At 48.4% G+C, this 71,722-nt stretch overlaps 1 protein-coding gene across 1 annotated transcript; it reads right to left on the minus strand.

The window, feature by feature from the left end:
• Nucleotides 1-1,090: 1,090 nt before the first annotated feature.
• Nucleotides 1,091-50,348, minus strand: FA2H (fatty acid 2-hydroxylase). Its single transcript, XM_024556077.4, has 7 exons — nt 50,000-50,348; nt 24,755-24,847; nt 14,524-14,666; nt 13,865-13,971; nt 5,387-5,559; nt 3,703-3,955; nt 1,091-2,542 (listed from the first exon to the last, which is right to left on the minus strand). Exons 1-7 carry the CDS (start codon nt 50,267-50,269, stop codon nt 2,463-2,465), a joined length of 1,119 nt encoding a protein of 372 aa, XP_024411845.3. The 5' UTR covers nt 50,270-50,348; the 3' UTR covers nt 1,091-2,462.
• Nucleotides 50,349-71,722: the final 21,374 nt, after the last annotated feature.

Here is a 71,722-nt window from a genome sequence, read left to right on the forward strand (position 1 = left end):
TCAGTGTGTACTGAGCAAATCCTTTTCCTAACAGGTTGGCTTAGTTTTGTGAGGGTTTTTTCCTACTATCCATCCCCCACTCACACTCCCTGCAAATTTTATTGACAAACTCACTTAGATTTTGTCATTACTTACTGGTTCTTTTTCAATCTTTTTAAATAAATATTTTTCAATTAATTTTTTGCTGAAACTCACTCAACTTAGACTTTTCTCTGGGGGACTTGTATATTTACAACTTGTCAATTTCTTCCTTTGCTCCCCCTTGGGTGTGATGCTCCATGGTCAAATTTCCAGTACCATCTAGGAAATGGGGGTTGTGACTTGTGACAGATTCCAGGCACTTGAGGGATGGGTGGCTCAGGCAGGTGGCACTTATCTTCAGGCTGGGAGCTGCAGGGATAGAGCCACCACAGGCTGCCCGAGCAGGGAGAGGCAGCAAGGGCCGGAGTGCCCTCCATGTGGCCAGAACCTCGCCAACATTAGTTCACATCCACTTCAGCTTCTGCGTCTGCCTCTGCATATGCTTCCGCTTCCACTTTTGCTTCTGCATCCTTGGGTAGGGAAACCCAGAGTCCACCTCTGCCGGGCCTGCTGAACTATGCTCTGCGTTGCAAACTTGGATCTATATTCTGACAGATTCCTCAGGTGGTTCAGTTATAGTAACTGTGAAGACATCCTGAGAAACTGTTTCACGGAGACCGAGCTGGCCTGATGTTCTAGTTCCCGTGATGGGCACTCGTTGCTAGAGTCTTCCTCCTTTGTTTTAGGAAAGCCAACTGGAATCTCAGTTGGGATATGATAAAATCCAGAGGACACATCTCCCCAGTGATGTGCCAAGACGGTTGATGGGAGCAAAGCCCCCCATAGTCCCCACACCCCCACCCCATGTGCAGGCAATAAGGGGAAATGCTGTCCGCAGAGAATTTTAAAACAGTAATAAAACCAAGCCGGAAAATAGGAGTTGGTCGGCTTTTTGTTATCACCATGCTCCAGCAAGTCTCTACAACCTGGTCAGGGGTAAACTCCTCCCTGCCGGCCGGACCGTCCCCACCCCCCACCCTTCATGATGAAGTCTGTGCCTCAACATCAATAAGCTGGAACGAATCTTTGTTGGTTTCCTTTAAAATGTTTTTATTTTTCAAAATATACAATTTATTTACACCTTTATTTCACAACTGCAGTTTGTATATTTATTCCAAAATCTTTAAATAACTCCACAGTAAACAGTACAAATCACAGGATCGGTCAACTGCTTCTCTTTAGCCTTTATGTTCGAGTTTGTTTTTTGTAAAGTTTCAAGTAGTAACGGTTTGTGGGTCAGAAGGGAACAGAAATGGGACAAAGGTTTACATAAGCTCAGCACACAGGATTAGAAAGGGCAATCTGAGCAGCTACTGGAACGTCTATATGGTTTATAAATAAGCCCCTCCTACAGCAGTGAGGGTTTTGGTTATGGGGAAGAAGGGGCTGGAACCTCATCTGCTGGAGGGAAGGTAGGGAAGCAAATGGGGAGGGAGATAAGGCACCAAATAAAGGCTCCTTCTTGGCCTAAAGAGGCACTGGCTGGAAGGGTCCTGAGTGAGGGGGGCAGGGGCCCACCTGTGCCAGGAGGAGGTCAAGAATGGCTGGAAATGGGGTTGGGCTCCCACCCACAGAGAGGCCTCTTTGGCCTCCCTGGAAAAAAGCTTTGTGACCTTGGAGGCAGGGGAGAGATGGCTAGAGCAGCTGGTGGTTCCTAAAGAAAGGGGCTTGGGCTCCCGCCAGCCTCGAGGCCAAGGCCAGCTGGCCTCGCCCATCTGCACAGGCAGGTAAGGGCCAGGAGCAGCTTCAGCCGGAGGCATCTGGTGGTGCAGCCAGAACTTGTGACTGGCAGTGGACAAAGGCACTGCCCTGGGGTCTGGGGCGGCCTGTGGGAGGCATCATGCTCTCTCTTCTGGGGAGAGCCCTTCATCCACCTCAGTGTTCTCCACTCGCCAGGAGAAAGCCAAGCCATCAAACCGCCCCCAGGAAGGGAAGGTGCAGAAGACCAGGGCCGAGGCCCTGCAGACCCCATTCTTTGCTGTGGGGGGTGGCTCCCAGGGGGTGACACAGGTGGCTCACAGGCCTGTCAGGAAGTCACAGGGGTCCGTTTCCTTCATTCCCCTTGGGGCTGATCACGTTGGCGGGGTCCTAAAGCAGTCCAGCAGGCTAAGACTCTGGGCAGAGATGGTACCGGAGAGGCTGGGATGCTGCAGTTGAGAGCTGGTCCCTGAGGGCTGTTTGGTCACCAAGTGGACGTGACCGTCCTGTGGTGGGTCAGGAAGGCAGTCTCAGGGTCATTCTCAGTCTTCAGGGCCTCCCCAGCACCCTTCACCAAGCCCCAGAGCTGGACAAAGCCCATCCTGCCTGGCCAAGCAAACCTCCTTGGCAGGGTCTGGATAGGGGCAGGGGTGGGGCAGGGGCCACCGTGTGGCTGGGAGTTGTCACTGCCTCTTCGGGTGGGGTTCTTCCGGCATAAGGGTGTGGAAAAAGTAATCCCAGAATTTAGTGCTGATGCCAAATCCTAGAGAGGGAGATGAACAGGGAGAAGGTGAGGTAGGGTCCAAGGAAAGGGATAAATCTGCTGGGAAAGGGAGCCAGTCTGTCCGTGCTGGCCTTCCCGACTCTCAGGGCCGTCCTGGCAGAGGTCAACAGCAGGGCGCCTGTGTTTCTGGTCTCCCAGGGAGGCCACTGGAATAAACCCGCATTCTTTATCTGTTCTGACTTCCTAGGAGGGCCTGGCCTCTGCCTGCCTCTTCCTCCTCCTCTTTGAAGATCCAAGTTCATTTCTTATTCGAGGCTTTGCACCTGTTGCTCCTGAGCTGCTCTTTCCCCAGACGTAGGGTGCTGACTTCTCTTAGATGCACGACATCTCTGCAGTGGCATCTTCCTGGGCCACTTTATCTACTGCTCTGCCTTCCAACATGACAGCCCCTAGCCACATGACCAGTAAGCACGGGAAACCTGGCTAAGGACTAAATTTCTAATCTCATTTAATTTTAATTAACTTAAAATTCAATTAAAAAACTGAATTCAATTACTGGAAACCTTTTCAGCACATTCAGAAAATGTGAATCTACTTTTTTTTTTACTGTAAATTTTATAAACTCTAAATACAGATTAAATATTTTCAATGAAAATTTAGTACCTGAATGAAAATGTGCTGTAATTGCAAAATACACTGGACACGGAAGATTTAATATATGAAAAAGAATGTAAAATTTCTCATTAACAATATTTTATATAGATTATATATTGAAATGATAATATTTTGGTTATAGATGGCTTACTAAAATACACTGTTAAAAGGATTAATTTCACCCATTTATTTTTACTGGCTAGCGTGGCCACTCAGAAATTTAAAAATCACATCTGTGACTTGCATATTTTATTAGAGAGGGCTGGACCCCTCCCCTGCTTTACATGGTTCCTCTAACGTCATCTTGCTTTATTTCCTTGGTGACACTTACTTCCTGGAGTGATCTTTTACTATTGACTGAATTCCTTGTTTGTCTCTGCACAGCCCCCACGACCGAGAGCAGGATGGCAGCCCCCCGCCTGCCTTCTGTCTGTGCGTCCCCGGCACCCAGAACGGTGCCTGGCCCTTGGTGGGGGCTTCGTGGGGGCTGCCGAATAAACAAATGACCAAACGAGCGAGTCTGGGAGGTGCTGGCCGATCCTTACCTAACTTCTGATGTGCAAAGTGGTGCTTGACGTGGTGGGCCTTCATGCTGTACAGGTAGGAGCCCTTGTGCGGCGAGCCGAAGTGCAAGTAGTAATGGGTCATGTCGTAGAGGATGTAGCCCAGAAGGCCCCCGGCAAACACAGTGCCCCCCACCGCCTCGGGCAGGAGGAGCTGTAAGACTGTGTAGATCAAGGCAATCACCAGAGAAGCTGGCGCAGGGGGGAAGACCAGGCGGGACTGGTCGAAGGGTGCCTGTGGATGGAGACGTGCAGGTGTCAGAGCGCAGCTGGGGGCCGCCCACAGTCACAGGGGAGACACCCCTCAGAGGACAGGGCAGAGCAGCCCAGTCATCCCAGGGAGGGGGCAGCAACTTGTCCTGGGCAGCCGTGGCCCCTTCAGTGGCTTTGGGGAGGGCGGGCCACCATGCCTGAAAGCCCTAGAGACAATGTCCCATTCCCAATCTCCCAGCCAGGATGGGACCCAGAACACAGTGCGGGAACACAGGGTGGGTGTGACGAGGGGCAGGAGGTTCATGGTTTAGCGTCCTGCTTTATGCTCAAGGGGCCGCTTTGGCTGTGGAATTTATAAGATGCTGAGGAGGAGCCCCAACTCCAATTGCCAGGCGGGGCCCTGAGACCAGGGCCTGACTGTCTGGGAGGGCGACACGCGGGCAAACTGAGGCGAATGGCGACTCACGCGGTGGGGAGATGCTGGGAGTGTTCATGGACTTTCTCCCCACCCCCTGCCCTAACAGGGGCCCTTCTTAGCTCCAAGGGCGTGTTATCACATTAAATAACAAGAGAAATAGGCCTTAAGCTCTGGAGCTTTGAAAGCCAAAGGCCTGGCATGGAGGTCAGTGAGAATATTCACTGCTTAGTGAGTATTCTGAGAATACAGACCCCTCTCTGGGCTGGAAGAAAAGAGAGTAAGCGGCAATAGTCCTACAGTGACGCTCTGAGAGGCCTCTCACCCTTGCACCAGGAGCAGCAGGACCTGTGGCGTGCTGGAGAGCCAGGCTCGGGAGGGAGCACGGGAGGGGTGCCCGGGACAGCTGAGAACAGCGTGGTGTAGGGACAGTGGGATGCAGCCTCCTCTGGGCAGACCTGGCTTCCAGTCCCTGCCATGAGGACCATGGTATGGCCCTCGAAGAGCCCCAGGGTGGTGGGTGGTTGAGAGGACAGGCTCTGGAACCCACAGAGTGGGACACAAGATCCTGGCTGTCACAGGTGTGACCTGGGGTGTGTTCCTTAGTTTCTTAACTCCCCCAAGCCTCGGTTTGCTGCTCTGAGAGTGGGAAGAACTGCAGCACCACCTTCAGCCGACAGCTCCACAAGGGCAGTGACCTTGGACTCTTTTGGTCAACGGTGTCTAGAACCGTGCCTGGCATGGAGCGAGTACTCAGTGAGCACTTGCTGAATGAATGAATGAGCAGGCTGCTCTGAGGGTTACAGTTAAAGGCAGCACATGAAAAGTGCCCGAGGGTGCCCGGTGTTGGTAGTTTAGGCATACAGACACACACGCCCCTCTGTCCACACCAGGTCCAGACGAGGGCCCAGCCCTTCCTCTGAGCAGCAGCACATGCCCTGACTTCCTCTCGTGCCCAGCAGGGCCCACGGAAGGACTGGCAGCTCCTGTGAGGTGGTTGGCGACGCAAGACCCCGGGAGGAAGCCCACCCCGCTCACCTTGTGGTGCTGGCCATGCAAGATGAAGTGCAGTGTGATGAGGTAATAGCTGTTGCCGGGGGGCTTCATGTGGAACAGGAAGCGGTGGAGGAGGTACTCCAGCAGACTCCAGAGCAACATCCCCAGCACGAAGAGGCCCGGGAAGGTGGACTTAGGCATGGCTACTGAGTACTCTGCAGGGTGAGGAGAGAGGCCAGGTCAGGGCGGATGGCCCCAGCAGGTGACAAGGCCTGGTGGCTCCAGACGTCCCATCTCACCACCCCATCCCCTTGGGATCTGCTTGCCCTCTATCCAGCAGCTAAAGGGCCGGGCCACACTGCTGGGGCTCTTGGGTCAAAATGGGAAGGAGGCTGTGAGGATTTTTGCTGGGCTTGGAGGGGTCATCTCAGGGAAGAGTGGGGCCACTGGCCAGAGATCTGAGCTCTTCCTCGTGGGAATGAAGAGCAGCTGTGCCCGGTGCTGCACCTTTGCCTAGTGCTATGGTCTGAATGTTTTCCTTCAAAATTCCTATGTTGAAAGCTAACCCCCACAGTGATGGTATTAAGAGGCGGGGCCTTCAGGAGGTGATTAGCTCGCGAGGGTGGAGCCCTCATGAACAGGATCAGTGCCCTTATAATAAAGGAGGGCCCCTGGAGCTCCCTTCTGCTTTCGTACATTTGAGGACACAAGAAGTCTGTGACCTGGAAGAGGAGCCTCACCTGACCAGGCTGGTACCCCAATCGGAACTTCCAGCTTCTAGAATTAAAAGTCTGCTGTTTATAAGTCACCCAGTCCATGATATTTCCCTAAGGCAGTCCAAATGGCCAAGACACCTGAGAAGGGTGGCCTTGCCTCCCCGGCATGGGGGATCAGGAGGGACTATCCCAACCAAGCCGGAGGAGCTGGGCAGTCATTGATGAACAATGTTAACAACCACGGCTGGAGAGCAGGGCGGGCAGGAAAACACATGTGGAGAAATCTCAGTGGGCAAGACTTGAAATCACAGCATAGGAGGAAGATTAGAAAAAAACTGAAGATGATCAGCCTGGAGACCAGAAGCCTGGAGATGCCACTGCCACTGTGAGGCTCCCAGCACCCATGCCTCAGTGACAGCCTGCAGCCCTGGGCTCTGGTTTCTTTCCTCTGCTTCATTCAATCCTTGACTTCAGCCCTTGTCACTGCTCCTTCCTCGCCCACCCTCGCCCTCTTAGCTTTACTTTTCTCCACAAGCCAGTGCTGTGGCCATACTTTCTGTCTTTTTTGAAAGCAACAGCTTTATTAAATATAATTCACATATCATACAACCCACTCACTTAAAGTGTACAGTTGGATGGTTTTACTCCATTCGGAATGGTGCGACCATCCCCATGGACAAGTTTATCACCCAAGAAGAAACCCTGTCCCCGTTAGCAGTCACTCCCCACTTCCTCCAGTCCCTGGAAACCACAAATTTCATTTCTGCGTATAGATTTGCCAGTCTGGACATTTAATATAAATGGAATCACATAATGTGTAGACTTTTATGATTGTCTTCCCTGACTTAGAATATTTTCAAGGTTCATCCATGTCACAGCACAGGTCACGATGTCATTCCTTTGTCCGGCTGGATATACTCCATTGGACGGGTACACCACATTTGTTAATCCACTCATCAGTTGACGGACATCTGCGTTGTTTCTACTTTTTGGCTATTCTGAGTAACGCTGCTCTGAACATCCTCATACAAACTTTTGTGTGGACACTGTTGTCAGTTGTCGTGGGTATACACCTAGGAGTGGAATTGCGGGGGCATATCACAACCATGCTAAACTTGTGAGGAACCACCGAACTTCTTCCAAAGATGGCCATTCTCTTTTGACCTTGACTCCATCTCCATCACATGCCTCCACGAACCCCGGATCCTGGATCGGTAGAAGAACCCGTCGCTCCACCCCACACCCAAGCTGCTGAGCACGGAGGGTGAGTAGTGCAGCCATGGCTCTGGTGCCTTCAGTCTCACAGCTAGACCCCAGACACTGTCTGGTGACCCTTTTGCGTCCCCACGTCCAGCTCTCTCCCCGCTGCCCTCAAACATTCCCCTCTCCTTCCATCCAGCCTCCTATTTGCCAGCAGTGAGACAAGGCCTTGGAAAGGAGGAGGAAGCAGAGAATGGCTCCTTCTACATGCTCGCTCCCACCTCAACCACACCTGGTTCTGCCCGCACCCCTGGAACTTCCTTCTTGCTTCTAGGGGGAGAAGTGTGCCCCAAGCACCTTGTCACTGGATGATGATGATGATGATGATGATGATGATAAACAATAATAACAATGGATATGTATTGATCAGTATCTATGTGCCAAGCACCAGTCAAGGGCTTTACATGGACCACTTCACACTCCATCTCAATTCACCCTCACAAGCACGGGCATTGCCCTCATGAGTGAGGATGGGGAGCCGCAGACAACTTACATTACTTGCCCTCGGCCTGCCTCCCCCAAAACCCCTCCATCCTAAAACCCCTGCTGGGCATCTTCCACTTCTCCTTCTCCATTCGTTTTCAGCTCGTCTCTAAGGCTGTCCTGTCGTGGACTCCACCCCTTCACAGCCGAGCCTACTACAAAGGCAGGCTAGACTCAAGACTGAGTCACTGCTTCCTGTTTGCTCAGCGAGAGCCCACAACTGTCTTCTGTGAAGAAAGGTGAAGGCCATTCATGATGCATTTCTTGCCAGATCTAAGTAACATTTCATTCATCTCCCACTTGGTTGTGGCCAAGTAAGTGGCCACACTCTTCTTGAATCTGCAACCCCACAGGTTCTTCACCTGAGGCTTATGGACGCCCAGAGTCCTCGGCGGGGTTCCGGAGCATCTGCTGAAAGGGTATGCCAAGTGATACGTCTGTGTGCATTTTCTCTGTGGAGTGGGTCCGCACTCTTCAGATTCTCGAAGGGTCTGGGACCAATAGGGTTAGAATACACAGCTCCCCTCTCTGCCTGCCGGGACACTCGGCCTTTCTCCTCTTCTCTAGCTGCCCTTTGCCAGGCTCCATCGTGGACACTCTGCCTCTGTCCCCAGGGTCAAAACCTTGACCTTCCACTCTCCCCTGCTCTCTGCTCGATCCCAGATGCCAGCCACACCCACATGCTGACTATGCCCAGATCTATACCTTTGACCCAGCCCTGGACAGCCACTTGCTACTGGGCATATCCCTGCAGCTGTCCACAGGCCCCCCAAGTCAACAGCTCCCAAATGAAGACAATCATCTTCTTCTTCCTTCCTGCCCACCCCGTCACCCAGGCTGCTCCTCTTGGGTTCCTTCCTCAGGGAGGGGTGTCCATGTCCACACATTACCAAAGGCTTAACTTATCCCTCTCTCCCGCATCCAACTAGTCACCGAGCTCTGTTGGCTCCCCTTCCTTAATGTCTGTTGGTAAAGTAAAAGAAGCTGATACGAAAGACCACATGTCATACAATTCTATTTGTGTGCAGCATCCAGAAGAGGCAAAAGTACAGACACAGCAAATTGGCAGCCCCAGGGGTCAGGGGAGGTGGAAATGGGGAACAACGGCTCAGTGGGTCTGGGTTTCTTTGTGGGGTGATGGAAATGTTTTGGAACAAGATGGAGGTGGTGGTTGCACAACATCGTGAGTATGCCCCTGAATTTTTCACTTTAAAACGGTTAATTTTATTTATGTGAATTTCACCTCAATTAAAAAAAAAAAAAGCTCTGACTGGGGTAGCTCAGCGGATTAAGTGCGGGCCTGCAAACCAAAGGGTCGCCAGTTCGATTCCCAGTCAGGGCACATGCCCGGGTTGCAGGCCAGGTTCCCCCACCCCCAGCAGGGGCACGTTAGAGGTAACTACACATTGTTATTTCTCTCCCTCTCTTTCGCCCTCCCTTCCCATCTCTCTAAAAATAAATAAATAAAATCTCATATGTATATATATATATATATATATCTATATATATATATATATATATATATATATCTTGCTTTTCTCATAACTAGCCTGAAATGCTTCTAAAAATGGTTTGCTATTCACTTAACCCAGAAAACCCCCAAAATCATGCAAATCAAGGGGTTCAAATCCTCACGTTCACTTTAAGCACACTCGTGAACCAGCCCAGGCCATCAGGGGCGTGCATATCTGAAACTCCACCGAGCGTCTGAAGGACGTCACTCTGCAGAAGCAACGCGTGCCAGTCTGTCACTCCAATGGTAAAGTTGGTGGGAGCGCCCTGTCCAAACAGGGGGGCTGGAGGCAGGGTCGGTGGCCCCCAAAAAGTGCTGCATTTTTGCTGCACATGCATAAAAATGCAAAGACTGATGCTGAGCCTAAGGGTTTAGATGCAGATTCTCTGGGCACTGAGCACATTCAGGTGAACAAAGCTCCCAGGATGCAGCGCAGAACTTACAGAGCCCATGGGTGGAGTAACCCACCATGAGCTCTCCCTGCCAGACCGAGGTGATCGTACTGGGAAAGAGCAGCTTGTTCCTAAACCAGAAGAGGAAGTTGCACAGGAACAAGAGATAGCCCAGAAGAAACAAAAATGAATGGCCCGGGAGTAAATTCAACAGAAAATGCTAATAAATGTGCAAAATAAAAGTCTCTCTCAGGTTAGTTCACCGCTTGTAATCCCCCACTCCCTCATCACCAATTGCTCGTGACTGCATCAGCCTCACTCCCTACCTCCACACACTGTTAAAACCCTTCTCTGGGGCCTTATAACCTTCAGGAAAAGTCCAGACCCCCAATATGGCATGAAAGGTTCCTCAAGAACTGGCCGTGTGGGCCCCATCCCTGCCTCATCTCCCCGTCACCCTGTACTGGGACCAAACCAAATCATCCCAGCTCCTTAGATGCACCATGTTTGCCCCACCCCCATACCCCTAATTTGCTCTTGTTTCCTTCCCTAGAATTCCCTCCCTGCCTTCCCTATCCCGGGAGATCCAGCCCCTGTGCCTCCTCCTGTGAGGAGCCTCTGCAGATGCCCTCAACGCCATCGCGGCCTCTGCATCACCCTTTGTCACATCATCACCCTTTGTCACACTGTACCATGGCTGCGGTTTGACTCATTCGTCCCCGCTAGATTATGAGCATTTTGTGGGCAGAGAGGCCATTTTGCTTTATGTCTCCTAAACCAGCAGGCGGGCAAACGCAGGCCTCTTGGAAGGGCTGAAGACAATGAGGTTTGATCTGGGCTGTTCCAGGGAAAAATCAGGCCCCGAGGGAGGCAGCTTCCAGTTCTGAGCAAGGAAACACTTCTGAGCGGGTGTGCCCAGTGTGGATGACCACAGGTGGCTGCCTTGGAAGGGGAAAAGCCCAGGAAGGTGGGACAGGGAGGTGACTTTCCAGATCTTTGGGCCAGATTCCAGGCCCAGACCTGTTCCAACAAACAGTTTCAAATGACTCTATGCAATGGGAGGGTTTTTCTCGCCTCACCTGGAAACTAACATGTGATGCAGCTCAGACTGAATCTGCAGAGGGTCCACCTCTCTCTAAACTGGATTAAGCTAGTCTGACATCTCTCCTCAGTGGGGCCTGCTGTGTCCACGTCTGGTACAAGGCACTTGCCTGACAGCGCTGCCTGCAAGTGGCCGTTCGGCCTTGGCTGGGCTGCTCTGGTTGGCCAGAGGCCCTGCTTCCAGGGAAGCTGTGACTCTTTCGGGGTCCTTCAAAACACTCTGGTGAAGTGCAGACAGCACTTCACCACGGTACAGTGGTGAAGTCAAACCACAGCCACGGTACAGTGTGACAAATCCAGGTTTTGGATTTGCACACCTGGCTTCAATCCTGCACCACCTGTGTGTTTTCTCAATAGTAAAACATTCTATCCTTCATCAAGGGCTATTGTCAGGACAGAAGGAATATGATACCTGATTATATGATAAGTATATATACTATATTATATTAAGAATAACATTATCTTATATTAATACTTGTAATACCCATATATAACAAGTGGCTATTACAATTTTTAAATACAATGAGTTGAAATACATCTAAGTTCTAACCAGTGGTCCTACTTTCACCCACTTTCTCTGATTCTCCTTAAAGAGCTCTGGAGGGTCCCTGGTTGGGGGAGAGAGTTTCCCAACTCCCTGCCCCCCCAAACCCAGAGTACAGTAGCCCTTCCCTGCTGCTTAGCTCTCTTGTCAGCAGGGAAAGGACTAGACCTGCTGGAGTACTTCTGGCCACAGACTTGTCTTGATCTCATCTGGGGCTCCCACGGCACTGTAGGAGGCCTGCATCCCTACCTAGGATGCCACTTGCTTCCGGCCCGGCACGTACTCTGACCCACTCCCAGGCACTGCTCCCGGGACCATCCTGAATGTGCAGAGCCCCTCTGCTTTTCAGAACATCTTCATGCATGCATCTAGGAATTTCAGCCTTAATCTGCTCTCTCTGATCAGCTTCCACTGCTTCATGGCTCCCTGACTCCTCCTGCATGGATTCTAGTGAGCCCTCTGTCCAGCAGCTGTGCGGGGACCCTGCTCAGCCTCCCCTTGCCTTGCTCTGTGGCTCTTGTTTTCTCTCCCTTGCATGATGAGCTGGGAAGTGAGGGATGCATGTGGACCTATCCCTCAGGCTGCCATTGCTGGCATCGTGGTCACAGGCTCTACACTGGGCCTTTATTAAACAGCACATCTCAGCTCTCTGCAGAGGCCTGCAGTTCTGACCAGGCCCTCAAGCCACCCTCCCTGCCACGCAGATGAGTCCCTTCCTATAGGTCATGTCTCCGCCTGCTCCCTCACCCCAGCATCAGCCCTGTGGGCCCATCCACCGGAGCTGGTACAGAGTGGCATCTCTAGAGGAATCCTGCAGAGGGACCTGGGCCAAAGCTCCGGCAGCCCCTTCCCCCTCCAGCCACCAGCACTGGCGGCACTGCCACTGTTGGTGATTGTTAGGGGAGCGCCGGGCGGACAGTGGGCGATTCAGTGAGCAGGCCCTTCTGAGCAACAAGCCCTGGGCTGTGCCTGAGCTATTCAGCGTGGGCAGAAAAGGGTAGCCTTGGCTCGTGGGGCGTGCATGTTAACCCTTGGTGACCGGGAGCAGTTCTTGGCTCTGGGGGACTTCCTGCAGCTTGTTCATCCCCCACCACATCCTGGGCCAGCAGGAAAAGAGGCTCTCACCACTGTGACCAGGGCCTCTCTCACCTGAACCATTCAGGTCCTCCCAGGAAAGGTGGGCAGAAGAGAAGTCTCAGAGTGTGGGGAAAAGGAGCCCACATTTGGTAGAGAAGGGGCACTCCAAAGGCTCTCAGTCAGGAACATTACATGTGATCCCAAAAGGAAAGCCCACCTGAGCTACCCACCTTACTCCTTAATCCTCCTTAATCCACCTTAACCCACTTTACTCCTGCCTGTCCCCTGCCCTGGCCTCCATCTGAGCCACCCGCCACGGGCCAGCACCTCCCCGAGGCAGGCTGTGCCAGGCCGAACAGGCCACCTGAGCAGGCAGCCTGTAGCTGGAGGCCCAAGGTAGGTGGTAAGCTTGGGGGGCAGGAGTGGCTGCACCCAAACCCATGGCTGCCCTGAGAGTCTCAGTACTACAGGCTCTTTGGAAACTGCCCCATGTCAGCCCTCTCTCTGTCCCCTGATCCCTGAAACTGGGGGCACCTGGCATCTATATCCTAGCCACGTGACCCTGAATCGCTTGCTGGACTTCCCTGAGGCTCCATTTCCTCATCTCTAAAGAGCACAGTGATAGTATCTTTCTCCTGGGGCTGTTGGGAGGGTTCACCGAGACAGTCCCTGGAAGGCACCAGGCTTGCCACTTGCTAAGTGCTTACTTAGTAGAGGTTAGTTGGGTTGTGACTCTGCGTCAGGGGTTCTGCTCCCTGGATCTTTGCCCTGGACACACTGCAGGACACTCTCAGGTCTTTCTCTCCCAGGCTCTAATCGGAGCTGTGTAAATGGACCACTCTGGTTTGGCTCTCAGCTGTGCCATCTGATGAGTGATTCCACCTAGTTCCTTGACAATCCCAGATCATACCTTTTCTAGTATTAGACTCAGTGAGAAGCCCCTTTCTTTACTGCTATGTCTCTGCACAAAATAATTTTATTTAGTTTCTACTAATGTGTTGCTGTTCTTGTTTTTTTTTTTTAATTTAATTTAATTTAATTTTTAAACAGAGGAGAAGGGAGGGAGAAAGAGAGGGAAATATCAATGTGTGGTTGCCCTCGCATACCCCCTACTGGGGACCTGGTCCACAACCCAGGCATGTGCCCTGACTGGGAATCGAACCAGCGACCCTTTGGTTCGCAGGCCAGTACTTAGTCCACTGAGCCACACCAGCCAGGGCTGTTTTTCTGTTTTTAAAATCCATTAAGGGTTGGGGTTGGGGGAGTCTGACAACTTTTTTCTTTGGAAGACTATTTCTACAGATAGATCTCATTTTTAAATGTTTGTGATATGTTTTGGGGCTCTGTTTTCCCGGAAACTCAGTGCCACAAAGAATACCAAGGTCTCCCACCTCCAGGAGCCATGGGAGCAAGCCAGGAAGGAACCAACATTACCTGTGGTGAAGGAACTGAAGAGTCGGACATTGCCCTGGGCGAGCGTTCGGTAGTAGGACCAACTGAGGTACAGCATCAGGGGCATCCAGATGATGGGGACAGTGTACCTGCAGGAGGGCCACCAGGGTGAGAGACATACATGCCCAGGGGCTTGACAGGGTCCAACTTCCCTAGACTTACCTCTTGACTGGGGGTGGGGGGATAACATGATAATGTACAGAAAGGAATACTGCTGGGGGGTTGGGAGGAGAAAACAAAAGAAAGGTCTTGAGTCTATTTGCCTGGTCTCTGAGATGAGTTATTGGCAGAAAAGAACTGTGTCCCTGTGGCTACGGACTCTGTCCAACTGGATACATGCTGACCCCTTGTGGCAATGTAACTAATTGCAGGCAAAAATCTTCCCATGGGTATTAGAGGCTGGAAACCCTTCATGGGAGGAATCTGAAATAGAATAGGGGTGGCTTTCAGAGTGGTTTCTGGCATTATGTTGGAGTGTCACTCACTCAGTGAACAAACCATGTACAGGAATGGATTATACCTACAGCATGTTCCACTTGGGGAGGGAGGTACTCAAACACCCCTTCCCCTATTGTATCAATATCTGACTGACACCATCAGGAGAGAGGGACAGCCCACCATGGGCTCAGCGCAGGGCTCACCAGACAGTCTTGGTGAGGGCCTCGATGAAGTCTGACTGGAAGAGGCGGATGGGCCTGGTCACTGGCTGGTGCACCCACTCATCATACTTCTCTCCCAGGTGGCCCACCTGCCACAGTAGGGGCTTCTGCCAGTCCACCAGGTCCTGCAAGAGGCAAAGTCAGTGGACACTTGATATTCATACCTGCACAAATTCATCCTCCCGTCTCTTAGTTATAGTATCCCAGTCACCATCCTCTACCTCACATGGTCTATACGGGGCTACTGACCCTCTCGCTTCAGTGATTCAGGACTGACCGAACCATTGTCTCAGCTCCTGGCCACAGAAAGGGACCAGGGCAGACTCAAGACCTAAGCTGGTGCAATAAGCCATCAGATACCCTCTGTTCCTGCTGGAGATGCTAAGTTGGTGAGGCATGGCCCTGGGGTTGCTAGCAGAGCCTGCCTGAGGACTCAGTCAATACAGAGGGGTGCCAAGCCAGGATGTCTGAAGACACCGAATCCAGGTGATGACACCTGAGCAGCCAGATTCAGCCATGCCTGAAGCTTGAAGTCGTGCCCAGGACTCTAGGTACAGGAGCCAATACTTTATGTGCTAGGAATTAAATAGGCCCTTTCTCCTCTACCACAGGCTTTCTTCTTGGTGTTGGCCTGGGCAAGGCATTCATCCATCCATCCAGTCAAACAATCATTCATTCAAAAATTTACTTGATATTTCATATATATACTTCTATAGGAGATGCTGGGAAGAATCACAGGAATGTAAGGGATCATCTTTGCTTTGCATAGCTTAGTGCTTAATCAGAGTTCAGACTCTGGAGTCAGGCCTGGGTACAAATTCTGACTTCATCACTTATGTGTGACCTTGGGCAAGTTACTTGACTTCTCTGAGCCTCAGTTTCTCCACCTATGAAATGGAAGTAATAATAATGGAACCTGCATAAAGTGCTCAGCAAGATAAGGTGCGCCAGGCAAGATAGTTTAGTGCCGATACAGGCAAGCTACAGCTGGGGGGCAGAATGACTGGTCCACATGCCTGGGTCTGGGGAGAAGGAAAGGGCTTTGCCGAGAACTACCATATCTGACTGATACCATCAGGAGAGAGGGATGGAGCTCCGACAACATGCAGGACTTGGTAAGGGGGAGAGGGAAAAGTGGGGAGGGGTTTGTAGGCTGAGATGTGCACTTGACTTCCTGTAGGGCAGGATGGAACCTGCTGAGGGTTTTAGGTGACAGAACACGCCTAGGAGTTGGTGCTTCATCCTCCAGGCCAGTTGTTTCCAAGGTGCGGTGTACACATACCCCAGGGGTACTCACAAGATCACCCCGGAGGCATGGAGAGAATATTAGAGACTCTTTGTATTTACCACATCTCTAAATTGTATTTGAATGTCTTTTCATGCACCTAATACAACAGTGCATTAGCTCACACAAGTAACTTATAGATAATTAAAATGGAAATACAATGGAAAGAGTGCTCTAGTGTTTTACTTATAGGGATGTGAGATCCAAACATTTGGAACCTGCAGCTCTAGGTAATGGGAAGTCCTTAAAGATTTCTGAGGAGTCAGTGTTTTGAAGAAGATTAATCTGGACCAAAATCAGCAAACCAAAACCAGTAAAGAAACATGCAGTTGTGGTGAGGGGCCACCTCTAAGGCCTGGCTCTGCCATTTATCAGCCGTGGGATCCTGGGCAAGTGCCTTTACCTCTCGGAGCCCTTCGGCTCTCTTGTCTATAGAGCCGACGTGCCCACCGCCAATGATAAGAGAGGGCAAGATGTGTCCAGTGTTTGGCACAGAGTGGATGTCATAAGTCTCCAATACAAAGGAGTGAGGTGGCTACTGCAGGTAAGAAGGGAGATGGTGTCAGGAAAGAAAAGGAGAGGAGAAAGAGATAAACAGAGTATGTGGAGGAGGAGCACTCAAGCCAGGGAGGAAGAGTCAGCAGTGATTCTGAAACCTGCCTCCCTGCATCCGTGGCTGGAACCTCATCCTTGTACCACCAAGCTGGCTCAGCCCCAGTAGGTCTCCCAGCCCTGCCGTCACAGCCTTGGAGCAGGGGCGCTGGGATCTCGGGCAAACCGGGAAGGTCCCTGGGCATTCTTCCTGTGTCAGCGACCTGGGGAAAGGCCCAAAGGTGGTTGCAGTTTCCTGATACGTAAACTTGGCAGTGTCCAGGTGCTGGTTGCTTCCTGTTTCCCAGGCTGGAAGATGACTCAGGTCAGCCTGGAGCCATCCCATTCAGCCCAGGTTAAAAAAGGCAATCACCCAAACCCCACCTAGTCACTTGACTTTCTCCAGTCCCCACGTCTCCTTGACCTTCTCCCTTGGGTCTAGTAGGAAATGGATTCATTGGGTTCAACCTGTCTCATTTCTTCCATTTCTCTGCCTCAGGCCTCCACACACAAACACACACACACGCCCCCTCACACATACGTGCATGCACGCACCCACACACCAGCACCACCATCACCAGGAAAAAAAACTGGAGGAACCAGCTAGTGGCCTGTGTTTATACTTTATCTTGCTCAGCCTACAGAGCCCCACCTCAGAAGCAGCTAGGCCAGGGTCACGGTGAGAGCTTGAGGCTTTGTCCCAACTGCAACACCGTTGAGAGCTGACACTCTCAGAGCATTTGTTATATGCAGGCACTGTTCTAAACACTCATCATTGGATCTCCACCATACCTCCAAGTAGGCAAGCACTATTATTACTGTCACCTCGCAGATGCAAAGACCGAAGCCCGGTAACTTGTCCAAGGTTGCCCAGTTACGTCTTTTTGATAACTTGGCCCCTTCATCATTGGGAAATAGCCATCTTGGTCCCTGGTAATACTCCTTGTCCTGAATCTTAATAGAGCCTCACCAGGCTTCCTTATGCTTGGCATTGCATGGTCTACCTTTCCCCATTCTTTTACTTTCAAACTGTACATCTTTACATTTCAAGTGCATCTCTTGCAGACAGTATACAGTTGGGTCTTGCTTTTTTTGTTTTTTAATCTAGTCAGACAATCTCTGCCTTTTAGTTGAGTGTTTAGTCCATTTATATTTAATGGTGTAGTAGTCCCACCATCTTGCCATTTGCTTTCTGTTTGTCCCATCTATTCTCCCTTTTTTGCCTTGTTTGCATTAATCAACCATTTCAAAAATACTCTATATTATCTCCCTTACTGACTTTTTAGCTATGCCCTTTTGTTTGTCTTCCCCCAGTCATTACTCTAAGGATGACAATATTCATCCTTAACTTACCACCATCTTTCCCAAATGAAAACACTTGTTTTCATGTGTTCTACTTTCATATGTTACACGTGACACTGTATGCCTGTTTTTCACTACACACCTAATCAGAATTGTTCCTTAGGCAAGGAATGTTTCCAGCCATAGCACGGAGGTGCAGCCAGGCAGGCTTTTCTCTGAGTCTGGCAGTGGATTCTCACCTGTTGATCTATTTTGTCCTTATTTTATAAAGAGGGTAGAGGGTAGAAAGAAGCTTAATTCGATTGAGACCAGGAAAAACGTCTAGGTAAGCAGCCAGCAGGGATTCCAGCCTGAACCTTACCCTATTGGAAGGGAACAGAACAAAAGGACAGAGCAGGTGTGGAATGCTGAAGCTACAGTGTTGACGGGTTGTTTGTACACAGGTGTGGTGGGCACAGAGCCAGTGACCCCCAGCACCCACCCCCTTGAACACAGGGGTCTCTCATCTGATGTCATGTTACCCATCTGGTCTTTGCACGCCATCTTGGTTTCTCCCTAGACAGATCAGCAGGCACTGGCCACCATACAAATTGGTGGGCTTGCTGTCCAGAGTTGGCCCCAAGGCTGCCTCTCACCAGCTCACTGGCCTTGGAGGGCCTCAAACCCAGGCTCTGAGTCTAGCCCCCAGCAAATTTCCGTGAGGTAGCACGCTTGGTGCTGGGGTGACCACTTCACGCCGGGGGCTAAAGTACCACCCTGGAGGAATCCCAAGAAAGCTCACTCTTACTCTGCAAGCAAGTCCCTCAGTCCTCAAAGGTCAACACCTATACTTCCACCACTGGAGCCTCGGCCCACTATTCTGGGGGAAGTAAAATGAGCCTTCCATGTAAGTATAGAACTCCAGGGCTGCTGGTCTTCTCCCCATTTTACAGACGGGGACACTGAGGCCCAGGGGGCTTAAGTGATTCCTGAGATGGGGTTGGTTGGTCCTGGAGTGGGAGCCTCCCTCCCCCCCCCCCAGTTGTAGCACCTTCCACACACTGTGCCAGGAGCTGGGGCATGCTCTGTGTGCCCCAGTTGGTTTAGATGGGATGAGTACTGGCAGGGTGTCTTTTCTCAATTCTCTTCCGGTTCTGATTATTGAAAGAGAGGGCCTCAGCTGGGTGCTAATATGTTCAACACCTCTCGTGTGCTGGTCATTTCCAACATGGCAGCTAGCTGGAACCTCATCTTCAGAAGGAAGGATGGCAAGAAATGACAGCTCGGATCCAATGAGTGGGAAGGGGCTCCAGATAAATTTCACTTCCTCTGCTACCTGGCAGAAGACCCCTTGGCTAACTCACAAATGGTTCTCTTCCTCCCAAGCTGGTGTCTGGTCTTGTTCCCTTCCCACTCCTACTTCCCAAGGCTTGGGGGACACAGGGGAGGCATCAAAGGCATCTGCAAAGGTCTGCCAGCCTCTGTAGGAGGTTGGGTGGGGGAAGGAAGTGGGAAACAGGCCATACCTCCAGTTCTCAGCCATCTGGGGGCTTCCATAGCAACCCTCACAATAGCAAACCTTCCTTTTACAGCTGTGGAACCTGATGCTCCGAGAGGGCAGGTGATTCCCTCAGGGTTGCCCAACTAAAGTAGGACTGCATGGATGACCGTGAGGGGTCCTTTGGTGAACTGAAAGACCCCAAGCAACAGGCTGGGACCCAAAAAGCACATGCAAGTCCAGGGAGAGTCTGGCAAAAGCACCTAGTGCCGACTGTGTGTGTCCCATTCCCCTCCCCCACCTGGCTCTGCCCCTGCCCCAACTGGAGGGGGAGGGCCTCAGCCTCCCGCTATGCCAGGAATGCAGCCGCAGCTGGGCCAGGCGGGGGAAAGGGCAGCCTGCAGCCTGTAGCCCAGAGAGGGTGGGTGGAAGGGCATGTGTGCTGCCAGGCTGGGTAGGGGGCCTTCTCTGCTCTCCCCACTTCCCCACTTCCCAGGTCCCCGCCCTGGGACAACACAGGAACCAGGTGGCACAGAACTCTTTCCAGGATCAGAAAGATGGGAATCTGCTTATCTCCAAAAGGGGCAAATGTGGGGAGGAGGGCAGCTGCTCTGTGCCAGCAGCTCCTCCCACAACCACAGCCACCAGCCAAGGTAGCTGTTTAAAGAACTGCCCACCCAGGCCCGGGAGTGCACAGCTCCAGGGCAGCTTTCTGAGCTGGGAAGGCGGGGATGGGCTTCCAACCAGCAGGAACTGGTGGGGACAGGAGTGAGGACGAGAAGCTCGACAAGAATCCCAGGACTCATTGTTTCTGTGCCCTCGCCACAGGCCCCTGGGGTCCAACTTCACATCCGTTACCCTTTGTAAGCTGTGATTTTGAAAACTGGGTCCTGCCTTCACCTCATATTACATACAGATGAGGAGACTGAGGTCAGACACTCAGCTATGTGAGCTGGAGGTGGGACCTGCACCTCAGTCCACCTTAACCCGGGGCCAGGTGGCCTCCTATAAGCTGGTTCAGGACCCCCATGGCTGTGAATGTGCCAGCACAGGGGCTGTGAGGGACCCCACAGGGGTGTTGGGTGCAGGGGTCCTCGGGGGGTCTTGGTGGCCTCGCAGGGGTGGCTCCTCTAATTGGGAGCTCCTATGCTCAAGTCCAGAGACAGTTCTGGACTACCTAGCTCCTCCCCATCCCCAGGTGATGAGGTAGCTGGGGAGGTTGCCTCAGGCTCCCTCTGTGAGGGTTCAGGAAGATGAGAGTGGACGGGAGCAGGGAGTAAAGGGGGCAAAGCCTAGGAACAGAGGAAGGATGGCCATGCCCCATGCAGAATGCCAGTGTGACCTCAGTCCTGGAGACAGAAGGACAGCAAAGGGGGTCTACCTCAGTGGCCCCATCTGAAAGCGAGCGAAGGAGGCTGGTCTTCCACTGGCAGCTGGCTCACTTTCTGATACCCCACTGCATGCTCTGCCAGACCCTCCTGACGCCCCACCCCATCCTGGATGGGGACCATTTCCTGCATCTTGCTGAGGGAGAAACAGAACACAGCTGTCTATGGTCACCCCTCTCCTGACTCGGGCCTGGCTCATCCACCACCCTTGTGGGACACAGAGGGCAGCACCCAGCCCACCGATCTGGTTTCTCTCTGGGGGAGGTGGGGTGGGTATTTTTTTGAGCACTCCTGAGCTCTCCAGAAGAGGGGTCAGGAGCTCAGGGCAAGGGGGAAAGCTGGGGGAAAACTCAAGACCCTGGCCCAGCAAGGAGGGTCTCAGGGAGGTCCCTGTGGGTCACTCCAGGCAGCCAGCCTCTCCAGACTCCTGCTCTTGGGAGGGTCAAGGGGAGAAAGAAGGCCCAAGGGGAACCAAGGGGACATGAGTGGGTTGCAGAATGCTGGGAGGTGAGCCAGGGCTGCACCCACAGGGTTGAGGTCGGCCTTCCCTAGGGCTGGCTGGCCAAGGGGGCCCTTGTTCAGATCCAAGGGCTATTTTCCTAAGTTCTCAGTGACTTCACTGAGGGTCCCAAAAGATTAAACCCATGTGGCCAACATCAACTCTGCCAGGCCCTCCCTGGGAACCCTGGGAGCAGCCCCTGTTGCTAAGGAGTGTGTGTCTGTGTGTGCGGGCGGCAGGAGCTTGGATAGCCCGCCATTGCACTTGCCTTGTGACACCCCTGGCTGGGTGAGTCCGCCTGCCTCTCAGGGGAAGCAGCGGCCTCTACCCCGTGGAACCACAGCCAGTTCGCTGGAGTCTGGCTCAGCCTGAGGGGCAGGACGGGGAAGAGGGTGGGCAAAGCTTTGGAGACACTTCACTCCTGGAGTGCACAGCCTCCTGCCTCCCTTCAGCCACCCCTTCTCCTAGTCACAGGCCTCAAGGGTGGCCAGGTTCTAGATGCAGAGGGGTGCCTGGTGGAGGCGCAGCAGGGGTTTTCTAAGAGAACCAGCAGAGTGACTCTGGGCAGGAGACTTAAGCTCTTCCTCATTGTTAAACTGTTAATCTTACCTCTTTGTGTGAGGATTACATCAGATAATGGATCAGATACTTAGAGTGCTTGGCCTGCAGTATCTGGCACTAGGTAAGAGCTCAATAAAAGAAATGGTAATTTGGTCCTAACTGTTGCCCAGAGGGATCTGGGCAGGAACTTCTGCATGCCCTTCAAATCACACTGGTTTCATCTGGTTCCAGAAAGCTGGCCCCCAAAGCAGGCAGGGTGGAAGAGGCTGCCCGGGAGGGCTCTGAGATGGACACAGCACAGCAGTGAAGAGAGGTGGTGAGACAAATGGGACAGGTGTGCCCAGAAGCCAAGAGCAGTGGGGAGCACCCACCACCGAGACCCAGGCTGGCTGAGTTCCAGAAAACAGGGAGACGTGTAGGGTATAATGTAGGGTGAGGCACTACAACCTGGATTCTCACCCCACAAGGAAGCCGAGGTCCTTCCTGACTGGGTGATCGAAGGGATGACTCTAGAAATGGTTCTGATGAACTCCCAGGCAGAACCCGAGAGTCAGACCATTCCATACCTCTAAGCAGGGTGGGGACTGGTTCTATGGCCTTATTGCTGTCTTTTCAGGACCTCCTCCCTGTGTCCGGCACCCCAGGTCCCCTCCTTTCCAGCATGGCCCACTCTGTCCCCAGGTCCTAGGGCTGGGGGGCTTGGCCATGAGTGTCCAAGACTCCCTTCATCAGCAGTGCCCAGAAGAGCTCCCTTTGAATGCAAAACAGGAAGGGTTACCTTTGGCGAGTCCCTTTGCCCTGGGGGCAGGTGTGTAAACCACCCCCAGGCCCAGGCCCCATGGCAGAGAAAAAGCTATTGCCCTCTCGGCCTCTCTCCGCAGCTCTTCAAGGTTCAGACCCAACAGAACCACCCAAGCCCTTGGCCTGAGTTAGAAACGGATGCAGAGCTTAAATTAGAAAAGGGGGTTGGGGGCTCGCCCAGCCTCTTCACTCCCCCCAAAGGGGCTGGAATTGACCCCAAGGCACATGAATAAAAAGAAAAGCAAGCACTGTTCATCTTTCTGGGAAGCCCGGCTCCCCAGGATGGGTCTTTTCAGGGAGCTGGGGAAGGCAGGAAGCCCACCCCCGCTGCCCCCTGGGGGCCTTGGGCCTCTCTGTCAGGGTGGGCCTCCACACCCTCAAGGGGCCAGCCCTTGCCCCTCTCTCTCAGCCCAGACAGGAGGAGGAAGACAGAGGGTGTGCATGAAAGAATGACAGAGAGGTGGGGAAGGTGGGTCAAGGCGTGACCTGTCTGAACGTGCTGCCAAGGAGCCAGGAGCAGGCCTGGGGAAGAAGGAAGAGGAGGGGCCCCTTTTCCCCTTGGGTGGGGGCACAGGTGATGGGGGAGCAGGCCTGGGTGAACTTAATGCCCATCCACCTGACCCCCCATGCAATGACAGGGTTGGGGTCAGCCTTGAACCTGAAGCCCAGGTAGACTGTGGGAGGGTCCTTCCCCACAGCAGGACATTTATCCAGCCCTGGTCAGCTCTCTCTTTAAAGTACTTCCTTCCCAACATCCAACCCCCAAGCCAAACCCACAGATGCTGGTTCAAGGGACCCCTCCTCAGGGCTCCTTTCAGTCTGGTCCCCTGTCCCCGAGCCCTCAGCAGGACCCACTGCAGTGTCACCTCGGGTCCTGTCCTCACCCCTGCACCCTCCTTGTCTCCCACTGCAGCTCCTCCCTTCCCAGGGTGAGGTCCTGACTCCACAGCTTTGGGGTCTTGGTCCTATTCAAGCTGGCTGTCTCCCCCTCCATCCTGCCCATGTACAGAAAAAGCCCAAGTCACCAAAACTTCCAGAGAAGTCAGCCATATGTACCAAGACCTTCTACCCTCAGCCCCTAGCCTGGGCAGGGGACAGTCGTGGCCAAGCCCAGGGCTCCGAGTCAGAACACTAGGCTCTGGAGAGCCCTCTGGGTATGTGCTGTGTGGTCTGAACTAGCCTTTCTCTTCCCTGGTCTTCTGTTCCCCTTTGAGTCACATGCCTCTCCGAGGACTGGGCACAGAACGCCCTGCCCAGCCTTTCTGATAGAGCGCTCACACACGATAGAGTCTTTGTCGTGGGCTGACAGGCTCCCCGAAGGTGGTGGCAATTCCCTGAGTTCCTGGAGGCAGGGCCCCAGGAGTCCTGGCCAAAGGGGCCCAGTAAACAATAAGCTTTCTGAAATCCACTCCCCCCAACTCCTCGGGTCACCTGTGTTCCTTGGGCAGGCTTCTGGCACCAACCCCCCTCCTCCCCCAACAGCCCTGTGCTGTGCTGTTCGCCGGGCGGGGGTCTGTCCTCCCCACCAGACTGTGAGCTCCCTGGGTATGGGGGCTTGTCCTCTCTCTCTTGTCTGGTGCCCAGCACAAGCAAGGGACACTTCTGGACATACCCACTTGTGTCTTTTCCAGGAGCAAATGGCAAAATGATATTGGGACAGTCTCATGACCCAGGTTGGAGGGAAATGGCTCCCACATCTGGTTCCCTCTGGGGACCCCTGGCCATGCTGCACCTGCCCCGCCCCCACCATACCCTGAGTGGCCCACTTCCACCTAGGACCACCCAGGACTCTCCTAACCAGCAAAGGAGGTCTGCCTAGTCCCCTAAGACGCTGGCCTCTGAACACCTCTGAACTCTGAGCTTGTTGTCAGGCTCTGCAGATGAACGCTGCAGATGGTTGCCCTGTCCCCTCACTGGCCTCAGCAGGCTCCCACACTGGCCACCCTTGCAAGTGATTGCCGGTGCCCGGGCAGCTCTGCCTTGTGCCCAGGTCAAGCTGGGCATGTCTGGGCCTGCCGACCCTGCAGTGTGCCCCTCTCAGTGTCAGGGGTCCTTGTGGGATCCCGCCCCCTGGGGCGCTTGGGGCCTGGCTGTGCACAGACCCTGCTTTGTGCAGCTTTCGTGCACCCACCACAGCCTTGGTCACACCTGTGGGGCCGAGGTCAGGCTTGTATGCTGTGGGCACCTGCTTCCCGACCTCATATTTCCTGGGCAAATGTGACAAGTAACCACAGCCTTTGGCTCCACACAACCCCTCCTCGGCCCTGGGGGCCCCTGATCACCATGCCACCCCACCTTGTGCCAGTTACCTTGTCCCAGTCTATCACTTTGAGCTTGGGCTCCATCACCGGGTCTGTCTTCTGAGTGTTCGCAGAGGCTGCAGCCCCGTTCTCCACGGAACCCTGGAGAGAGAAAGTACAAGGTGATCACTTCCAGTGGGTGAGGGCAGAGAGCCCAGAGCCGCCCTCACTGGGGCAGCCAGGAGTGGTGAGAGCCTCGTGGTGGGGCAGGAGGGGCAGAGACCAAGGACCCCGAGTATTTTGAACACAGGAGGACACTGATGGGGATGGTATTATTCTCTGCATTTTTCTCCTCCCTTAAAAAAAATAATTTCTGCAAAAACAAGAGGCAGAAAGATCTGGGAGGGGAAAGAAGCAGGCAGAGAGACTGTAGGAAAATGAGCTGTTAGTGGACGTGTTCTGGGCAAGGAGGTCCCAGTCAGCCTCTCCCTCCAGGTCCCTGGCAGGTATCAGGCAGAGGGAGTCACAGGAAGTCACTGGGCGGGCTCACTGGGCCACACCCAATGACTTCCTGCCTGGTAATTCCACAGAGCCACGGGTCACAGGCTGGGCCATCCACGTGCCCACAGGAAAGAAAGGCAGCAGAGACTGAGGGACATGGTCCCTCCAGGAACTCCCGTGTGGGCCAGCAGCCACACATAGGGTGAGGCTGGCAGAGGAATGCCCAAATGGAGTCAAGGTTAAATCACAGCAGCAAAGAGGCAAAGTCAGAAGGAAACAGAATGTACTAGGAAAGTCACATGGCCCCAGCTGGCCCCTACGTCACATGGGGTGAGGCTGGAGAGGGCAGGCTGGCACAGAACTAAAACCCATGCTTCTCTGCAGGAAGGGTGGGGAGACCACAGCCAGAGGGGGGCCTGCCCTCTGAGTCCCTGTGACCGAAGGACACCGTGGTGCTGGTGGCCGGGAGGAGGCCTTGGAAGCCAGGTATCAGCAGGGACACAAGAAGACTGAGCAGCCAGCTGGGGCTTCTATTGTCACGATTCTTACATTTTTGCTTCTAAATGGACCAAGAGAACCTGACGGTGAGGCTGGCGTTCTCTGGGAAAACCCATATGCAACCCAAATAAAAGCGGCTTTCGTGGTCTTATCTTGGTCTGGGTATCTCAGTATTTTTAGTCTGTGTCACCATTCTTCATTTCTATTTACTTATTTATTGTAATATTGCTGTAGCCTTTCTTTTTTAAATCCTCACCCAAGGATATGTTTATTGATTTTAGAGAAAGAAACATTGATGTGAGAGAGAAACATTGGCCAGTTGCCTCCTGTATGCATCTCGACGGGGGATCGAACCTGCAACCTAGGTGTGTGCCCTGACAGGGGATTGAACCCACAACATTTTGGGGCTCCAAAATACTTTGGTTTGATGCTCCAACCAACTGAGCCACCCAGCCAGAGTAAATACCTGCAGTCTTTTGTTAAAAAAAAGCATCTCTGATGATCTCCTAAGGGCAAAGAGGAGTGGACTTTATAGTGTGTCATACAATGACACTTCCTAAGTAGCCAACGTGAGTGCCGTATAATAATCTTGCCTCTTCTACATCTGTTCCACCCTCAAAAACACCCAGAGTGCCCCCAATCACCCAGTTCTTGATTCTCCCTCCCTCCAGAGTAATTTTCTCCTGATCACCCCAAGTCGTTTCTTAAGTAGGGTGATCCAATCCTCCTCTGTGCCCCCAGCCCCACCTACTGCACCTCCATCATCTCAACAAAACAAAAGGCTCACTTGGGGGCCCGCCCACCCCACGCAGGGAAGGGGTTCTCACACGTATTACCTTTCAGTGGTTCTGTCTGTGCTACCCTTTCAGACATCCCTGAGTGGCAGACACAGACCTGCGCTGGGCACATCCGCCTAAACAATCTCTGGAGGCAGTAGAAAGGGTGGTGGCCTGTGGCCCTGGGCACGGCACCCTCTGTGCAGCCATGCCTCCACTCGCTCCAGTCCGGCTGTTTTCTGAGAGCCCCAGGCCTCGGCTCAGCTGGCTGCCTCGGGTTTCCAGGGATCACTCCTGGTTCTTCCCCCCTAGGACTGTACAAGCTCTTTCTTTTTTCATCTCGCCAGACTATACTTATTTGTGGACAGCCAGTACCCCCACCCCCTGCCATCTGCTTTTCCCCAAGACCCTCTTAGGACATAACGGGGTGTCTAAGCATAGTGGTTGGTCCACGTTCCTCTTCCAAAGGGGGTTAGATAGGACCATGCAGAGCACTGGCGCCTCTCTTGTATGGAACGCCATATTCCAGGTCATGGGAACTGAGCTCCCATACAACAAGGCTCACTCACTTAGCATACAGCCGCTGAGGCTTATTTCATAGAGTGCTGCTGCTGGCGTGGTGCGGAGAGCTCGTGTGGTCCAGAGAGTGATAGGGACTGAGATCGGTTTACTGGAGGGCCACAAAGATTTGTGAGGAAAACTGGGACGCAGAATAGTGACGACTAGGAAGCAGTGAGCAGTGGAAAGCAGAGAAAGCCTGAGAAATGGGATCAGCAAGGGGAGTTTGCAGGGACAGGAAGCCCTAGCTCCATACCAGCCTCCTCTTTAGGGGCTGGAGGTCTTGGTGAACTATCACTATGATAGTTCCCCAAGAACTATCCCCTTCGCCTTCCCTCAATTCTTCTCTCCTGCAAGGATCTCATCCGTAGCCACTGCCTTCGTCCACTCATCCCGACACACACGTTTGAGCATCCGTAACGTGCCAGAGCAGCAACTCAGAAGACTCGTCCCTCTCTGACCCCGGCCCTGCTCCCTGGCCCTGGAGAGTGACTCCGACTGCCTACATCATGGTCTGCCCCAAAAGCCACGTGGTCTCACCTCTGGCACTGCATTCCTAAAAGCAAACACAACTGCACGTCGGCTTAGCGTTGACTTCTTCCCCCGGCATTGCCAAACTCCTGTCCTGTCAAGCCCTTGGATTACCCCTGATGCTTCCCTCTAGCCAGCAGGGATGACTTTGCATTTCCTAAACATGCGCCTTCCCAAATGTCACCCCGTTCAGGACCATGACAGGGGTTGATGTTCACAGATGCCTAGCCTTCACAATGACTGTGGGAAGTAGGCAAGATTATTATCCTCACTTGACTCCCAAGGGGACCTAGGCAAGGGGCAGGCCCGCAGCTAGTGAGAGGTGGAGTCGGTGGTTGGACTCCAGAATATTCTCTCGATCACCACGCACTTCTTCCCTAACCATCCTAGCCAACTTTCAGAAAATTCATACTTTGCATGTGTCTTACCACATCAGCTGGTATTTACAATTTCCTGCCTCTTATTGTCTTCATATGTTTGGGTGATTATCTTTTTTTTTTTTGATAAGATACAGCACCCATTTCTGATAAAAACACTCAGTAAAGTGGGAATAAAGGGAGCATTCCTCAACATAATAAAGGCCATATATGAGAGACCTACAGCCAACATCACACTCAATGGACAAAAACTTAGAGCTTTCCCACTAAGATCAGGAACAAGACAAGGATGCCCTCTCTCACCACTCCTATTCAACATAGTATTGGAAGTCTTAGCCACAGCAATCAGACAAGAAAAAGCAATAAAAGGCATCCAAATTGGAAAGGAGGAAATGAAACTGTCACTGTTTGCAGACGACATGATAGTGTACATGGAAAATCCTATAGACTCCACCAAAAAACTACTCGACCTAATAAATGAATTTGGCAAAACAGCTGGATACAAAGTCAATACTCAGAAATCAAAGGCATTCCTGTACACCAACAACGAAACTGCAGAAACAGAAATCAGGAAAAAAAATCCCATTTGATATAGCAACAAGAAAAATCAAGTACCTTGGGTGATTATCTTGTTTGTCCAATGGTGTTACAGATTCCAATAGGGCAGGACACTGCTGTTTCCAAAGAACTGACTTTGACTCTGAAATTATGCTTTTCCTACCTATTTGGTATTGAAATACCCTTTCATTTATGAAGTGCTGCTGATGGTAATTTAGGAAGTATTTTTTTCTTGGCAAAATAAAATGCCGGCCATGTCCTATCAGTCTGCTGTACTTTTACTTCGGCTCGTGCCTGTCCTGTGTCCTCCACCAAAGGGCACTAAGAATAAGCATATGGTCCAAATTATTGCAGTTTTGACCCTCGTTTCTGGACACTATCCTGTCCAGCCCAGAGGGATGCCCTAAGATGCTGTGTTCAGTGTCCTGTGCCACCTCTCTCATCTAAGCAAACATGCCTACCCCATTTGTTTCATAGTCCCAAGGAGCATGAGCCCTGCGGAGCTTTGGGGCTCCGCCCCCCAGCAACCCAGTCCACACCCCTGCAGGAGTCCCTGGGGACCTTTGCTGGTTTGCAAAGATCTAGCTTTGGAACGTGGTTCCCTGAGGAAAGATGGATGGAACATCTCATAGGATCAAGAGCCCCACCCTGAGAAAAGGAAATAGCAGTCTCCTGCCCTATTGGAATCTGTAATAGCATTGGACGAACAAGATAATTACCCAAACAGGCGAAGACAACAAGAGGCAGGAAATTGTAAATACCAATGACGCAGTGAGGAAAAGCATAATTTCAGGGTCAGAGTCAGTTCTTCCCAAGGAAGGGCAGTTGACAACTTTGCACTGACATTTTTTAAAAATAGACTCTACTTAAAAATATTCATTTGTACAAAAATTACAATCTAAAATTTTCTTTGGTGAGCATGAATTATACTTAATTTTTTAATTTTTTTTTTTTGGTTCAAGGTGGTTGGTGTGGGGCTCTCTAACCTTTGGATAACAGGAAGTAGATCCAACATTCACTTTGTTCTAGTTCTAAAGTTTGACTTTAAAAATTACTGAAAATCCAGTTTTGCAGAGGGATGTTGGCTAAAAATGTAAATGCTTTTGAGGGTTTTTCACCTGGAAGTATTCCAGGTGGAATACTTCCAGGTGAAGTGAGGGGCGTGGAGGAGCCCCGCAGCCCTCTGCTTCCATCCTGAGAGCTGGGGGGAAGGGGCGCAGCTCCCAGGCTGGCCTCCCCAGCACGGAGCGGCAGGGATGCTCTCAGACAGCTTGTCACTTCACACACAGTCTGTCAGTGTGCTCTTTCGCTCAACGTAGATGGCAGCACACACAATCTGCACCCGTGTTTCCAGTGGGGCGCAGTATTCCAGGGCATGAACACCCCCACAGATTATTGAATTGGTCCCTTAGTGACGAATGTTTAGGTTGTTTCATTTTTTCCCTCCACACTGAACAATGTGTAAGTAAACATTCTCACACAAACATTTTTGAGCACTTGTGGAAGTGCAGCCAGGGACCAGCAGCATCGGGGGCACACTGCCCACAGGGGAGGAGGAAAAGAGGGGCAGAAAGAGGCAAGTAGGGGTCATTTTCTCCTGTCCTTCCCCTCCCTCCTTCTGCTGCCTCAGCTTTAATCACAATTTAAAAGTCCTGGAGCCACCAGGCAGTAATGTCATGGGTGACAGGCTTTTGGCAAATAAATCTCCAGGCTGACCACATAAACAAGGTGCTTTCTGCGCGGCCCTGTTGGGACCACACCCCTCCGTGGCAGAAGCCCAGGTTATTAGTCACAAGACTGCACACACCTCCAGTGTACGAGGAGACTTCAAGGAGAGCCAGAGCACGCAGCCGTTGGCACCGCCAGGAGCACAAATGCCCTCGGGTGCCAGGAAGTGTCCTCTGCGCATCCTCCATTGACTATTTTCTCGAGTCTAGCTGTGAGGTTGCAAAAGGTCTAATAACCTTCTCCACATGCAGGCAGGACAAAGACCCTCCTGAAGGAGGTCTCCCATTCCCACTTGGGGGCTGCTCACATCTGACCCTGGAGGGTGGGCCGGGGGGCTTCCAGGAACCGAGTGCCGCTGGGAGCCGCTGCACGCCGCTGCACCACATACTGATCTGGGCCACGTTTTCCAGACTCCCATGGCCCCATGTTTATTTTTGCGTTGAGCCAGGCTCACCCTTGAATTCCACAAGCAAACACCATGCATGAATCAGACGTGTGTAAAGGTCACTCCTGGGAACCAGGGTACTGCTCAAACTTTAGATGACTTTAAAAAAACCTTTCTTGGAAACTTCCACAATACATTATTTAAAAGATTCTCCTGATCCTGGAATTGAGCCAAAGGGAGCTTTAAAAGTCAAAAAAGATCAGAAAGCGAAGAAGACGTATGCTCTTTTTCAGCATTTGAAAGTCATTCTGGGTGGTGCCTCTGGATTAAGTAAGTATTTTGGTAAGGGAAGTGAATAATTCTGTAGTCAGACACACTGGCTTTCACAAGAATGGTCAGCCCAAGTTAACAGGTGTGGCTGGAGGTGCGGTGTCCAACACACCTGTGTCAGGTGGCAGTTTTCTTAGAGGGTCTGCCTGAAGGACACAGGACTGACCTGGGCAACATGGACGGAGGTGAAGACCCACGCCTCGCCCTGTCCCCTCCCGACCTCTCCACCCTGGGAAGGAAGGCTGGGATGTGGCTAGAAGCACTTTTGTGGTCAGGCCAAGGCTATCTGGGGGGAGCCTGGCGAGTCCAGTAGGGCAGCGCTCAGGCCGAGAGCATCTCCCTCTCCTTCACATTTGCCTGTGCTGGATTGTCTCCCAAGCTGGAACGTAAGCTCCCTGAGGGTACAGACCCTGCTGTCTTCTTGCTCACTGCTAGGTCCCCAGTAGCTGGCACAAGATTGGCACTCACGCTCAAATACTTGCTGAATGCTACATTAATGAGTAGATGGCAGCCTGTTTAACCTCTGGGGACCCAGGCCTGGAGAGGCTACCAAAGTGTGGGCAGAAGAGGCAGGAAGGGAGCTGCCCGATGCCTTCCAAAGCCTGCCTGTACTTGGGGAGGGAAGGGGGCTGCAGAAGCAGGCACTGCCCATTCTGAGCTGAGAACCACTAGATATGCTGGGCCACATGGTGGGGGCAGCAAGGAAGGCATGTTGATCTCCTTAGATTCCCCCCATACCGGCCCAAGGCCACAGGGAGAAAAGCCAGCGAGACAGGAACACCAACCCTCACTGCTCCCAGCATGAGGCCCATTCCTGGCTGGCCATCAAGCACTGTTTCCTCTCAGGTCAGCCCAAGCTGTGGTTCTCCTCCCGTGGAGATGGCCCTGGTGGCACCACAGCCCCTTCTCCTGGGCTCCATCCTCCGCCCACCTCTCATATTGAGTTCAGCACGCTCAGACCCGAACGCATGGAGCACCCAGGAGCTGTCCTCTGCCAGCTCCCTGAGGTGCCAGCCAGTCCACATATCACTCCTGTCCCTCCGGGAGGCAGTCCTCACTCAGGACAGCCTGGGGCAGGGGCAGAATCCAGGGTCAGCATCTAGTGCTAGACACTGCAATTCCAGACATGGATCTGGAGCGGGCTCCGTTACCAACTTGCCACATGCCTTGAGGATCTACCTCCTGGAATGAGAAGTCGCTTCTCTCTGGCAGGGGTACCCCAAGTTCCTGCTCTGTCCTCAGAGGCTGGGGAGGTAACACCAGCGAGTGAGGCAGGCAGGGTGTGGTACTAATACAGGCCAATTTTGTTTGCATAATAAACACGTAGGGCCCTGGCAGGTATGGCTAAGTTGGCTGGAGCATCTGTCCATTACCAAAAGGTTGCAGGTTCAATTCCCAGTCAGGGCACATACCCAGGTTGTGGGTTTGACCCCCAGTTGGCATATGTGCAAGGAGGCAACCAATCGATGCTTCTCTTTCACATGGATGTTTCTTTCTCTCCCTTCCTGTCTCTCTGAAAGCAATGAAAAAAATAAGGTCCTCAGGTGAGGATTAAAAAAATAAAATAAAAATAAACAAACGTGTAGGACTATACTTAACTCTACAAGGAAAGATGCTTACTTTTGTTTTCCTTAAAACGTGAGGCACCAAGAGACAAAAACCAAACAAAACCATGAGGTACCCTCCAGACTGGGACAGGCACACTTCTGTTGCCAAGGCCCAGGGTGTGGTGCCTTGTCAGGCAGCCCCAGCGCACAGCCACAGAGCCAGAACGGATTTCCCCCGGGACCAAGGCAGAGCCTTGGAAGAAGGAATTTAACCAGGAGAGAACAACCAAGGGAGGCATCTGGGAGACTGCGGAGACCCATCTACCTCTCCTCTGATGCCGAGGGGGTGTCAGAAACCAGGCTCTGGTAACCGGCACTGCCTCCCGACCAGGGGGCAGGCCACACGATAGCTCCCGAACTGGGGAGATCATCCAAGTACCCCGCTCCCCTGCCCACTGTTTCCTGTCTAGGAGCCTTGTTCTCCTTCACAGTCTGAGAAGTCACACTCCACTTTCCGCCAGGGGAAGTGCTGCGTGTGGGAGGCAGGCTGAACTGGGGGGTTCGGGCAAACTGGAGCCCTCTTTAGCCTCTTGGCCTGCTTTGCACCCCACCCCCCAGCCATGTGGCTCTTGGGACAGCCATGCCACCTCCCTGTTGAGTGTCATTGCCACCCTGGTATGTCACTGATATCAACACAATTCTTCCTGAGGGACTGGCAGGAGGTGTTCCACAGATGGGGGAAACTGAGGCACAGGAGGACCAAGTCACTGATTCAAAGACTCTTGAATGATTGCTGGGAGAACTAGATCAGATGCCCTTCCAGCACTGTTCCCGCTGAGACTCTTCCTGCAACCTCCTCAGGACCCTCTGGAGGGCCCACAGGGGTGCTCCCAGCCCCTGGCTTGGACTCTGCCTTAGACCCCTGCCCTCTTCCAGGGCCCCAGACCCTGTGTCCCCAGAGAGGGTTTGCTTGGAGGGTGCATGAGGGGGAGAGAAAAGAGGAGAACAACAGAAAGCCTGCACTCTGCAAGGCAAACAAACAAGCTGACCACAGAGGCGGTGAAAGGAGGCAGTGTCCTAGGGGGCGGGGGCTGCCGGAGGCGGGGGAGCCGGCATAAAGGAATGTTGTTTGGGAAAGCCAGGGCTGGGCACCGAGGGATGGACAGATGGCCTTTTATCCTGAAGCCTGGGTTTGGCCTGAAAACCCCTTTTCTGAAATGAGATGGCGCCCCAGGCCCTGTGTCCAGCTGCCCCCAGCTCACGGAGGCTCGGAGGCAGGTGGGGGCTCTGGGTGTCCCGGTGCACGTGGGTGGCACACGTGCTGGGCAGGTAGGAAGGGGCAGGCCTGGGAGGAAGAGGGTGGGGCTGGAGCCATAGCTGCACCTAGAACCTTCCTTAGAGAGAAGCCTCTGTGTTAAGCCCACCTCTGAGGCCCCCAGAGAGTAGTCTCTTCAGAGCTGACTCTTTTCAGTAGCCAGAAATCTGGGGCTAAATGAAGACATCAGGAGCTCCTTGCTTTCGTTTCTAATAAGCCTGATGAGGACCAAATCAGACACCAGGCCCAGCCAGGTCCCGCAGCTTATCCTATCCTTAAGACATTTTAAATAAGCCCTGTACACAAAAACAAAACAAAAAGAACAAAAAGGCAAAACTCATACCTGGCAAGTGACAAACCACAGAACCCCAAAGCACACCCACTCCCCGGCTGCCCGCAGTGGCCGCGAGGCGGTCCGTGCTGCCGGCCACTACCCCAGTGTTCACAGTAGGAAGGAGACAGGAAAAGACTTGTAGGAGACTTGTGCCCAAGGTGTGACCAACCCCTCCCACTCAGGAGATGCAGAGATTGGGATGGGACAACCCCTCCTCCAGGGTCCCTGATGTGGGTTTGCCACGGAACTGCCTTGCTTCTACTCAGGAAATGAGCCCCCATGGATGACATCGCCAGCAACCTTGTCACCAGAAGCAGAGGCCAGCAGAGGTGGATAATCCAGGACACCAGAAAAGGGGGTCAGTGGGTTGAAAATACTACAAGACCACTCAAAACTCGCCGGAGTGCCCCCCACTGTAAACCTGGCTCTCCGTAGACCCTGTCATGGCTGGGCCGCGTCCACGCAGACCCTTTCCTCTCTAGCCTCTGCCCTCACACCAGGGCACCGTTTCCAGCAAGGCACCACGAGTTAAGGGGACACATGCTTTGTTTTGTTTTGTGTTCAATGAAAGCCTGACTCTGAGGTTTGGAACAGCCTGAGAGGACAATCCCAGCTGGGAGCCCAGGGTCGAGGGTATGACCCGTGCTTGGTCTGGTGGCTCAGGGGCTGTCTGAGGCTCACCTTCCCAGTCCTGCCCTCTGGAACTCCATCTGGCACTACAGCGGCAGGAGGGCTGGGGCCAGAGCTTCCACCCTGACGAGCAGCAGCTACAGCCTTCTGTGGATTTGACGGGACGTTTCTAGACGGTCGTCTCTCAGCACTTAGACCTCAAGGCACTGCGGGCAGGCTTATGGGGTATGCTCTCCACAGGAAAGTACACTCAAGCCACCCGGTATATGTTGTCTCCTCACGGACCCAACTTCCATCATCAAACAAGTTTCAGATCTATCCAATTTGTAAGGATTACCCTCCAAATACTGTATTTTGCTGGTTTTTAAAAATAGTTTATATTTTATTGTATTTTTTCATTACCATTTATCCCTCTTATACCCTCTTCTACCTCCCCTGCCCACAATCACCACACTGCTGTCCGTGTCCATGAGTTATTTCTCTTTACTGCTCGATCCCTGTACCCCCTACCCCCACAGGCTGTCGGCCTGCTCTCTATCTCTGAGTTTGTCTCTATTTTACTTGTTAGTTCAGTCTGTTCATTAGATTCCACATATGAGTGAAATCATATGGTACTTGTCTTTCTCTGACTGGCTTATTTCCCTTAGCGTAATTCTCTCCAGGTCCATCCACGCTGTTGCAAAGGGTAAAAAAAAATTTTAAGGGAAAATGAGAGCATTGATTTATAAATGACCTCATATATTACTATTCCAGAAACAATATTTCTAAATTTTCCTTTTATATTCTAATACTTTAAAAAAGAAAAATAATTGTTTTCATCATTGTTTACAAAATGGCAAATGACTCTATAGTCAAAAACAACAGAAGTCACTAAACTGTTCTGGAAACACAACAGTAATCACAACAAAAGAGGCTGTCAGACCCCTACGAATTCTTTGTCCTGATTCAGAAATACGGACTCACTCAGTTCCCTCTCCCCCTGCCAAGACATGGGATCTTGTCCCAGGAGTGGCTGAGGATGTTTCTGTTCACAGAGTTGACTGGCTGGTCTCAGCAGCATGCTTAGTTCTAGAAGACAAGACTGCTGGACTCCAGGCCTGTGCCTTCGTTTCCACGCTCATTTAACCTGACGACTTCCAGCCCCATTGCACATTTATTTAATTAGCCAATTTTGCACAGTGAGCCCTAGAACTGGTGTCTCCCCATGAGCCATTGCCTGTACCCTATGTTCTATCCTCATTACCCATCAGGTTGATACTTGTCACTGTAATGGTGCTTCAAGGAGATGACATCCTTGAACAACCCCAGGGCAAGTGTCCCTCTGGGCGGTCAGTGCCCCTCTGATGTGGCCACAGGTCCCAGACATCACTGAATACACGATCTGGTGTGGTCAAGCAGAGAGGAAAAAAGGGACCATTGTGAATGACGCGAGTGACACAGGGACACCAGCTTCCTGGACCAGAGCCACCCAATTAGGACGTTGTTATCCCAGAGAGAAACGCTTTGTGACTCTGAGCCGCAGCTCTACATCATCACTGGCCAACAGAAGTTTCTGCGAGGACAGACATGCTCGGGTCTGTGACGTCCAATCAGTAGCCACTAGCCATGCGTGTCTGCTAAACACTTGGAACGTGGCTGATGTGTCTCAGGAACTAAATTTTTATTTCATTTAATAATTTTAATAAAATTTAAATAGCTGCATGTGGCTAGTAGCTACCATATTGGAAAACATAGCTCTGGATTCATATTCTCAACTCGTATTTGAAATCTCTATCTGGATTTTCCTTGGCATCTCAAACCTAATTTGGCCCCAGTGAACTTTGCCCCGTTCCAAACCTGGGCTCCCAATCCAGCATTCCATAAACCAAACAGCCACGTTGCTCAGGTCAACACCTTGACATCATATTCAACAGCTCTTTCCCTTACTCCCACCATCTAACCCATCAGCAAGTTCTAGTGGTTCTACCTCCAAGACATTTCCAATTTCAATCTACTTCCTTCCATCCATATGGCCACCCATCCAGTCTACCTGCCACCTGGACAACAGTAATGGCCTCTTCGCTCTCTTCCTGCTCCCACGCTTGATCCCCTTCAATGTACCTTCCACATGGCAGCCAGAATGAACGAATAAAACATAGATTAACTTTGTCAGTCTTCCACTCAAAACCCTCCAACCCATTCTCAGAATAAAATCTAAAGCCCCCTATAATGGCCTCAGCAGGGCTCCTGACTACCTGCACACTTCATCCCACACCATGCTCCCACAAACCCGCGATGCTCCAACAGTACAGAGCCTCCTTTTGGAGTCCTGATGTCATACCCCAGGGCCTTTGCACTTGCTGTTCCCCCTGCCTGGAATGATTTTATTTTTTTTAACCCAGTTCTTCTTATGTCAGCTCCTTTTCATTCATTAGAAGCCTTCTCTGACCCTCCTCATTAGAAGCTGCCACTCTGTCATAGCCTCCTGCTCTAAAATATATGACCTGTTCTGTCATATATATACGTGTGTGTGTGTGTGTACATATATATACACACACATATATATATATATATTCTGTTGTTGCTCTCACCACCACCTGTAGCTGTCCCATCTGTCTCCCTCCCTTCACTAGCAGGAATGACCCACGAGGGCAGGGACCAATTATCTTTTTGCCCCTGGCACCAAGCGCAGTCTGGGCACGAGGAGACGTCCACTATGTTTGTGGCTGAATAGGGGAAGGAACAGGGGGGTAAAGGGGGCAGCCCTGCATGTCCTTGGCACCATGGGGGGCCTCTGCCATCCTCATCTTTGGAGATTGTCCGCCCCTGACCAGGGTAAGTGCCCTCAGGACTGCACCTGTCCAGGTGAAGATGGAATGAGGGCAGCAGGTCGATGCAGACCTCGCTTACCCAGACTGGTGGAAGGGGCACCTCTGAGCGACTGGAAAGTCCCCACTGCCCAGCTCCACTGTTTTCCCAAGAGGGTCTGAGCACATAGCAACCAGGTTCTGAAAACATCCCTCCTCACCACCTACAGGAATCGACCTTTTCTTGGCAGAAGCTGGGGCTGAAGGGGCTTGTAATCACCCTGCTTCAGTTTAATCCACACATTCTGTTTTACAGATCTCACATGATCTCATTGTAGCCACACAACACCCTGCAGGGAAGCAGGAAACCAAGACTGGGAGAGGTTAATGACTCGTGCAAGGTCACACAGCCAATGAGCTGCAGAGCTAGAGCCAGGGCGCTGCCTCAGGGTACAGCTCCCAGCTCCTCCTCTCACAGGGGTGTTGGGGTGAGGGGGACAGGGTGGGCTACCCATTCACTGTCCACAGCACACCTGCACTGTGCCATCTGGGGGTGCTGATCTTTAGTGGTCCCGAGAGATCTGCCCAGTGAGTCACTTTCAGTGCCTCCAGCATTCCCATCTCCAGTTCCCCTCCGCCCTAGTCTTCTAGAATAGTGGGTTGTATCTTTATGATGCTGATGAGTCCCTCGGAGTGCTTGTTAAAAATACCGCTGTCTGGGCTTTTGCTTCTAGAGATTCTGCTTTTATAGGTTTGGGGGAGGTTCTCAAAAATCAATTTATACATATATAATTATAATGTATAAGTCCTTATTCTAATTAATTCTTTAACTTAGTGACATGTGGTTTTTTCCACTCAGATGAAACATCAAACTTTTCACAAGTCTTCAGGATTGGAATCTCCATCGCTACTGGAGTCATTTTTCTGAAATACAACACAGTTCTCTGGGGCACCTTTGCGGAGACGGAGGCAGAGACTGAAGTGCTGTATCTACAAGCCAAGGACTGCTGGCCCCACCCAAAGCAAGGAACAGGTTCTCCTTCAGAGCCTCCAGGAACCGACCCTGTGGACACCATGGTCTCGGACTTCTAGACTCCTGACCTGTGAGGGAACAGATTTCCGTGGTTTAAGCCTGCCGGTTCCTGGCACTTTGTTTACAGCTGCTCTAGGAAACTAACACAGTCTCACCACAAATGTGATGCCTTGTTGCACACGGCCATTCGCGTGTGGCCTCTTTGCTTCATTTTATTTTTCCACTCGTCCTTTGAGAGCGCCTCTGTGAGTGAGGCCCACAGTGTAACTACTTGGTATTTTTTCCGTCATTTTATTATGAAAACGTTTAAACATACAGTCAAGCTGAAAGATCTCGCCTGGAATACCTGTATCCCCAACGCATAGATTCTAGCACTCATATTCTAGTATTTTTTAAAAGAAATCCTTAAAGACTTGGGTATACCAACATCTAACGCTTGCAATCTTGAGGTTATATCCTTAAGAGTGATTACTACTATGTATTAAATTTGTTTGCTTCCATTAAAAATGGGTATAAGTTTCATATCATAAAAATTACCTGTCTTAAGTGGATAGTTTGCTACGTTTTGACAATTATGTGCCTCCTTGTAGCCGATGCCCAAATCACGATGTGGAACATTTTCATCATCCCAGAAAGCCCCCAGAATCTGTTTTAATGAGCACTAAGCTGCTCATTCAATGATGACAAGTGGAAGGTGAGAGGCAAGTACGCAGTTGCCTTGGCCAGAGAGACAAGAAGTTGGAGATTTATAGGACTTTGCAAGAGAGGTGCCAGGTTCCCTGTTAGCAAACATGGCGGCCTCCCTGTTCTTAGCCTCTGGCTGTTCACACACCCAGAGAACTTGACCTGTGGCCCCTCCCCCATCCACATGCTGTGGACACAGTGCAGGAAAGGTACACAGGACCCACCGGCATGCTGAGTTCCAGCATCAAGGCTGCTTTCAGACGCTCCCTCCTCAGCCCTCCCCATCCTTGCATTCCCCGCTGAAATCCCTACCATTCCATGACCGCTTGGACACCCACTTCAGACCCTCCCATGAGCTTGCTGGCTGGGGCCTGTCGCCTGCGTGGGCTTCCCTGAGCTGCTTCCTCCCTGCTCCAGCCACACAACCTCGGGGCCAGGGCATGCCAGCAGCCTCAGCCCCTGCAAGTCAGACTCACTGTTTCCCCAAGGCCAGCAGCATGGCCCAGAAATGACTCAGCTCCTGTCCTGCCCTTTACTTTCTCTAATGGAGCAGGTGGGAGCAGCATCCTGGCTTGGATGGAACAGAAGGAGAAAAAAAACTAATGGTCAAAACCTAATTTAAAAAATGAGTAATTTCATTGGGAAAGAATAGAGTCCAAAAATAGACTAAAATATATCTGTGAATAATTGATGTATGAAAATGCTTTTTAAATCAGTGGGAAAAAATAGATTATTCCCTAAATCTACTGGGATAAACAGTTGGTCATTTGGAAAAATATAAACCTAAAATAATGTCTATTTTGTCCCTTATACCAAAAAAATTATAGGTGAGGTGAAACATATAAGCAAAAACAAACAATAACAAAACATTGAGCATAAAATTAGCAGGATACTAACATTTTTTTATATATAAACTCCTAAAGTAGAGGTGGTCTTTCTAAGAATGATGAAATGATCTCTTTTTCTACATGGAAAATTTAAAGGTTTAAATGGAGAAAAAAACATTAAACAAATCAAAAGACAAATGGAAACTAGAGGACAAATAGTAATACACATGATGGAAAAAAGGACATAAACATATCCTTTATATATAAAGAGTGATTATAAATCAATAAGAAAAAGATCCCCATGGTGTAACCTCATGCCTAAGATTCAACCCTAACGGGTGTGCAGTGGCAACACCAGACACCCGGAGACCCGCCCTCCAGGGTCTCTGAGCGCTACTGTTTTCTCACCTGTGAAATGGGAGAACTGACATCTACCCACCTACTTTACGGGTTCGAAATAAAAATCTGTGGGGAAATACTTTAGAAATGTAAACTTCTATCCAGACTTAGGTGTGTAACTACTAGTTGTGCAGGGATCATTGCTATCCAAGTGTTCCTGGGTCTATGCCTCTGAGCATTCAAGTTGCAAAGGGCAGCAACAATCACCTTGACATGCACTGACCACTCACTCCTGCTCAACACTGGCCCCCGTGGCCCCTCAGTCCACCTAGGCAAAGTCATGGCTGGGGCTGCTATCAATGCAGCAAAATGCAAACTGACTGTAAAGTAAAATTGAAAATCCAAACGAAAATACAGACAATGCTATGAACTCAATGAAAATGATAGCAATCTGTTTTACTCACAACTCCATTGCCAAATAAGGATCTGGCAAAGGTAACAGGAATATACAGGCAACGGACAAAGGATGAGACCCTTTGAAAGACAATGGCCTGTTTATTAAAGGAAGAGCAAAAAAGATCCTTAGCCCTTAAATACTCTTGCTAAAATGGCCCTCTTTAGGATCATGCTATGAACGGCCAATGAGAAGTTGAGAATGTTGTGCTTTCATACATTTTATGAAAAAACCACACAGGGGCACAAAAACATTAATTGATTTGTGATTTGCTCAAGTTATGAATTGGCATGCAATTGCCATCTGAATATTGCTGTCAAGTTAAAATAAACTAAAAAGATATGTTTTAGTTCTGCGTTTGAAGACAATCAATTTCCTTCTTCCAACCCCTGCCCCAGTTTCTATAACATTTTGGTCCTCATTTAAAGCAGCTTCATTTTAAGTGATCTTTTATACTAATAGTCAAGGACTTTTCTACTTAGGCTCAAGGAACAACTGTACACCAACCAACTCGCACAAGTCATAACATGTGGGGCTCCAAAGGGCCGTGCCTGCGGTGAGAGAGCGCCGTCACTAAATCAGGTTGGTCTGGCCTTTTCCCTGGTTTACAGGGAATAGATACAGGATTATGGAAGCTAATAGCTCAGTGTAAGTGTTCCTTTTTCCTCCATGGCAGCCAGTCTCAAAGTGTAGGCCTTGAACTGACTTAAAAATTTGAGATCTTTGTGGGAAAATGATGCCCAGTCATAGACTTTCATTATTACATAAGACTAGGGACTATTTAGTAGCAACCAAGTCAGTTATTATGGGCTATTAACACTTGGAATTTATAAAACTAAAAGTAGCCATTCCTGAAGGCCCTGTAATATCCTGATTCCATTTTCCAGTGGAAATCTGAACATCGCACAATAATAAGCAATGCTTAAAAGGTTCTACAGTGCATGGAAGAATGTAAAGAACTACAACTTGACTTCTTTTAAAGTCTATTCCTTTTAAAGGAGTAATTACAACTAATTCACTTTGATAATTGCCAACCGAGTTTGTATAAATCACGTGATTCACTCTAAGTGTGTAGCCACATGGATTTGCATCAGCAGAATTTCTGGCTATTGGTTTCCCTACCAGAGGACTTTAAGACATTCTAAATGCATTATAGTTCCAATATATTAAAACAAATCCACCCAAATCTGGCACCATTACTTAAATATCTTCAATGTACTATCACGGTAAGAAAACAAAGAATTTGGATAATTACGTTCTGGGGAAAAGCTTCACAACAAAAAATCCTGAGTATGAGGTTCCTGTTTCTCAATGACACACTTAATGAGTGTTGCTAGCATCAAGTCTGTTGTTCTCCCATTTTTCTTTTCCCAACCAGGCTCTCTTTCCATTGGGGAGCCAGGGCAGGTGGGGAGAAGGACGTGAGAAGTCTCCTGCCCATCTTAGATAAGTGGCAGTTAGAGAAGAATGGTCTGTTCTGAGACTGCACGATCTAGAGACATTCTCATGAAGAAACACAGGAAAAAGTAAACAGAGCTGGAAATCCAGGCAGCCTGGGTCCTGCCTGTGCATGGCATCCAGGCACGTACAGCCACATGGGGACTGCTCACAGCTCTGAGAGCAATGAGGGCTCTTGACTGGCATTTTCTGTGGCGGCAGTCCCCCACCTTTTTGGTGCCAGGGACCGGTTTTGAGGAAGATGATTTTTCCACGGACTGGGGGTGGGAGGATGGTTTCGGGATGATTCAAGCACATTACATTCAAGTTCACCTCCTGCTGTGCAGCCTGGTTCCTAACAGGCCTGGACCAGTACTGGTCCACGGCCTGGAGGTTGGGGATTCCTGTTCTATGTTAACTTCACTTCTGCCCTTGTGGGGGGCTCTTGGGCAACAGAGAACTGCAGCAGGCTGGCATGGTATGTTTTGCCAACTCCCTCTAGCTGCAAATAACTGAGGGCAAAGGCAGAAAGTCAGACTCAACTGACAGCCTCCCAGCCTTCCCATCAACTCCCAATCCTTTCAGCTAACAAAAAAGAAACTAGGGGATTTTTACATTTTAATTCTAGAAGTGTCTTGTGTGTGCTAATATTACCACTTTCTTTCTCAACTATGCACATATCTGTTTTCTAAGCAGCTCATAATTCATTTATTCAAACATTTATTAGCTCCTCTTGGCATGCACCAATGTGTTAGTGTGTCCTAGAGAAATCCAGATGAATCAGACAATTCTAGTCTTTGGAGAGTTTAGATTTTAGTAGAGAAGGTAAGACAAGTAGTGAAAATACAGTAAATGAGGAAGAACATTTTTGAATGCTGTAATGTCGGTACAGGCAAAGTGCTATGAGAGTTTGGGAGAAGGAGAAAAACCAGTTCTAGATGGGGAGGTAAGGAGAGGATCTGTGGAAAAAGTAGCATTTGAACTGGACTCAAAGGATGTGGCAATGGGGAGCCATTGAAGACTTAGGAATACTGCTGGAACATAACTGAGTTCTCTTTAGAAAAGTTCACAGGCAATGAAGTGCAGGAAGCATTGGCAGGGAGGGACCTGCCCGGGAGGCCACTGCAATACTGAGCATAATGTGGCTCTGGCCAAAACAGGGTAGGAGTGGAGAGATGTCCTGGAGGAAGACTAAGAAGGCTCATGGGGATTAGCATGTGGTCTGTCTGATCCACGGGCTCTGCTTTTTTCTAGTTATTACCTATTTTCCCCCTTCTATAACCTGTGGATTGTCTAGGACAGAGCAGGCAATTGAGACAGGAGCTGTTAAGAGTAAGGAAAACACAGAATCTCCCAGACATGGTATCAAGAAAAAGAAGCTGTACAACAGAGTATACACTGCGTGATTCCATTTCAGCTTTCTGCACATTTTTGGGAAATGAAGAGCAAGAGAAACATGCAATGGGGACTGAGAAGTAATGACCAGGGGTACAGCTGGTGAGGGAGGTAAAATAATGCACCCCCTTCAAACTCTGTCTAAGTCCCTGGGATCTGGGAATATGTCGGCTTACATAGCAGAAGAGACTTTGCAAATGCGACTAAGTTAAGGGCCTTGAGATAGGGAGATTGTCCTGCATTGCCCGAGTAGGCTCAGGGTACCCACAAGGGTCCTTAAAAGTCAAACATGGAGGCAGGTCAGTCAGATAAGGAGAAGTGACGTGAGAGCAGAGGTTCGAGCAATGGGGTCGCCGGCTGGGGCCACAAGCCAAGGAAAACGAGCAGCCTCTCCAAGCCGGGAAAGGCCAGAACACAGATGCTCCCCTGCAGCCTCCAGAAGGAGGGCTGCCCTGCCAACTCATTTTTGACTTCTGACCTTCCGAACTGTAAGAGGATACATTTGGGTTCTTTAAGTCACTGAGTTTGTGGTAATTCGTTAGAACAGCAGAACTAGGGCAGGTGGAAAACCGAAAGGGTGTGGTATCCAGGAGCCACGTAAGGAAAGCACGTCAAGGAGGCGGCAGTGATCGCCAGGCAGGGTGAGATGAGGCGGGAAGTGCCCACTGGGTTTAGTGAGGTGAAGGTCCTGATGACTCTGGCAAGGGCGCTTCCCGCACCGTGGTGGAGTTCCGGGAGAACAGCGTGTTTGTTACCTGTCTGTCTCAATGAGTAAAGACAGCATGTAGACCAATGACGAGTGTGCGTCATGAGAAAAATAAATATGGAAAGGGCTGATGAGGGACGCTGCACAGGTACCAGTTTGGGTTCTTTCCTGGGAATGTTCCCTGAGATGATGACTCTCGGGTGTTTCTGGGATTCCTGTTTGTGTCTTTTTATTTCTCTCAGAGTCCTCATTCCTGATCTTCCCCCCGACCCCGTTTGGGTCTGGAAGCCCTTTTACTCACTGAATTCTGGAGTGACACCAGGGAGCACTCCTGAAGCCAGTGTTTACCCTGGTGTCACATGGAACCACAGTGACCTGGGTCCCTGGATACTCTACCAGCTAGCCCTAGGTTCATCCTCCTAGGTAAATCTCACCAGGCACCACAGCCGGCCAGAGCTTGGAAACCCCTGGCAGGTACCAAAGGATGGTGGTTGCTGATTGGCCAGGCAGGCCCAATGGGGAAGCCCTCTCATAGGTGAAATGGATCTCAAGCCCCCTCAGTTAGCGGACGTCTGACGTCCACAGTGCTCTGCAGGCGGGGCAGTTTGCCAAAGTTCCTCAAGCATCATTTTTAAAACCTGAATTCTCAGCTCGGACAAGTTTTCCAAGTTGGGCTGTGCTCAAGGGGTTCTGGAGCCTGAGATGGGAACCCCGAGTCTCACTGCCCTTAGATTTCCTCCCTGGCATCCATTCCCACTGAATTACTCAAACCCTGAAGCTCGGGATGGCCAGACCCCAGGTGGCAGAATCTGTGCACCACTCAGCCACTCGAATGTAGATGCAGCCTGTGGGATGAGGACACGATACCCAGAGACATTCAGACCCAGGGTGACACCCACAGCAGTGGCCTAGGAGTTGAGGTCGGCCTTCCTCCAGGCTCTTCCCAAACAGAGGGCTTAACTCGGGGCACGGTCAGATGTTTGCGCACAGGAGGGCCTCTCGAGGACTGTGTGTGAAGCAGGGACGGGTGAGCGCCCTTTCACAGGAACTACCCTCTTGGTGGCACGTTTACGGGGAGGGAAGGGTCCTGGTTGGACTGTGAGGAAAGCTGCAGCTCTCTCCCTGGAAACATGCACAACTTTGCCGTTTGACACACAATTTCATTTCTTTCATCAATTCCAGAAAGTGACCCACGCACACCAGGGTTAAGAAGCTCTGCTCCGTATGTTTTCCAGAGTGTGATGTATACCCCACTGATGGCGTCCAAGAGGACTTCGGGGTATGAGGATGAGCATTTCTTATTTTAATAGCTCAGTATTTATTTTAAAGTGCATGTAAAATCCATGGTTTCACTGGTATTATTGACTAGAGTGACTGAATGGTAAAATAAAAGGAGGCTCTCGTTAAAGATGAATATTAAATAGAATAATTCAAGTGGTATGCCAGTGCAGAAAAAACAGGGACTGATTCATGGATGACCCAAGTCTGGAAAACACAGCACCTATGGCCTTGGGAGGTTTGGATCCAAAGTTCTTCCCTTTCCTATTTCTTTCTTTCTTAAAATCCTGGTTTCAGCTCAATAAGGGGACTTCATGCCCCACTAACAATGTGAGCTGCTGTTAAAAGAACATTGCTCTTACCTGAGCTTGGCATGAGGAGCTGGACCCCACTGGCCCTTGAGGGCCAGGGTGGGAAGGGGGCCTCGCTTCCCTGCTCAGCCGCTGCTCTCTCACTTACTCAAGGTGGGCAGCTCGGCTTCCTCAAGTCCCAAGGCCAGGGCAACAGCAGACCTTGTCTCATCCCCACAGTATACTGGCTCGAACGGGTTTGACTTGTTTTGTGTGTGTGCCTTCGTGTGAGTGTGAATGTGTGTAAGTGTGTACACAAAGGGGTGTGGCAAAGTGGGGAACAGGGGAAACCACTGGAGCCAGTCCTTCTCCCCGGAAATTTCATAGAGCTCCAGGAGGCTCCCCTCCAGAGATCCCTTGGGGGCGGTCACCATTCAGAAAAGAGTCCTAAACAGCAGAGTGGGTTCAGGACACACCCCTTGCCCATCCACATCCCTTCTGGTCCTCACGTTATGGGAGCTGGTCTCTAATCTCTTGTTCCAGCAGGAGGAGAGAAGGGCGGTGGAGAAGGTAGCAAGGAGGTTGCTAGAGAGAACAGAAATGTCTTGTCTCCACTCAGGGTTAAGAAGAGGGCTTCTCTCTGAAAAGATACCCCACTCCACACTTCTCCTCTGATTGCCTCTCTCCCTCAGTTTGAAGACAACTCTATGCTACGGTGGGGTGAGTGGTCAGAGGGGAAATAAAGGAGGGGGCCCTCTCCATTGCAATCTAACAGAGAACTTAATACAGGAGGCTAAAAGCAAAAGCTCACACGTTGACCCAGTAATCCTGAGCCTGGTTCGATAAGGCTGCCAGGCGTTCCAAACAACAGGTAAAACTGTGATAGTGCAGGAGGTGGGGAGCCCTTAAAAGTCTGTGTGTATCATCTCCACTAGCTGGGAAAAGGAAAACCCTGAGACTGTGTATTCATCCCAAGGCCTGGAAAGGGTAAAGAGGGGTCTACAGTGCCCAGAGACAGGTCCCATGGACAGCTTTGGTTAACTGTCTGCCTCCCGCCATGTATGCAACAAGAACAGAGTCTGGAGCAGGATAAGGATTCGGGCTAACAGACCCCCCCTCATACCTACATGTGGGTAGTCACATCTCCCCAGGAAAGCTGGCGCCACCTTTACCTGTCAATCAATATGGAACTTCTTCACCCCTGCCAGGCCAACTATATAAATCCGCAGGACAAAGGACTCTCTCTCTTCTCTTGGCCCCTTGGCTTTTTTGCCACATGGGCGGGGGGGTGGGGGGGTGGTCCTGGACACACAGCTTCTGGCCGAAAAGGGGCCTTTGGCCTCTCTTTTGGTCACCTGGCCTCTGGCCACCCTACTTGTGCCACCCCTGCTCTAGCCACTCTTGCTTTGCCTTCCTATTCGAACTCAGCATTAATAAACTTTGCTTGCACGCTAGTAGGCTTGCTGGCCTGTAATTCTTTACTGTGTCACTGAGAAGAACCAAGTTTCTGGGAGTTTCTCCTGTAACACCTATACTAGGTTCTAGAATAGACATCTGTAGACAGAAACTGACAGGTAACTGGAGTATTGGGTGATTATGGCCATTGGTCAAGTTTGGACCACAGGTTTGTGTGTTGATAGTTTTCAGGTTTTTCCCTCTCTCTTCAGGTTGGGGAGCAGTATAAGGATACCTGCAACATGGCCACAGTGGGACTTTTGGGGCAAGTGCAGGGGTAGAAAGCAAATTTGGTCTCAGTACTCTCTGAGTACAACCCCTGAGGGTCACAAAGCAAAGCAAAATCACACCAGAATAATGGCTGGTCAGCAGAGCTGGGAGATAGAGCCATCCAGGGCAGCTGGCCAGGAGTGATGCTCACGACGGTAGAGGGATGAGAAGCCACACCCTAAGGCTCCTGTTTATAGGACACAATTACAATGTAGGATGGCTCCCACACGCCATCACAAGTCTGAAAGTCTCTGGTATTCTGGTCCCAACCTCTCATTTCCTGCACTCAGCTTTTGCTATATCTATGATGAAACCTGCCCCTTAAGCATGACCTGATAGCAAACATCAAATTCCAATATTAAGTTGGACTCCCACTGCAGAGTGCTGAGTCTTGTTCCTGTACCCATACAAAGTCTCCCAGATTCAACCCCTCTCCCCCTTGGTCACAGCCACCAGAGTGGCGGCCACAGTTACCTCTTGCATCGGGCTGTGCAGCAGCCTCCTACCTTGTCTCCTCACGCTCACTTGGGCTCCTCTATTCCCTCTCAGCACTGACTCCTTCCAAAGGTGCAAATCTCTTCCAAAGATGCAAATCTGACCATACCACACCCATGCTTAACCCCCTTCCCTGGCTTCACACTGTTCTTAGAATCAAGTTCCAAATCTTGATCGCAACCTAGGAGAACTTGGCCCCAGCCGATCTCTGGCCTCTACCCACTTCTATCTCCTTGCCTACCACCTCCGGTCACAGTGGCTTTATTTCTGTCCCTTGATTGTGCCAAGCCCTTACTCTTCAGAGCCTTCACACGTGCTATTCCCTTGGCTGGAATGCTTTCCCTACCACACTTCACCTGGCTAAGCCCTATCCATTGATTACCTCTCAGAGTAAAATAAATGTCACTTTCTCAAGAAAGCTTGCCTAGAACCTACCCTCCAGATTATTCTCTGATAGCACTAGATAATTAAATAATTACTGTGTAATTAGTACATTCCCCCTCCTGCTCCTTAGCCCGTTAGCTCCACAAAGACTGGTATTGGTTTTGTCCTTTGGTGCCTCCCCAGTACCTAGCTCAGTGCTGCCACTCATTAAGGGATCAAGTGAGTGCGTGAATAAATGATTAAAGAATTAGGCAACATGGCCTAATGAGGAGCCACCTGCAAGAGTGAGAGGCAAGTGCTTTCATCCAAAGATGTAAAAGCACTTGCTAGGGACATCTTGAGAGCAAGAGCTAGAAAGAGGGAACACCTATTGGTTTATACCCAAGTGTGATGGCCCCACTGACACCAGTCCTAGCGCCTGGCCTGGGGAGGGTCCGAGGGATCAGTCTGACCTCTGGCCTGACCTGCCTGGAGTTCTGTGGATAGGAGCTATCTCCCATGCCCAAAGATCCTTGGGATGGAGGCAGCATCAATTTTGGAATCAGATACACTTGGCTTTTCCACTACTTAGCTGTTTGACCTTGAGCAAATTACACAGCCACCCAAAGCCTCAGTTTCCACATCCAAAAACAGGGATGACAAAACCTGCCCCAAGCTCAGTTAGAGACTTAATTACCATCATGAACCTGAAATGCACAGCAGCACGCGGCACAAAGTGCTAATCCCTTCTCCCCAGCAAAACTGGCTTAGCCCTGTCATTTCACCCTTTTGGACACCCAAGCCAGCAGGCACGGCAAGAATGAAGGGAGGTCTGAGGGGTGGGATGATGTAGTCCACCCAAGCCACTGCCTTGACCTTTCCACCCACCCAGAGGAACCCTAGAGCAAGACTGGGGTAACCCCAGGAAATCCAGACTAGCAGAGTAGGGTGACTGATCTGTGCCTTTTAGGAGCCGGCCGGAGTAGGCTGAGATGGGGAAGGGAGGTCAGGCGAGCTTGGAAGCTAGTATTCACACAGAAATAAACAGCAGTTGCAAAGAGGGAAAGGCCAATAAAGGAACAAGAAGGAAAGAGTGGGCAGGTGAGGGGCTGAGAAAAGGTGATCCAAGTTGTCGGATGGCAGAGGCTGCAGAAAGAACAGATAGGAAGGAGGGAGTAACTTGGGTGGGGGGAGAAGTACCAGATTGAGAGGGTCATGGTTAAGGCTGGAGAGGAACGGCAAACTCCTGGTGAGGAGGTGGGGGTGGGGGTGGGCATGAACTTGCTTGCTGGAGTGAGGAGAAACGGAGGTGAGGACGGAGGCTGTCACCTTGACTCTTCCTAGAGGGCAGGTACACGGGGCTTGAGGAGAGTGGAGAGTTGGAGGAGGAGGCATTAATGGAGAGGGGTCCGTGACCCCGGGGCCCCGCTGTACCTGAGGGTCTCCTTGAAGCTCGCCCACGTAGTACTGCTCGAGCCAGCGGCGCGCGTTGGCCGAGTGCCGGTGCGGCGGCCCGTCCAGGTCGGCGCTAACATCCTGGCCAACCCGCGCCCGCAGCAGCTGCTCGCCCCCCGGGTGCTGCCGCAAGAAACCCGTGAGGTCGTAGAGTCGGGCCCCGCAGCGGACCCAGCAAGCGCCGGCCGCCAGTCGCTGCTGGACCTCGGCGGGTGAGAAGGAGGCGGCGGGGGGCGGAGCGGGGACCATGGCCGGAGACTGGAGCTCGCCGCTCGTAGCCCGGGTGTCTGCTCGGCGGCCGCCCAGCGCGCCTCTAACATCCCCTGAGCCGCGGCCGCCTGGACCGGCCGGCCGCCACCGCACCTGCTCATTTGCATGCTGCGCTCCCATTGGCTATTCTGCGGGACACTGCGCGAGCCCGGAGGGGGCCGTCAACCCCATTGGCCCGCAGGAAGCTAGGCGGACCGGAGCGGGGCGGGCCTGGAGCTGCCAGCCGCCGGCCAGGTGGCCCAGGCCAGGTAGAGGGCGCGCCCGCCAGGTGTGTCCCGTCTCAGGAGGAAAGCCAAGGGGGCGGGTGGATGCAGACGGAGCAAGTCTTCCTGTCTCCGGTGGCTGTCTGGACTGACACCCTCTGTGACCTGTTCGTCCCTGGAATAACTCTTCTGCTATTGCTTTATGAGAGAAACTCAGTTTTACATCCTCAGGTTCCAGGAGGGAGCGGGGAGGATGGAGGCATGGAGAGGGCTAGAGTAAGGCGGGTGAGGCTCCAGACTCAGTAATTACAACGTATAACATTTTAATGTAATCTTTTAAAAATCATATTGTTTCACAATATGAATGTCCTCAATGTCATTGAACTGTAAATTTAAAAATGGTAACTTTTATATTATATATATTTCACCACAATAATATATATACACATATATTATAAAGAATTTCTTTAAAAAAATCATATTGGCAAATCACAGCCTGCAGGCTGGACACCTATTTCTTTCTGTAAATAAAGTTTTTTGGAACTGGGACTAGTGAGGTGAGGCAGGATGATGAAAGTGAAGGGTGGGATCTTGTTTCTAATACGCAAAGTTTTGGGATTTTGTTCATGGATTTTTTTTGCATTTTAATATTTAAAATGTTGCATTAAAATATTCTTTATATTGAGTACTGAGGGGGGTTGTTTGTTTGTTTGTTTGTTTTTGACGTGCCCTAAGGTTTTGCACCCAGAGAGACTGCCTCATTTGCCTCACTCTGGTCTCGCCCTGCAAGGAGAGCCCTGAGGAGAGAACAGAGAATCCTGTCTCTATCACACAGAGGAAATAGGGACCTAAAGGAGAAAAGCCCACTGGTTACGCTACATGGAAGGAAAACAGTGCGCTCTTCAGTTTTATTTATGAGAGAGAAGAACTGCGCATAATGTTACTTGCCCAGCAATTGGGGAATCTCCCTTGAACTCATGATTTGTAATCAAAGGATCCTGGTACTGAGGCTGCCCCATCCAGCTGGCCTCAGTCTCTCTCAGGAAAAGATATGTTCAGGGCCACCCTTGTTTATGCTCTCCTGGGGCCAAGCATCTATACCAGGCCAGCACAGCGGAGGAAGTCTGGCCCAGATACCTCGGGCAATGCCAACAATAGATGTGCCCAAAGTCAGGACAGTTGTCTCTTCCGTCGCTCCCAGGCCTCTCCTGGCTCACCCTCAGGGATTAGGCAAGAGTTGGACTGAGTCTATGAATCTGCTATGGAAGGCCTGGAGGCCTTAGGTCGCTAATGTTGCTTTTCTCAAGTGCAAATACATAGTCACCCTTACACCACTTCCACACCTGCCTGTTCCAAATACCCTGCATGTGCAAAAGCAGTCAAACCCACACTCGTAGGTGTCCTCGGGTTCTTTCTGCTGGCAATATCTGCGCGGCAAAATCCATTTGTATTTCTCACCATCGCCTTAAACTCCTATTATCTCAAGTTGAACAAGCAATTTAGCCATCTATTCAGAAATGTAACACATTTCTTGCCATAGTTAATTCCAATTCTAGAAATTTCATCCTAAAGATACACTGTATAAAGATGTATGTATAATAATATTAAGTGTGTTATAGACTCATTTATAGGCTAGGAACAACCCAAATATTCATTAGAAAGTACTGATCAAATAAATGGTACATTCAGTTAAATACTATGTTGTCATTAGAAAGAATGATACTCGTGTACAGATAGGGATTAATCTCCAGGACATTGTAAATGGAAACAACAAGAATGGTGTGTATAGTGTACTAACAATTATTTTACTATTTTTATTCTTTATTCTTTAAAAATATTTTTATGTATTGATTTGAGAGAGCGGAAGGAGAGAGAGAGAGGAGAGACATCAATTTGTTGTTCCACTTATTTATGCATTCATTGGTTGAGTTGGTTGATTCTTATAGATGCCCTGACTGGGGATGGAACCTTCAACCTTGCATATTGGGATGATGCTTTAACCAGCTGAGTTCTCTGGCCAGGGCAAAAATATTGTTAATGCAAAGAAAAGTGTATATGTAAGTTATAAAACAAAAATTGTATAATTAACTCAATGAATGTGCCTCCCGACCCAAGAGCTAGGACACCTGCTTCTATACTCCAAAACTTCCACCACTCTGCCTCCTCCCAAGAGGTAATCACTGTCCTGATTTTTGGGCTTATCCTTCCTTTGATTTTATTTTTAATATATTTTTCACATCTATGTGTATGCCTATGCAATATGTTGTTTTGAATAGCTTGTCTGAGTTTTATGAAAATCCCACAATACTGTGTCTTGCTTCACGTGGCATTGCATGGTTTTCAATAGTGTTTTAAGATTCACCCATGTTGTTGAGGGTCACGGAGTTGATCAATTTTCACTGCAATATCATATTCTACTATATGCATTTCTTTACCCAGTTTCCTTTACTTACAGGTAGGAATTTGAGTTGTTTTATTTTTTTTTTTCTGTTATAAGCATTCTTGTCCATATGGGTAAGAGTTTCTACAGCCTATGTACCTACGAATGCAGTTGCTGGGTCATAGGGTATGCAAATGTTCCCATTTACAAGAAAATGTAAGTTAACTGCTAAGTGGCTGTACTATTTTACATCCCCATGAAAAATGTATGAAAATCCACTGGTGTGGCTCAGTTGGTTGGAGTGTCGTCCCATAAACTGTAAGGCTGTGGGTTCGGTTCCAGGTCAGGACACATGCCTGTGTTTGCAGGCCAGATTCCCAGTCAGAGCATGTATGAGAGGTAATTGATCGATGTTTCTCTCTCTCTTTTTTCTCTCTCTCTCTCCTCCTCCCTCATTCCCTCCCTCCCTCCCCCCTCCCTCCCCTCTCTCTAAAATCAATAAACATGTCAACCGGTAAGGATAAAATATTTCTTTAAGAAGATGTGTGAATATCCCTAGTCCTAAATCTGGGAACAAGGCAAGGATGCCCATTCTTATCACTAATATTCAACATTGTATCAGAGGTCCTACCCAGTGATATAAGGCAAACAAAAGAAAGGCATAAAGAGCAGAAATGAAGGCTTTAAATATTCTCTATTTACAGATAACATTGTTGTTTACGCAGAAAACCTCAATTAGCCCTGACTGATGTAGCTCAGTGGATTGAGCTTGGGCTGGAACCAAAGGATCGCTGGTTCAATTCCCAGTCAGGGCACATACCTGGGTTGCAAGCCAGGTCCCCAGTGGGGGACATGTGAGAAGCAACCACACATTGATGTTTCTCTCCCTCTCTTTCTCCCTCCCTTCCCCTCTCTCTAAAAATAAATAAATAAAATCTTTAAAAAAAATCAAACCTCAATTAATTTGCAAAACAACTAGAACTTTTTAAGTGAACATTGAAAGTTCACAGGATCCAAAATCAAAATACAAAAATCAGTTGTATTTTAATTACTGGCAGCAAAAAAGTGGAAAATGGAAATTTAAAATCCCACTTATAGTAATGTCAGAAATATAAAATATGTAAAAATAAATTTGATAAGAAACACCCAAGATATCCAGCTGCAAACTACGACACACTGCTGAGAAAAATTAAAGAATATCTAAATAAATGGCGTTCACGGATGTAACAAGTTCCAACGTAGTGGGTTGGATAACTCAATATGAAGACCTCAAATCCTCCAAGTAATCAGCAAATTCAACACAAACCCTGTCATAATCCCACTAGGTTTGTTGAGATTTTTAATTTTTTTTTAGAAATTGACAAACTGGTATGTAATTGAAATTTACTAAGTGAGTGGAACTCAAATGTCACCAAAAAGAAAAGAAAAAATTTATGAACGACTTCTAAAATTTACATGTCAATGTAAAGGACCTAGAACATCCAGTGCAATACTGAGAGACAACAAAGTTGCAGGACTTAATGCTTCCTGACGTCACGACTTCATACACGTAAAACTACATATTCAAGACAGTGTGGTGCTCGTGTACGCACCAGCATGGGACCACAGAGGGTCCAGAAACAGACCCAAACACATAAGATCATTTTGTTCTTTTATGGAGATACAATTTACATACAGTAAAATTTGGCCTTTTTACCATACAGTCAGTTATATGAGTTTGAGGGCATCTTCTATACTATTGTGCATCGGGCTTGTCTCTCCCTTTGCCAGTAAGTACCACATTGTTTTTATTATTATTGCTTTCTAATGAGCTAACAGAGCTTCTGACACATAGTAGGTGCTTAACGAATACTTGTTGAAATTGAACGCCACCCTAATTCATATGGTCCTCTCATACCTAGACTAGTGCAGTGGCCTCACAGCCTTTCTTCCTTCAAGCTCCTCTTCCTCCACTCCATCTCCAACACCACCGAAGAACTGAAATTCAATTCAGCACATGTCGTCAGCCCATTCAGAAACCATCAGAGGCTCTCTCTTGCAAAAGTGATGAGATCCAAACTGAACCTGGGATGCAGGCCCTAACTACCTCTTCAGACACACACCCTTTTCCTTCAGAGGGAAAGATCCTTGTATCTCTCTGCCTGGCAGGCCTGACCCATAGGTTCAAGGGCCTCCTCTCCGCAGAACCTTCTCTGATTCCTTTCCTGCCTGTAACACTCGCATTGCTCTCAGCATACGGTCCCCCGTCCTGGTACCCCCACCCCCTAACTAGACTGGGAGTGTTTCTTGTGTTAGTTTGAATCTCCAGGACTTAGCGCACAGTAGGAAAATCAACAGATATTTACTAATAATTATACAGTAAATGTAAACACAAATTCCCCTCAAGCATACATGCACACACAGAAAACACACGTATGCATACACTTTAAGCACTCTTTTGAACACCAAACATTTTGCCTATGTTAGGAAATTTGAAGGTAATATGTATCTTTTTCTTCCACATGTTATTGAATATGTACCTCATTCATTGTGGGGTAAATCCTAGGTTTACTGTCTTTCTTTTATGGGAGGTTTTTGTTTGTTTGTTGGCTGCTTGATATCACTTTTATGTGGAATCTAAAAAAAAAAAGCCCAAATTCAGAAAGAGAGATCAGATTTGTGGTTACCAGAGGTGGAAGCATTGGTTTTTGAGTCAGAAGCCCTGAATCCACTGTGGGTCTTAACATTGACCTTGGTGTGACTTCAGCACCAAGCTGAACACCAAGCTAGTGAACACCAGTTTCTCCCCACCTCAAATTTTTTGGGTTAATTACTAAACAAGAAATATGAATAAGTAATGTATTCACATCGTTCAATATTTTAAAAGAGTAAATGTCCCCCAGCATCTAGTTTGTTGTTGTTGTTTTTTAAGGAGGTAACATTGGCCAGTAACAGCATATAAATTTCAGGTGTACAGCATTATAATTCAACATCTGTACACTCTCTTGAATGTGCACCACCAAAAGTCTAGTTGCCTTCCATTACTGTATATTTGACCCCTTTACCCAATTAGCCCTCCCCCTACCCTATTCCCTTTGGTAGCCACCCTTCCGTTGTCTGTATCTATGAGTTTGTTTTAGTTCTGCTAACATAAAATGTATCATTTGAATCATTTTGACATGTACAATTCAGTGGCATTGAGTACATTCACAGTGTTGCGCAATCATCCCCTCTATTAGTGGGAAACTCCATACCCTTAGCAGTCACTCTCCACTCCCTTCCGACCCACACCCCCACCCCAGCTCCTGGTAGCCAGTAATCTGCTCTCCGTCTCTATGGCTTGGCCTATGCTGAATATTTAATATAAATGGAATCATAAAACATGTGGCCTTTTGTGTCTGCTTTCTTTTACTTAGCATAATTTTTGAGGTTCCTCCATGTGGTAGCATGTAGCAGTACTTTATTCCTTTTGAAGGTTGAATAATATTCCACTGTGTGAATACAGTACATTTTCTTTATTCCTTCATCAGCTGATGGACATTTGGGTTGTTTCCATCTTTTGACTATGGTGAAGAGTGCTGCAATGAATATTCGGCTTCTTCCTGTATAACAGAGGGACAAAGAAAAGCCTGGCCTGGCTACCTCAAGGGCGGTAACCCACATGAGAGCACACGAAAGCACCTCGTGAGCTGCCTGGCCCCGTGCATGTGTGCAGTGGGAGTTGCTGGTGGTGAAATATTATGGTTATAGTCAGGATGATGGATATGCTCATGGGCAGGCTCACCTGTTCCGGCCTCAGGGTCAGAGAGACAGATGTCCCCAGCCCCAGCTCTCCCTCAGTGCCAGTTTATCACCCCATGCCTAGTGCCAGGTCTGGTGGACCAGCTGGTCACCACTGAATCTAGAAGTCCATGTTTGGCCATTTCACATAAAGCAATCAGGGCAAAAGGGCCAATTATCTAGGAGGACAATAACTTGCTTTGGGGTTCTGAGTCATGATTTGGCCTTGCTACCAGGGCCTGAGTTATTTGCAGGTGAGTGCAATAACATCTAAACAGATCTGCTGGGTGAGGTGCATTTAGACAGATGGGACGGGCATGGGTGAATGGGATCGTTGAGAAACTCCTCAGCGCTCCATGCTAGGCCAAAGTGCAGTACAGAGGGCGACCTTCATTGCCTTCATCTTGGCCAAGTGTCCACATCTCCTGAGCGGGGACACCAAGGAAAGAGAACATATCATCCATATGCCGTCCACCCCCCCCCCCCCCCCACACACACACAAAGGAAAAAGAATGTGTGAAGCTGGACAGCATTTGTGAAGCAACTCATTAACAAAACAACTGTCTAGGCTGCTACGGTGCTAAGCGCAGAGAGCAGAGGGGATGTGTGCCTTATGAGATGACACTTCAGTGGGATTAAATAGAAAAGGCCCCAGGCAGTGTGTGCTCAAGTGACTTAGAAAAGGGAAGGTGAGATGGGTATAAATTACTCTAACAATCCCAGGGTATTTGCTTGGGGGTCAGGGTCCCCATCCGATCTTTTGTGACCTCTGCACACTTGCTGGGACACAGATGGTGTGAGAGGCTGGAGTTTTCCTCCCTATCCCCCAGCTGGTAGTACCATCCTCTCCACCCACCTCCGTGTTCCCATGCTCACTGCCCCTGCCCCCAGATCAAAGATGGAAAGGAAGCAAGGGAAGCTGGAGCCAAGGAGTATTGGGGCCTTGGAGAGAAGTGGGGGCCTCTCTACTCTGTGACCTGAGTTGGCCCTAGAGCATAGATGTGAGCATGCCCACTGGCTTCTTAGTGCCGGCAGCTCTCATTCCATTCTCATTCCTGGCTGTTGAACACAACCACCTGCTTGTGGATTCTGGCCCCTTCCCTGGCATTCTCTCTCCTAGTTCTTCACCATCCTCTTTGATGGCACCTTCTTTCTCCCCCTCACTGGCATATTTTCCTTTTCCCACTACCTCTGAGGGGGAGCTATCTCACCAGGTGGCCCCGTCTTATTCTTTCCCATCCTCTTTCCCTTGGTGACTGTATCTACTTCTTCACATCAACAACCACTTCTAGTTGTTGAATTCTGAATCCATAGCTCCATCTGACCCTCTCTCCAGACTAGGGAGCTATTTCTGACCACATGTGAGCCACCTATCTGCCCAACATGCCAAACCCAAACCAAAACCCATTATCTTGCCCTTAAAACCAGCTGCTCCTGTATCTGCAGTGACAGCATGAAACTTTAAGTACTTGGTGAGGCACCTCAGAATCCCGTTCTATTTCTCCTCTCCCACACTCCCTGAAGCAACGAGCCGCTGAACTGTGTCCATTCTACCCCTGAGATGCCTCTCATCTTCACCCCACGCTCACCACGTGGTACAGATCCTTATATCACTCGCCTGGACCGTGGAGTCTCACATCATTTCATTCAGTAAAGGCTGCGGGGTAACTAGTTAGTGACTAGGGCAAAGTAAGGTATGTGTGTTGATTTGGAAAGTAGGAAGCAAACATGAGAGGATGTAGTAGAGCTTCCTGGTTCAGCTGAATATCTATTTGGGACAGTTGGAAGAATACACACCAAGATGTTATTGAAGTTACCTTCCATTTCCACATTCATATTTCATGCGTATTTTTCTGAAACATGCATGTGTAGATACTGGGATGAGGAAAAATAACCTTATTTAGGTGAACACTTACTTACACAGGTGACACACAATGTGCTATTACTACAAAAAACCCTGCAAGGGACCAAAATCAGATCAAGGACTGTGGGTGAGGGAGAGGACTGAGTGCACAGGGCGTCAGGAGATATTCTATATCTTGATTTTGGATGGTGGCAACATAACAATGTATTTGTCAAAACTCATAGAACTCTATATCCAATCGGGCTGAATTTTACCATATGGAAGTTATACCTCAATAAACCTAACTGAAACCTAAAGAAGAGAGTTATATAATATAGAAGTTTTTAGAGTGAGTCAGGTAAGCTTTTTTTTAGCTCTCATGTCCCCAGATCAGCCCTTTCAATTCCATCTTCCTGACAAGAAGTAGCCACTTTTCACATTTTGGCACATTTCCTTCTAGTTTTCACCCCACCCCACCCCCACTTTGGCTCCACATACACTTTTTTTTAATATGTATATTTTTAAAGATTTTATTTATTTAGTTAGTTTTAGAGAGAGGGGAAGGCAGGGAAAGAAATATCAATGTGTGGTTGCCTCTTGCACGCCCCCTACTGGGGACCTGGCCCTTAACCCAGACATGTGCACTGACTGGGAATTGAACCAGCGACACTTTGGTTCGCAGGCTGGCACTCAATCCACTGAGCCACATCAGCCACGGCCACTTTTTTTTTTACATGTAATTGACATATAACATTGTATTAGCTTCAGGTGTACAACATAGTGATTTGATGTCTGTATATATGGTGAAATGATCACCCCAATAAGTTCAGTTAACATCAGTCACTATACATAATTATAACTTTATTGTATCAAAACTTTTAAGATCTACTCTTATAACAACTTCCAAAAAGACAATACAGTATCATTAGCTGTAGTCATCATGCTGTACATTACATCCCCAGGACTTATTTATCTTACAACTAGAAATGTGTACCTTTTGGCCACCTTCACCCATGTCACCCACCCTCTCACACCTTGCCTCTGGCAACCATCAAACTGTTCTCTATGAGTTCATTTTTTTTGAGATTCTACATACAAGTGAGATTATATTGTACAGTATTTGTCTTTCCCCATCTATCTCGCTTAGTTTTCACGGTCCGTCCATGTTGTCGCAAGTGGCAGGATTTCCCTTTTTACGGCTGAATAATATTCTATTGTATATATGCACCTTTTTCTACTTAATAAAATAGCTTAGAAATCACTTCATATCACTTTCTTCTACAGCTTCATAGTGTTCCACTGTGTGGCCATGACAGGCTTTACTAAACCAGTCTCCTTCTTGCATGTGTACATTCAGATTATCACCGTTATTCTGCATCTACAAAATATCCCAGAGTGGGTGTTTTCATATAATGATGAGTATCTTCAGGGCAAATTCCTAAAACTGAAGTTGCTGGGTTAGGGGTAGATGCATTTCTGGTTTTGTTAGGTCGGACTAAATCCCATTCCACGGAGGTAGTGCCCTTCTGCACTCTCACCAGTCCTATCTGAGAGTCAATAGAGTGTGTAGTCGAACTTTCGAATGCTTGCCCATCTGATAGGAAAGAAATTATGCAGTCTTCATTTGCACTTGTCTTGTTATGAATCAGCGTAATTGTTTAAAAGCCTTTCTGCTGTGAGTCTCTTTCCATTGAAATACTTCCTGCATACTAAGTGTTGCCACGTTCAACATCTTTCCTAAAGCTCGCTCACTATAACCCACACTCCTCCTGCATTCAATATCCTCTGCCATTGAGCTCAATCCATCTTTCAACTGTATCTCCAACTCTCGTCCCTTCTCAGAAGAGGAGGTAGACTGGATTCATTACCCTTGATAACACCCCAACTTTTCTTGCCTCTGAGGCTTTAACTCATTTGTGGTAATACCCTCTCTGGGGATGGCAGCTATTCTCTTTCCATGAGTTGATATTTTGTCTGTATTTCAGTGTCCAGCTCAAACACCCACCCTGATTTGCCCCATCCATATTTGTTGTGTTTGCTTTTTAAGACATTCTCCCAACCAGATGGTAGATATTATACCAATGACTTTCTCTAGGGAAAGAGAGACATATCAAGTCACCGGAGGAGGATTTTTCTTTTCACAAACATACTCATATGTTCAGCTCATCACTCAACACCAGGTATATGAAAATTTCTGGAGAAATTTGGCATGTTCTAGGGGATGTGGATACAATGATGAAGAAAACAGACAAGTTCTCTCTCTTTAGGAGCTTACATTCTGGGGGGAGGGGGAGGCAGTTGAATAAATCAGTACCTACACAGGAAGTCAGAGAGTGAAAAGCACCAATCAGAGAATTAAAACAGGGTGATGTAGAGACTTCATCTTCCATTCAAGATAGAGTAAATCAATGGAACCAAAGCTAGTTCTTAGGAAAAATCATTAAAAGTAATAAATCTCCAGCCAGACTGATAAAGGAACAGAATATAAGTTACTAATGTCAGGAATGAGAGAGATGAGATCAATATCAAGTCTACAGCTATTAAAAAGTTAATAAGTTTTTATCTCGAACAAATTTTCTCTAATAAATTGAGTAATTTCGATAAAATGGATTCATTCCTTAAAAGACACAAACTCATTTAAGAAGAATAGATCACCCAAATAGCCCTATAACTATCAACAAAAGTGAATTTATAAACTTTAAAACTTTCTTTTAACAAAAATTTTAGACCCAGATGGCTTCACTGGTTAATTCTACCAAACATTAGCTTCACTGATTAATTTACTAAACATTTAAGAAAGAAATAATACCAATGCCACACAAACACTTCAAAAAACTGAAGCAAAGGCAATACATTAATTCATATTCTGAGGCCAACATTACTCTTATACCCAAAGTAGGTTTAAAAATCCCAAGAAAATAAAACTAACAGGCCAGCCTCACTCATCATTATCACTGCAAAAATTGTTTAAAAAACTTAAGCAAAATTAACACAGATAATATGTCATGACAAGTGGGGTCTATCAGAAATTCAAGCTTGGTTAATATTAAAACTCATTCAACAATATTACCATATTAACAAGCTAAAAATGCAAAACCATATGATCATCACAATAAATGCAGAAAAAGCACTTGACAAAGTCCAATATCCATTTCTTTTTTTCCCAATTTTTTTTATTGTGGTATAATACACATAACATAAAATTTACCATCTTATTTTAAAGGGGACACTTCATTGGTATTAAATACATTCATATTGTTGCGTAGCCATCACCATCCTCCATCTTTGTCACTCTTTTTGTCTTGCAGAACTGAAACTCTATACCTATTAAACAATAACTCCCCATTCCCCCCTGCCCCTGGAAACCACCATTATACTTTCTGTCTATATGATTTTTTCAAATTAAAAAAAAAGATTTTATTTATTTATTTTAGACAGAGTTTCTCTCCCTCTCTTCCCTTCCTGGTGTGGTTGCTTTTTGCACACCCCCTACTGGGGACCTGACATTCCCAGGCATGTGCCCTGACTGGGAATCGAACCTGTGACCCTTTGGTTTGCAGGCCAGCATTCAATCCACTAAGCCACACCAGTCAGGGCTGTCTGTATGATTTTTACTATTCTAAGTACATGAAAGAAGTGGAATAACACAGTATTTGTCTTTTTATGACTGGCTTATTTCACTTAGCTCAGTGTCCTCAAGTTTCATTCATGTTGTATCACGTCAGAATTTTTTCCTTTTCAAGGCTGAATAATATTCTATTGTACGGGTATACTACATTTTGTGTATCTATTCATCTGTCAACAAATATCCATTTCTATCATCCACTCATATCCTCTCATCAAAGTAGAAATAGAAGGAATTTATCCATTCATTAGTTGATAGACCTTTAAGTTGTTTTGACTTTTTGGCTATTATGAATATTGCTACAAACATTCACGTACAAGTTTTTGTGTGAACATGTTTTCAACTCTATGCATAGGACTGGAATTATGGTAATGGCTTATTTAACATTTGGAGGAACTGTCAGGCAGTTTTCCAAAGTGGGTGCACTATTTTACACTCCCAGCAGAAGTGTATGAGAGTTCTAGTTTCTCTGCATCCCACCAACACCTGTTATTAGCTGCTTTTTGTTTATTTGTTTTGTAATTACAGCCATCCTAATGGTTTGAAGTGGTATCTCATTGTGATTTTGCTCTAAATTTCCCTGATGGCTAATTAAGAAAGTGTTAGCAAAAGGATAGGAAAATTGACCAATGGAACAGAACAAAAACCTAGGTACAAATCCATGCCTGGCAGGAAACTTGATATATGATAGAGGTGGCTTTGCAAACCAGTAAGAAGACCTTACTTGCCATTTCTCACTTGTTGCAGAGAGAGGTTCTTATTCATATGGGAAAAGAAAAATATAGCCTTATTATATGCTTATTGGCCATTTGTATATTTTCTTTAGAGAAATCTCTATGATTCAGATCCTTTGCTCATTTTTAGATTGGGCTATTTGTCTTCTTATTGTTGAATTCTTTATATATTCTGGATATAAGCCCTTTATCAGATATACGATTTGAAAAATTTTATCTGATTCAACAAGTTGTTTTTTTCACTCCCTTAGTGGTGTCCCGTAAGGCATAAGAGCTTTTCATTTTCAAAATGTCCAGTTTCTCTATTTTTCTGTTGATGCTTGAGCATTCAATGTCATAAATAAGGAACAATCACCTAATCCAAGGTCATGAAGATATACTCCTTTGTTTTCTTCTAAGAATTTTATAAGTTTTGCTTTCACATTTAGGTATTCGATTCATTTGAGTTAATTTTTGTATATGGTGTGAAGTAGAGATAGAACTTCCTTTGTTTGCATGATTTCCAGAACCATTTGCTGAACAGGCTGTTCTTTTCCCCATTTAGTGATCTTGGCATCCTTGTAAAAAATCAATTTATCACAAATGTGTGGGTTTGTTTCTGGATGCTTATTGTGTTCCATTGATCTATAGGTCTATCCTTATATTAATACCACACCATCTTGATTCAAGTAGCTCTATAGTCAGTTTTGAAATCAGTAAGTGCTAGTCTTCTAACTTTAATCTTTTTTCAAGGTTGTTTTCATTATTCTGGATTCTCTGAATTTCTAGATGAATTTTAGGATCAGCTTCTCAACTTCTTCCAAGAAGTCAGCTGGGATTTTGATAGGGATCGCAGTGAATCTGTAGATCAATTTGAGGAGCGTAGTAGTCTGCCCAGTCTGCCATAACAAAATATCACAGATTGTGTGGCTTAAAACCCAGAAATTTATTTCTCACAGTTCTAGAGGCTAGAATGTCCAAGACTGAGGTGCTGTCAAGGTAGGTTTCATTCTGAAACCTCTTCTCTTGGTTTGTAGGGAACTGCCATCTCTGTGTGCTCACAAGACTTCTTCATACGTATGGAGGGAGCGAGAGAGAGAAAGAGGGAGAGAGAGAGAACAAGCTCTTTGGTGTCTCTTCTTATGAAGGCACTGATCACATCAAACCAGGGCCCCACACTCATAACCTCATCTAATCTTAACAAACTCCCAAAAGCCCGTCTCCAACTGCCATCACATTGAGGGGTAGGGCCTCAACATGTGGGCTGAAAGAGGAGGGGACACAAACATTCAGTCTGTACCGGAATACTGCCGTCTAAACAATGTTAGGTCTTCTGATAATTTGCAGAATATCTTGGGATATTTTTCCATTTTTTAGGTCTTTAATTTCTTTTGACAATATTTTGTAGTTTTTAAAATATAAGTTCTGCACATGTTTTGTTAAATTTATTCTGGAGTATTTTGTTTCTTTGGTACTATTTTAAATGGAATTGTTTCCTTTTTAAAAAATATGTTTTATTGATTATGCTTTTACAGTTGTCCCAATTTTTCCCTTTCCCCCCCCTCTGCCCAGTACCCGCCCCCTTCCCTCCAGCAATCCCTTAGTTCATGTTCATGGATCATGCATATAAGCTCTTTGGCTTCTCCATTTCCTATGCTATTCCTAACATCTCCCTGTCTATTTTGGACCTACCAATTATGCTTTTTAATCACTGCACCTTTCCTCCCATTCTCCCCTTTCCTCCTCCCAGCTGGTAACCCTCCAAATGATCTCCATATCTATGACTCTGTTCCTGTTCTTGTTGTTTGCTTAGTTTGTTTTTTAGATTCAGTTGTTGATAGTTGTGCATTTGTTACCCTTTTAATATTCATAGTTTTGATCTTCTTTTTCTTAAATAAGTCCCTTTAACATTTCATATAGTAATGGCTTGGTGATGATGAACTCCTTTAGTTTTAACTTGTCTGGGAAGCACTTTATCTGCCCTTCAATTGTAAATGATAGCTTTGCTGGATAGAGTAATCTAGATTACAGGTCCTTGCTTTTCACCACTTTGAATACTTCTTGCCAGTCCCTTCTAGCCTGCAAAGTTTCATTTCAGAAATCAGCTGACAGTCTTATGGGAACTCATTTGTAGGTAACTATCTGCTTTTCTCTTGCTGTTTTTAAGATTCTCTCTTTATCTTTAACCTTTGACATTTTAATTATGATGTGTGTGTCTTGGTGTGGTCCTCTTTGGATCCAACTTGTTTGGGACTCTGTGCTTCCTGGACTTGTATGTCTATTTCCTTCACCTAAAGTTTTCTTTCATTATTTCTTCAAATAAGTTTTCAATTTCTTGCTCTTCCTCTTCTTCTGGCACTCTTATGATTCAGATGTTGGTATGTTTAAATTTGTCCCAGGCATTCCTAAGCCTATTCTCATTTTTTTTTTTGAATTCTTTTTCTTGTTGCTGTTCTGATTGAATGCTTTTTCCTTCCTTGCGTTTCATTGATTTGTTTCTCGGCTTCATTCTCTCCACTGTTGGCTCCCTGTAGATTTTTCTTTATCTCACTTAGTGTAATCTTCATTTCTTCCCTTATGGTTTTGCTGTACTCAACGAGTTCTTTGAGCATCCTGACCACCAGTGTTCTGAACTCTGCATCTGATAGGATGGCTATCTCCATTTCATTTAGTTCTTCTTCTGGGTTTTTTTTTTCTGTTCTCTCATTTGGGCCATATATCTTTGTCTTCTCAATTCGGGAGCCTCCCTGTGTTTGTTTCTGTGTATAAGGTAGAGCTGCTCTGACTCCCTGTCTTAGAAAAGGCTCCTGTAAATTGTGTGGGGCAGAGCCTTAGGTAATCGCCAGGGCAGGGCAACCGGCTTCACCACTTTGTGGCTCTGTTAGAAAGAGGACTTGGAGAGGGGACAATGCCACTGCCTGGCTTCTAGAGGTTTGCTGGCACTCCCCCATTTCCAGTCACTTCACCCACTTCCCATATGCCTTCCAGCTGTTGCCCTGGTGGTGAATCCCAGAGTGGGTGGGTTTGCATATGTTCTAAGTCTGTGTGGGCCTTTTAAATGGACTCTACTAAAAATTCGGCAGTTTCTTCTGCCACCCCAATCCCCACTGGTTCTTACAGTCAGAAGTTTTGGGGATTTATCTTCCTAGTGCTGGAACCCTGGGCTGCATGGTCTGACCTTGGGCTGGGATCACTCGCTCCCAAGGTATCCCTCCCAATTTTTATCTACCACATGTGAATATGGGACTGCCCATTTAGCTGCCTCTCCATGCTACACGATGTCTCCTCATCTCTCCACCCGTCTCTGCAACTCTACCTCTCCTACCGGTCTGGATGAATGTGGCTTCTTTAAATCCCTTCTTTAAATCCTTGGTTGTTGGACTTCCGTACAGCTCAATTTTCTGACAGTTCTGGTTTCTACCTACACCTCCATCTTGACTGGAGGTCTTGGAATTATTTTCTTAACTTTATTTTCAGGTCTTCAGAAATACAATTGGCTTTTGTATATTAACCTTATATATATTTTTTCTTTTTTAGAAAGAGGGGAAGGGAGGGAGAAAGAGAGGGAAAGAAACACCAATGTGTGGTTGCTTCTCAAGCACCCCCTACTGGGGACCTGGCCTGCAATCATGTGCCCTGACTGGGAATCGAACCAGGGACCCTTTGGTTCACAAGCTGGCAGTCAATCCACTGAGCCACAGCAACCAAGGCTAGTTCTAATAGCTTTTAAAGTGGATTCCTTAGGATTTTCTACATAAAAAGTCATCATCTGCAAATAGAGATAGTTTTACTTCTTCCTTTTTGATCTGGATGCCTTTTATTTCCATTTCTTGCCTAATTTCCCCGATGAGAATCTACAACAAATGTTGAATGAAAGTGGTGAGAGCATACATGCTCGTCTTGTCCCTAATCTTTGGGATAAAGCCTTCAGTCTCACACTAAGTGTGATGCTAGCCATGGGCTTTTCACAGATGTCCTTTGTTAGGCTGAGGACATTCACTTCTAATCCTACTTTTTTTGAGTGGTTTTTTTTTTTTTTATCATGAATAGTATTGAATTTTGTCAACTTTTCATTCTGCATTTATTGGAAATTCATGTGGCTCCCCCCTTTATTCTATTGATTATATGTAGTGTACTATGCATAATACAATGTAATGTAGTGTGTTAAATCGTTTTCAAATATCAAGTGAGTCTTGCATTCCTAGAATGAATCCTACTTGATCATGTTGTAAAATGCTTTTCACGTGCTGCTGGATTTGATTTGCTAGTATTTTGTGAAGGATTTTGTTTATATATTCATAAGATATTAGTCTATAGTTTACTTTTGATGTGTTTGGTTTGTGTATCAGAGTAATACTGGCCTTTATAATGAGTTGGGAAGTGTTCCCTCCCCTTCTATTATTTTTGGATAAATTGCAAAGAATTGGTATGAATTCTTCTCTAAATGTTTGGTAGAGTTTACCAGTAAATCTGGGCCTGGGCTTTTCTTCATGGGTGGTTTTTCAAATTAGTATTCAGTATCTTTACCTTTCAAGTCTATTTAGATTTTTTATTCCTTCTTGAATCAGTTTTAGTGGTTCATGTCTTTCTAGGAATGTGTCCATTTCATCTAATTTGTTGGTACACAGCTATTTTCTGGAAGGTCCTAGTAAAGTTCCTTCTTTCATTACTGGTTTTTGAAGTCTCTCTCTCTCTCTGGAGTAAGGATGACTCACCCATGGCAGAGAGAGTCTGGTACAGATGTCAGCAGATGTTTCGACAGCACAGATATAGAGTCATTGCCTGACTCTTCTACTTTCTCAATAAAGTATGAGGCAAGGCCCCAAGTGGTGATGGAGCTTGGGAACAAAAAGGAGGAGCAGGTTAGTACTGGTGCTGCAGACAATAGGCCAACCAGCTGGGCAATCACTTCTCTAACTGCCTGTTAGGAATGATGTTTGTTGGGTGGAGTCCCAAGTCTATTAGTAGATATTACACTGACTTAAACAATCAAACAAAATACTGTGTTTACATACACGTACAATAGTTACTTTGGCCAGAGGTAAGCCCTCAATTGTGTACAAAATCTATGCATATGTTAAACCTTTCCAGTGCCTGACACACAGTAGGTGCTCTAGGGATGTTATTAAATTGATTGGATATAGAATATACATTTCTTTGCCTACAAAAATAATCGCCTGATGGACCATCAGAAAACATAGACTTTGAGATATATTTCTAGGGTTCAGGATAGCTTTCTGGAGATCTGTCCACACATCCTACCCAGAATCCACAGCACACAGTAGGGACACAGACATAAAGATCTGTCTACACAGGTATGCACAGTATGAAAATAAATAAAGCTGGACATTAATTAAAGCAGTGGAAACAGGTTTTACTCAGAAACTGCTGATGGTACAGAAAAGGACTGAGCTTCTTTCTGATTTGTACAGATGTGACTTGGCATTTGAAAGGGAGGGGAAGAGAGTAGGGACTCAAGTAAACAACGACAAAGGATTGGTCAGTGTACATGCTGATTATGCCAGCTGTGTCCATTAGCCAGCAATCAGGAAAGCTAGGATTCTATCCTACCTCTGAGACCGGGAGATACAGTCCCTATCCTTCCTAATAGGAATGGCTTTCTGGTCCTTGGGAAAGACTCCCGAGTTGTAGGAAATACGTATGTATCTCCAAGGGACAGAGGAAGAGTTCACAACTGCAAACTCTTTTCAGTAAACGCAATAAGGAAGGGTGGTCACAGAGGGCCTAGAACAAACAGTAAATTTCCCTGGCAGCCTCGAGCTTTCTTGGGCAGACATTGTAGGGGTGGGGGAGTAGGGGAGTCGGAGGCACACTGGAGTCACCCTAGGGACAGGCCTTACACTGCTAGAAGCCATGTAAGAGTTTGGACAGAGTCCTTATGTGCCGGGAGTTCTGCAGTTCAACACACATGTGTATGCACACGTGTGCACACACTCACATTCTCATTCAGTAACTTAGTCCACCCCAGCTCCACAGGATCCATATTAAAATTCCACCTCTCCTTTGGCAACCCCCTGGCTGAGTCTTGAGTGGAGCAACATGTAATGCTGAGAGCTGAATCCTGGCAAAAATGCAGGGCAAGGGCCTGCCGATGAAGGATGTTGGCCACACAGTGAACTTGTGCAAGGCCTGTCCCGTCTGCTTCCACACCCATCTTCGGAGCTTCCCTGAGCCCAACCACACACGCAAGGAACACAGCAAGTGGCTTTCCAGCTCCAGCCCAGGATGTGCACTTGCAGGCCCACACGGGGGAAAGGAGAAGCTCTCCAGAATGCCCATCGATCACACAGCCTGTGAACAACTTGTCCCTCCAGCCCCGAGAGCACCTAACCCAGGACCTGGTCCGCATGGCCAGCCCCTCTGGGCACTGTTGCTAAACGCTGACACGCCACCATCCCCTCCGCCTTCCTCCTTCAGTGTTCCCCAAGCGGTTGGATGATCTTACTGTAATGACACTGAATGCCACAGTAAGGAAATCACTTCCTTGTCAATCCCCGCCCCCCATCCTTCTGGTTATGTCGAAGAGAAAGCCTATCTGATGCTGCTAAGTCTTTAACACCTTGCTGGACATTAGAACCTTGCACAGTGAACCAAAACCTAACTAGAATTTATTGACAACTAAGTAACTATTTTGTTTTTGTTGTATTTTTATTTATAGTTACCCTGTATTTTTTTGGTGGGAAGGGATACTGGGTTTTCCTTTGGTGACAGCGATATTAAGTTTTCCTTTTATATGTATTTATTTTGGTAAAAAAAAATAGTAGATCCATGAAATAAAGTTACTACATATTTAAATAATGATGGGATGGCAAAATTCATGAGGGTAGTTCTGACTGTGCTTAGAGATCAAAAGGCAAGACCCCCGTGTGTGTCCCAGGTGGATGTCACCACCCATGTGAACGCCTCCTGGGACAGGAATGCTGCCGCATACGCGCCAGGGCAGAATAAATGGAACTCTCCCTCTGTCCAGTGCCCTTGGGCTGTTATCCCAGCATCATCTGGAAAAGAGCCACGTTATCAGGGGTCATGCACTCTGGCACCTGGAGGGGGATGCAGGGGAGGAAATTTAAATGGGAATGAGGGGATCATCAGCCTTTGGGTCCTGGGAGCAGCGGTTGTTTTGGGGCGCTGGAGGGTCGCGAGGCTGAGGCGGAGCCGAGCGCAGAGCCCGCGCTCACCGCCCTTCACCACTGGGTGGCGGACTCGTGCTCCCAGCGGGAGAAGCATGGGCTGGGGCGCAGTGGCCGCCTTGCACCCTGGATCTGGCCGCTCTCATGCCCCTGTCACAACCTTGCCTAAGGGCCCTTCAGATGGCGAGGCTCCAGGCACGAGGAGTTCAGTCACATTCCCCTTCAAAACCAAATTCCCGAACATCAGGAAATGAACGTGAGCCTTACCAGGATTCTTTACCATTTTTGTACACAGACACCTTTAGAAGCCTGGTGAAGCTCTGGTGCTCTTCTCAGAGTAGTGTTTTCAAATGCATAAGTATGTAGGAATAAATAACAAGGTCTAGTAATTCTGAAAAAAAAGCTTGGGTGCAAGTGACCTCTCCAGCTCTCTGCAATGCCCGTAATATGACATGAAAATGTCTTCAGTTTCTATTGGAGCTGTTAATACCACCGTCGTTTATTTGCTGCCTATATCCATCATTGAAAAAATCTGAAATATCACCTAGGATATTTAGTACGAATAAAGGCTTAATTATTTTCCCCTACAGGTTCAATGACTTCATGAATTCAATCTGTGAACGCCAGGTTAAGAAACCCTTAGCAAAAACAAAGATCATAAAGATGGGAAAACTGAGCGCCTTAAATCCCACATACGGTAGCTTCAGCCCCTCCATGCCAGGGCTTGTAGATAATTTCCTGATCTGTCCCACCTCAGTGCTCACTGTTTCCTCGACCTTGACCCTGCGAAGCCGGCTATGAGCACCACTGGACAGAAGCGGAGCCCAGGCCACCAGGGATTCAGGGCCGTTCCTAAAATAAGCGAAGGTTGCCAGGACCCTAAAGCATCATCTAGGACGTGCACACATTTGGCTTCCAGACATTGAGACCCAGGAGGAAGCAAGTGCCCAGTGTCTTTGCACTCAGTGGGGCAGAGCCAAGGGTCCATCTTCTGTGTCCATATCCCCACTTGAAGCGAGAGGACAAGTGGGGAGGGATATGCTAAGGAAGACCTCCCTAAAGCAGACCAGGGGACTCTCCAGAGCCACACTAAGTCACCAGACAGCCATGATGGGGAGTCTGGTTTCTGTGGGAAATTCTGAGGGGCTCACGTAGGCCTCCCCCAGAAAATGACATTTGAGCCCACCCTTGAAAAGGGAGGAACTGAGCCAGGAGGATAGCAGAGGGAAGAGGGTGTGAGAAAGTGCAGAGATGGCAATACACCTGGAGTGATTCCAGAAGGAAGCCACGCAGCTGAAGCAGACAGAGCACAGGATGAGCAGGGGAGGGGACGACAGGAAATGAGGTCACAGAGGTAACCAGAGACCATGTCTAGAAAAGCACACAACTGTAATTGAATAACAATTAAAAAATATATATATTTATGACTCATTTTCTAGCATCTAAACCTGTATTTGATTAACGTTCCACTTTTGTAATATATTATTTATCATTTCATTATACATGTACATGTATAAATATTCTTTTTCTTTATTAAAATGATATACAAAACTTCAAAAAAAAAAAAAAAAAAGAAAAGCATCCCACCCCTTGGTGGGACTTGGGCTTTTATGCTGTGTGAAATGTGAACCCAGCGGAGGGTTTTGAGTGGAGAAGGAACACAACCTGATTTCTGTTTTAACCAAGATGATTACATGTTCCGGTTTGCTGGGGCTGTACTGGCTTACTCCTGTTGTCCAGTGTAATTATTATCAGCAT

This window comes from Desmodus rotundus, chromosome 12 (assembly GCF_022682495.2).
Source record: "Desmodus rotundus isolate HL8 chromosome 12, HLdesRot8A.1, whole genome shotgun sequence".
Classification (NCBI taxonomy): Eukaryota; Metazoa; Chordata; class Mammalia; order Chiroptera; family Phyllostomidae; genus Desmodus; species Desmodus rotundus.

Excerpts from the sequence above, each read along its gene's own strand:
- FA2H (XM_024556077.4), bottom strand. The coding sequence starts at position 50,269 with ATGGTCCCCGCTCCGCCCCCCGCCGCCTCCTTCTCACCCGCCGAGGTC. Across the intron at positions 24,848-49,999 it reads AGCTTCAAGGAGACCCTCAG|GGTTCCGTGGAGAACGGGGC; the intron begins GTACAGCGGGGC and ends TTCTCTCTCCAG. Across the intron at positions 5,560-13,864 it reads CTTCAGTTCCTTCACCACAG|AGTACTCAGTAGCCATGCCT; the intron begins GTAATGTTGGTT and ends CTCACCCTGCAG.